The 62,404-nt window shown below is 33.0% G+C and overlaps 1 protein-coding gene across 2 annotated transcripts; it reads right to left on the bottom strand.

The window, feature by feature from the left end:
• Nucleotides 1-13,404: 13,404 nt before the first annotated feature.
• Nucleotides 13,405-58,222, bottom strand: LOC145270451 (BTB/POZ domain-containing adapter for CUL3-mediated RhoA degradation protein 3-like). 2 transcript variants are annotated; one of them, XM_080126087.1, is made up of 5 exons: nucleotides 57,005-58,222; nucleotides 48,877-49,133; nucleotides 30,215-30,267; nucleotides 21,309-21,507; nucleotides 13,405-14,837 (listed from the first exon to the last, which is right to left on the bottom strand). In XM_080126087.1, exons 1-5 carry the CDS (start codon nucleotides 57,159-57,161, stop codon nucleotides 14,646-14,648), a joined length of 858 nt encoding a protein of 285 aa, XP_079982213.1. In that variant the 5' UTR covers nucleotides 57,162-58,222; the 3' UTR covers nucleotides 13,405-14,645. The 2 variants fall into 2 exon arrangements, with proteins under 2 accessions (XP_079982213.1, XP_079982214.1); XM_080126088.1 differs by lacking the exon at nucleotides 57,005-58,222 and adding an exon at nucleotides 56,903-56,965.
• Between the last annotated feature and the right edge of the window lie 4,182 nt (nucleotides 58,223-62,404).

Raw genomic sequence — 62,404 nt, 5'->3', positions numbered from 1 at the left:
TTTTTTTTTTTTATAGGGGTGGAATTTTGGACAAGCGCTGACGAGTTATCTATTTTTAGATTAATGGGCAAGGTACCACATGTCTTTGTTGGTATTTATTTTTGTTGAAACTATTTTATAGTTATTATTTAATATATATTTAAGCAAATGTTGTTGAAAATTGAAGAATTCTTTTGCTTGATTACAACTTATAAAAAAAATTTTTTTCATATAAGAAAAAAAAATTAATATATTTCACATCACGGATGTAAAATACTTAATGTAAAACAATACGATGTAAAACAATTTTAAAAAGTATAATGGAGTTTAAATTGTTAATTTTTTTTGCTTAATTACAACTTTTCAATTTTTTCCTTTTTTTTTCCAATCTTTTATTTTTTCAGTTTTTTCTTTTTTTTTTTTTTTTTTTTTTTTTTTTTTTCAATTTTTTTTCTTCAATTTTTCAATATTTCAATTTTTTTTTCTTCAATTTTTCAATTTTTTTTTCTTCAATTTTTCAATTTTTTTTTCTTCAATTTTTCAATTTTTTTTTCTTCAATTTTTCAATTTTTTTTCTTCAATTTTCAATTTTTTCTTCAATTTTACAATTTTCTTTCAATATCTTTTCTTTTTTTTTTAATTTTTTTCTCAATTTTTTTTCTTCAATTTTTTCTTTTTTTTTCATTTTTTTTCTTCAATATTTTTATTTCATTTTTTTATTTCATTTTTTTCCTTCATTTTTTTTTTCCTTCATTTTTTTCCTTCATTTTTTCCCTTCATTTTTTCCTTCATTTTTTTTCCTTCATTTTTTTCTTCAATTTTTTTTCCCCTTTTTTTTTTTGCTTTTTATCACTTCTTCATGATTCAATGAAGAATCGAAAGCGTTCACAATACATAAACTTTTTTGATATTTTAACAAAAAAAAAATCATTAGAAAAATTGAGAAAATAAAAAAAAAGGATATAATCAAGCAGAATGTTTATTTTTTTATAGTGTTTGCTTAAATAAAACAATGTTACCCAAACGCTATTTTTCCTTCATTGACCGAGAACCAAACTGATGAAATGCAATATCAGAATATATACTGCTCTTAGCCAAGAGGCCAAACGTTTATTTTTAAGTCACATTTAATTTAATCTTATAGAGTTATCTGCCCTTTATTTATTTATTTTTTTAATTAAAACTTATAATTCTCCTTATCGTAATGTTTGTGATTAATGCCTCAACTGACTAGCCGATCATTGTCAGTTTTAGAGCGTTGCTGCTAAGGGGTCTATATGTGGGCTATATTTAGTTTGATTTAGTTTTACCTCCAATTTTCCTGAAATGTTGATAGATATTAGACATCAATGAATAAATATTCAATATTCAATTCGGTTTCTCCAGATTATTTTAAAAAAGTCTTTTTTTATCTATTTAAAAAAATTTTTTTTATTTTTTTAAAATTATTTATTTTTTAAATTTATTTATTTTTTAAATTTATTTATTTTTTAAATTTATTTTTTTTTAATTTTATTTTTTTATTTAAAATTTTTTTTATTTATTTTAAAAAATTTTTATTTAAAATTTTATTTAAAATTTTTTTTATTTTTTAAATCTTTATTTTTAAATTTTTAAATTTTTTTATTGTATTTTTTATTTTATTTATTTAAAAAAAAGTTTTTTTAATATGGACACAATTTTCATTTAAAAATTCAAATATATCAGAGTTGCACTGAATTTGACTTGTTATATCTTGATTTTAATCTCCATTAGGGGTTCATAAAAATGGTGTTCTGTTTGAGGAAGTAATTTTATCTGCCTTAGGACAGGTTTTTTTTTTTTCTTTTTTTACTTATATCTTTTAGACTCGATAGCAAGTAGAAAGGGAAGTATTAAGGCATGATTATTAAAAAAAAAAAAAAAAAAAAAACTTAAGAAACCTACTAGTTTGATTTTAAACATGTCGTATGGTTACTATAAAGTAAAGAATGGAAAAAAATATTTGGCCATGAAATCTGTGGAGCATTGCATAATGACCAATGACTTTTATATTGAAATTGTTGGTATTTACATTTTACATTTTGATAAATATTTGTTTTTTTTATTTGGGTGTTTGTTCTTCTTGGCGGGGAGGTCTCATGTTCATTTCATCAAATTACTAATTTTTTTTTTTTTCTTTTTTGGCCTTGTCACCAGAATCTCCATTTTCAGTGTGAAATAACCTGGTTTAAAACTCTGGACCATCCGGGAATCCTTACTTACTTGCTTGTGTGTATGTATATATATATACACACACACTAGCTGTACCCTGCCACGCGTTGCTGTGGCTTAATTTCGTGTAATGGAAAATTCTAATAAAAAGAGAAAATGCATGTTTCTTATATTCTTAGTACAGCAATCCACTCCAAAAAGAAAAAGAAAAAAAAAGGCGAAAATGAAAAAAAATATGGTACTCTTGCAGAATTGGATCCGGATCCTCGGGAGTTACCGTCAATCATGGCTTGGGCTTGACCAACATTCAGTGGATTAAGCCGAAAGTTGCTAAAACGTTGAAACGCTAAATAGTTTTCTTTTTTATTGTATTAAAAAATGTGAGTTTTTAATTAATCTTTGGGGGGGGGGGGTTACTATACACAGATTCGAAAAAGTTGTCCAAAAACGAATAAATGAAAGCAAAGGTAAGGTAAATTACGTTTCTATATAACTGGATAATTTTTTAGTGTTTTTATTTAATGTAAAATGTTTAATCGGCTCAAAATCTCAGTGTTTATCTATGTATTTGAAAAAGATGAATGGTCGCGGACTCTGTTGAATACATTAAGTTTGGGAAAATCAGTTGAAAACTATACAAAACAGTGTCAGACACCTACTGATTATATGTTATTGTGACATAGGCTGACATATTCGGTGGGTTTCTGATAGTATTTTGTATAGTTTTTTTAGTTTTAAATCATTTTCTCAAACTTAACATCACCAACAGTGTCCGTCACCGTTTGTATTTTTCAAATACACCGATAAACACTGTTTTTCGAGCCGACTAAACGTTATAGTAAATAAAACGGGTTCGTATTACTAAACACAGAAACGAAAAAGTTGTTGAAAAATAAATATAACAAATAAATGTTATCAAAGGCAAGATAAGTTACTTTTCTATCTAACTGGATAAGATTTTAGTGTTTTTATTTAGTGTAAAATGTTTAATTGGTTCGAAAACATGTAGTGTTTATCTGTATATTTGAAAAATACAAATGGCGGCAGACTGTGTTGAACACATTAAGTTTGGGAAAATGAGTTAAAACTAAAAAACTATACAAAATACTGTCAGGAACTCACTCAATATATGTTACCGTGACATAGGCAGACATGTATTTGGTGGTTTTTAACAGTATTTTGTATAGTTTTTTAGTTTTAACTCATTTTCCCAAACCTAATATGTTTAACACAGTCTGCCGCCATTTGTAATTTTCAAATATAGCAGTAAACGCTGTGTTTTTTGAGCCGAATAAACATTTTACATTTAAAAAAAACAAAAAAATTATCCATTTTGGTAATAAAGTAACATATCTTGCCTTTGATAATATTTGTTATACATTTATTTTTTGACAACTTTTTCGAATTTATATGTACAGTAGTACAAACCTAATAAAAACACTAAAAATTATCCAATTAGGAAGAAAAGTAACTTATCTTGCCTTTGAAAATATTTACTCGTTATATATTTGTTTTTGTTGACAACTTTTTCAAGTCTTTGTGCAAGTACAAACCCAAAGGTGTACTTTTCTGTCTAATTTTATTTTTAGTACCGCACTTAAATTTGAATTTCACAATATCTTTTTGGGGGGAAGGGTATTTTTTTTACATTAGGTCCACCTCCACAATTTTCAACTATGCTGATTAAGAAAATCTCATTAAAAATTTGCAGAGGCAATTAGTTTTCAAGATATAAAGACCTGTACTATGCACTATAATTCACTGACGGCCATGAATAAACACTCCCAACCTCCCCATATTAAGAACGGCTTTTGGAATAAACAACACCCATGCCTAACCACATGTTTTAACCTTTTACCTGCCTTTTGTCTTTTAAAAACGGCTTGTGGACTAAATACCACCATTCTCCCCATGTTAAGAACGGCTTTCAGAATAAACACCCCCAGCCTACCCATGTTAAAAATTGTGAAGGTGGACCTAATGTGAAAATTTACCTTTTGTTTTTTTAATAAATTGTTAGTTGAAAGCACAGAATAGTGACAAAACACCATCCCCTCCCCATGGTAAAAATGGCTGAAAAAAATAACGGTTTTCTTGGTAGAAACTTTTCTGTATTTCACCTAACAATTTCTGGTGCTAATGAACTTACTGATCCGCGCTATTTTTTAAATCGTATTTCCAAGTTTAATTAAAGTTTCATGATATGTTTTTTATTGGGGTTTGTACCTAATCTGTACTTTAACCTTACAATTGAATAAAAAACATGTCATAAAACTTTAATTAAACGTGGAAATACGATTTAAAAAATAGCGCGGATCACTCTCTCCATTAGCACCGAAAGTACAGAATAGTTAGAAAACATTCTCCTTCCCCATGTTAAGAATAGCTTTCTAAATAATGTTAATGCTTCAGTACTGTTCCTTGTCTGCTTAAGTTTAACTTTTGTTTATTAAATTGTTAGGTGAAAGTCCAGAATAGTCACAAAACACCCCTATTCCCATGTTAAGAATGGCTTTCTAAATAATGTCATTATTTCAGCAGGGTAGCTTCTCTGCATAAGTACCATGTTTTGTTTTTAAATTGTTAGGTGAAAGGACAGAATAGTTACAAAATACCATCCCCATGTTAAGAATGTCTTTCTAAATAACATTATTTCAGCATGGTATTTTCTATGCATACGTACTATCTATTTTTGTTTATTAAACTGTTAGGTGAAAGTATAGAATAGATGCAAAACTCCCTCCCCATGTTAAGAATAGCTTTCTAAATAACGGTAGTACTATCTTTTGTTTATTAAATTGTTAGGCGAAACTATAAAATAGTTAGAGAACACCCTCCCTTTCCCATGTTAAGAATGGCTTTCTTAATAGCATTATTTCAGCATGGTACCTTCTCTGTATAAGTACCATCTTTTATTTATTAAATTATTAGGTGAAAGTATAGAATAGTTACAAAACGCCCTCCCCATGTTAAGAATGGCTTTCTAAATAACGTTATTATTTTAGCACGGTACTTTCTCTGCATAAGTACCATGTTTTGTTTATTAAATTGTTAGGTGACAGTACGGTACTCATGCAGAGAGTGATCCGTGCTGAAATAATAACGTTATTATTTAAAAATCCATTCTTAACATGGGGAGGGGAGGATGTTTTGCACCTAATCTGTATTTTAACCTTACAATTGAATAAAAAAAAAACATAATAAAACTTTAATTAAACCTGGAAATACAATTTAAAAAATAGCGCGGACCACTCTCTGCATGAGCACCAAATATTATTTAAGCAAGTTACCAATCCGTAAAATTTATTCGAAAAAAAACTGTACTTTTACAAACGTAATAATAAAAAAGAAAGTTCATATTTCATAAAAACGACTTCGACTCAAAAAGCAAGCGACAAACTTTTTTTTTTTTTTTTGCCTGATATAATAAAGAAAAAATGTTTAAATTAAAAAATTTGGAAGATAAACAAATGAATTATTTTTTTTGTTTTTTTTTTACTTATCGAGTAAACAGAAAATGAAATCTCGTTCGTTTTATCAATTCGTGGGTGTGAAATGAATCGAACCGGAAGTTCAGTTCTGTCAACAAAACAGGTTCGCAGTAATGGCTTATGAAAATATATTTATTTTATTTAATATTTTAATAATTGGCGATGTAAATTTATTTTAATAACATAAAAACATCCCTCGACTCTAAAGATGGGTTGTCTGAAAAAGGGGGACGGGTGGTGGCGCGATTTTTGGTACTTCTACACTCTATCGCCAAAACTGGAGACTATACAATATATATACATACAATATATATATATATACAATATATATATATATATATATATATATATATATATATGTGTGTGTTAGGAGGAGCGAAATGAAAGCTACAGTCTGATATGACGAAGTCGACATTGAACAAACGTTACTTAGCTCTCTTGAGACAACTGGCTTTCGGCCTGTGATTAGAGTCGAGTTTCGCTTTTTTTTTTTATACCGAAAACCGAATGTAACGCGTGCCGATACGGGAAATGTCGAATAATTAACGTTTGAAAGTCAATAAAATTAAATAGACAGACGAGCTCCGTGGGTAACTCTGAGATATTATATTATATATATTTATAGATGATATAAAAAGTTTTAAGTTGTGAAGCGAGCAAGCGCTTCTCTGAAAGAAGCCTTTTGTGGACATCGAGGAAAAGCGTACATACATACATTTTCGCTTTTATATATATAGATAATGTTTGTATATGTTTATATATCTTGTACAGGCGGTCGGGTTTCAATTCTGGCTTGAGGTAGTAGCCTGTCTAGCCGCTATAATGCTTCTCATCTTGAGTTGGGCATATCGAGAAGTGATAATAGCGTATAAAGCGATGCTCTTTGTGGAAACAAATCGAGCTTAGGTATTTCCTACGATGTTAAAACATCGTTAATTCATGACTCGCACAGCAGCCGCACTGATGAGCTGTGAAACAGTACTGTATGTGGATGGCTCTCTCTCTCTCTCTCTATATATATATATAATAATGTATATATAATTTATATAAATTCACATTTAAATACTACCCTGCAACCTCTCTCTCACAGAAGACACGTTGCAAGCCTATCCTTGTTTTATCGTTATTTCTTAGAACTGCATGCCTGTGGAACTCTGTTCCGTCTGCCTGCTTCCCACCTGACTACAACTTGGATGTCTTCAAGTCCAACGTTAACAAATTCCTAATGAACCGCCTTCTTAAGTAAACACTTCATTAAATCTCCACACTAACGTACTGTACTTGCAATAACCCTTATCCCTGAGTGGCTTCCAAGCCTTGATAAGTGGTGACCACCGTGTAAAAAAAAAAAAAATAAATAAATAAAATAAAAAAATCTAGATAAGATGCTTGCACGATTTTAATGTAAAGAATCATCGAATTCAATGTCATAAGCATAATGTTGAAACACTAAATCAACATTTTATTTATTTTTTTGCATAATTAATGATGGAAGTATTTTTCTGTTTATTTTCTGAACATCTGTTAAAAAAAAAAAATAATTTGTACATTCTCTTGAAAAAAGAATCAAACTTTTCTCTACTTTCACATACCTATTTACAGTGTTCATGTAAAGCATTCATCTGTTCTTTTTATAATAAAAATTCCGTTTTCAAAGAGAAACGTTTACTGCCAAATTTCTTTAAAAAAAAAGAAAAATAGTGCAAGTTTTCCTGAAAAAAAATCTTTCATCCAACAATTTATCGTAAAAAAATAATCTTTTTTTTGGAGAAAAAAACAACTTTTATTGATAAACCAAACTCCTATCCTTACATCATCAACGCTCTGATCCCCAGCTGGCATCAATTGTAATGGATGGCTCTCGTCTGGGTGAGGCCCCGTGCTTTGACAAGCTTCTGGGTTTGACCTTTACTCCTGATCTGAAATGGAACACGTACATCAAGTCTGTTGCCCAGGTCGCTGGAAAGATGGCGGGATCCTTCTACCACTCCAGAAGATATCTCACTACTGATGCGATTCTCTATCTATATAAAAGCCAAGTACGTCCAAGGATGGAATACTGTTGCCATATCTGGGCAGGAGCTGCTAAAAACAGCCTATCCTGCCTTGACAGAGTACAAAATAGACTTCGTGGCTTAGTGGGGGATGCCCTTTTCTCTACCCTGCAACCTCTCTCCCACAGAAGAGACGTTGCGAGCCTGTCCTTGTTTTATCGTTATTTCCATGGCAGATGCTCGTCTGAACTCCAATCTCTGGTCTCCCCTCGCCAATCTTTCACGAAAAACACCCGTCTAGCTGAATCCACTGTGAAAACTTTCCCCCACTCTATATCTGTGCCTAAATCAAAACGCGGATTCCATGAACAAAGCTTCTTTCTTAGAACTGCATGCCTGTGGAACTCTGTTCCGTCTGCCTGCTTCCCTCCGGACTACAACTTGGATATCTTCAAGTCCAATGTTAATAAATTCCTAATGAACCGCCCCATCAAGTAAACACTTCAGCAAATCTCCTCACTAACGTAATGTACTTGCAATAACCCTTATCCCTGAGTGGCTTCCGGGCCTTGATAAGTGGTGATCACTGTGTAAAAAAAAAAAAAAAAAAAAAAAAAAAAATTGAAAAAAATAATAAAAGTAAATAAACGAACAAAATGCAATTTTTCTTGAGGAATGTGTTCCATTTTAACAAACTGAGCCCCAGCAACGTGTGGCCGGGTACAGCTAGTGTGTGTATATATATATATACATATATTCACATTTAAATCTAGATACGATGCTTGTACGATTTTACTGCAAAGAATCATCGAATCCAATATCATAACTAATGTGTTTAAATAAAGTAGCTATAGCTAAATGTTTGGTTTCGATTCTAGCTGATGGCACCCAAGTCATATTTCTTTTTAAAACTTTGGAAACCACTACCATATATTAGGTACAATATAATAATCAATACAAAATCTGTATAAATTAAAATATATTTAAGCATATTTTATGACCGGCAATGCCTGACGTGTTACTATGACATCAAACACAAGAATCCAAAAAATTTCTTTAATTGATTTGATTATATTAATATTTTTATAAATTATTTTGAAGGGCTCTAATTTTAAGATAATATTCTTCCTAATCTGTGTAACTTTGTATTTCATATATATATATATATATATATATATATATATATATGCACGTTTCATTAAATAGCACAGATAACTCTTGCTTGTTTTTCTTGTAATCCTCCTTTTCTCTTTGTCGGACCATTTTCCGAACGTTTTAATATATATATATATATATATATATATATATATATATATAAATTTTTTTTTTTTAAAACAGTAATCTACGGACACGCGCGTTTCGGGCCCTACTTCTCTTCAGTGTAGCTTGACTGTTGGTAGGATTCGAACCTTGGACCTTATGTATTTCAGTCCAGCGCCCTAATCCATTCCGCTATGATGCCATAGACGATTTTATTGTTTCGTTTTTATCGGTCATCTGTTTACGTGGTTTTGTTGTTGATTTTTTTTTTAACGATATTAAGGTTAATGTCTCCGCCTCGGAGAACCGGTGTTTTTCTTAGAAAGTCGCCCATTTTTTATTTGGACATATTTTTTTTAATTATTTATTTTTTAAAAACAGTAATCTACGGACACGCGTATTTCGGAGCCCTGCTTCTCTTCAGTGTAGCTTGACTGTTCGTAAGATTCGAACCTTGGACCTTATGTATTTCAGTGCACACACATATATATATATATATATATGTGTATGTGTGTGTGTGTGTGTGTGTATATATTTAGGCAGCATTTTTTCTCTATAGCATATTTCATTAAATAAAATAGACGTTTTTGTCTATTAATTCTATTTTTAATTCTTTTAAACTTCCGAACAAGTCTCCATTTCTGGCAATGAATCCTGAAAGATTGGAAATGACTCGGGCTTTTGATAATTATGGTGATTCCATCAGCCACTTTCCGCCGGAAGTGGAGGCTGTTACTCGAAAGTTGGAAAGGATCGAAAATAGAAACTGTCTATTTTATTCAATGAAATATGGCATATATATCCTTGCTAATGAAGCCAGAGATGGCTTCTGTTTCTGGGTTCGAATCTATCGACTGGTGTTAATCGTGACACCCTGCACTGATGATTCCAAAAAGGATGAAACACTAGTGTCTGTTAGTATTTAATATTTAATAATTATTAGAGTAAATAATTATGTCAGCCGCTTTAAGAAACTCATTTCTTATCGTTGAGCACTTTCAGTTGAATTAAAGTCGCTCAACATAACTCTTATATACAGATCGTCATTTAATGATTAGATCACTCTGACAGACATTAAAAAGCATTAAAAAAATAAATGTTTAAATTTCAACAGTATTTCTCGCGGTTAACGGTAGCCGAATGAATTAGGTCCTTGCTGATGAAGCCACAGATGGCTTCTGTCGCCAAGTTCGAATCTGTCAACTGGTGTTAATTGTGACACCCTGTACTGATGATTCCCGAAAGGATGAAACACTAGTGTCTGTAGGTATTTAATAATTATTATACTAAAAAATTATATATACAAAATAAGAATTACAATAAAGTTAAAGATAATTCAAAATAATAAACTTAATTTGTGTCTCTTTTTGAAAATTACATTTTTTTTTTTAACTCTTGTTAAAGTGTTCTTTTTTGTATATTTTGGCAGCAAGTCATTATTCAAGTATGTCTGATTGAACACGACAGTTATTTGTTTCTCCGATTTTTCTGGGTATCTTTTCGATTTGCCAAGCAGTCTTTTTTATTTCAATCGGCATGTTGTACAAAATGGCACCCAAAAGTTGTTGTTCAGTCATATTTTAAAGATAAATCGGAAAAAAGAATAACTGTCGTGTTCAATCAGATGTGATTGAAAAAACACCGCCGCCCCTCCAACCAATTTAAACAGGTAATTTTAAAGGATTTTCAGATGTGATAGAAAAATATATATATATATATATAGCTCTTTAACATTTTAAGTTTGGAGTTTAAAAAGTAGAGGGCCTTACTTAATAATATGTAATTCTAAATTAAATACACAAAACACAACTGAAATTTTTATGTAAGGAAATAATAACTTGCAGAAACGGTGGAAATTCCACGGTAGTTGAACATTTCAAAGCACATTATAAATAGAATTAATCTCTTCTCTATCTTCTTCTATCTATCTATCTTCTATTTATCTATCTTCTTCTATCTATCTTCTATTTATCTATCTTCTTCTATCTATCTATCTATCTATCTTCTTCTATCTATCTATCTATCTATCTTCTTCTATCTATCTATCTTCTTCTATCTATCTATCTTCTTCTATCTATCTATCTATCTTCTTCTATCTATCTATCTTCTTCTATCTATCTATCTTCTTCTATCTATCTATCTTCTTCTATCTATCTATCTTCTTCTATCTATCTATCTATCTTCTATCTATCTATCTTCTATCTATCTATCTTCTATCTATCTATCTTCTATCTATCTATCTTCTATCTATCTATCTTCTATCTATCTATCTTCTATCTATCTATCATCTATCTATCTATCTATCTTCTATCTATCTATCTTCTTCTATCTATCCTTCTATCTTCTTCTATCTAAATACAATTAACTCGTTTTTTCCCCTCCAACTTTGACCTTAATAGGATTAAAAATCAAGACATTACATGCAAATGTTATGCGTACAGACTATAGCACATTATCTGAGGTTTGCTATAGGCCTATTACCTCTAGTTTCTCGACAATGGTACATTCCTATATTTTTTTCACTGCCAAAATCACTTAGATTCAATGGAAGTTGCAACATCTTTTCTCTCTATTAGATTCCTTCTTTCCCCTCTCCCCATTTACACTGCAGCGGATTCATTCACAAGGAACACTACAAGGAAACACACCGGTTTGTAATCATACATGGTTACTTATGCCGTTTCTTTTTTTTTTTTTTTTTTTTTTTAATCTTTTTTTCTCCGAGTTATGCTTTCTGTTTTTTCCATAATAAAATAGAAATAAAAAAAAATTAAAAAAGAAAACGCGAAAACTATTATTGTTTTCCTTTTGCTTTTTTTTCGTTAGTCTCGCAGATTGCGTCTTACACTAACCGGATTTTACTTCCGGTTTTAACGACTCTAACTGTGAAATCAAACTATGACCTTTATTTATTAGTACTTTCAACTCAACATTTATTTTTACACAAAGATTACAACGCAACGATATCGTGATTTCGCTTGCATTACACTTAAATTAAAACAAATAAATTAATTTAGAATTCGAGAAAACAAAACCATTCATTCGCCTGTGATGCTGGACTACTGAAACTAAACCAAAACAAACTTAACTGCAGAATTGATATTTGACCTAATTCACTCTTTAGTCAATTCATCACGTTTTTGTTTTTTTGGTGCTTTCGCCTCAATAATTCCAGTTCGACCCCCCCCCCGAAACTGTTGCAATATTTTGGACTTCTAATGGGGTATGATCCCACACAGTCAGACGATTCTATTTATAAACAATGTTGCTAGGAACTGACGAATCGAATTAATTAACGTTCTGCTACCAACCAATCAGAAACCAGAATTGCTTCATAAATATTAAACCTTTTCTGGAGCAATTTCACGTTTTTTTTTTCTGTCTCGACACGGTAAGAATATTTTGCTCTGTGGAACTGTCTACTGCAAACAAGTCACCTCTCAGGACTTGTTTAGAACAACGAACCATCGGAAACTGTTCTGTCTACTGCAAACAAGTCACCTCTCAAGGCTTGTTTAGAACAACGAACCATCGGAAACTGTTCTGTCTACTGCAAACCAGTCACCTCTCAAGACTTGTTTAGAACAACGAACCATCGGAAACTGTTCTGTCTACTGCAAACCAGTCACCTCTCAAGACTTGTTTAGAACAACGAACCATCGGAAACTGTTCTGTCTACTGCAAACCAGTCACCTCTCAAGACTTGTTTAGAACAACGAACCATCGGAAACTGTTCTGTCTACTGCAAACAAGTCACCTCTCAAGACTTGTTTAGAACAACGAACCATTTGAAACGTTTCTGAAACTAATCATGGCTAACACTTCTAGTGATAGTACACACAACAAACTCTAGTCCCCTTCGGAGTAATTTCCTCCGGCTGCAATGCACTTGTAAAAAATAAAATAAATAAAAAATAATGAATTTAAAACAATTTTTAAAGCACATTATAAATAGAATTAATAAAAATTAAAATTTAAGAAAAAATGACAAATTTAAAACAATTTTTAGCAAATTCTTTTTTGTCTCCATTCGTTCTACTCAGATGAAGACAGATATTTATTTGATGTGTTCGTCCATTTCATCAAAGACAGCTGGTCTCCATCCTTTCTACTCATCATTGTAAGAACCAAGAAAAAAAAAAAAAAATATGAAAGACAGGATCAAAAAGTTAAGACTCATTTTATTCAGTATATACTGTTACACATACGCAGAAAAATGTCATCAGAAAAATCTAACTTGTTTTTTTTTTTATCTATTTGCAAGACTTTTCTGCACAGTGTATATAACTTTTTCCTTTTTTTTTTTTTTTTTAAAAAAAAAAAAAATCATGAAAAAAAAAAAATACATTGAAGCTTTTATTGGATGTATATACATCACTTGCGAAATCCGACATGCCTTAAACAATTTGAACATCCGTTTTTTCTTTTGTTTTTTTTTTTTTAATATAAGGGAATGCGGTTATTGATGAAATTTAAAAAGAAAAAAAAATTTCCTTTTTCATTAATGGAGGGGTTTACACTTTTAAAATATCCGCACTTCTGTCGGAATACTCTTTCTGCCATGTAAATGGACTTTCTTTGGCAAATGTCCTTATCTCTTTCCGCTTTCTCTGGAAAGTTTGAGGCTACGTAAGCTTTAGCCATGGTGATTAATATACCAGTGTTCAACTTGATGTGGAAAAAAAAAAAAAAAAAACGTTAATACAGTGCCATCTACCTTCCATTCTAAAATAGTCAGTTATCCAAGGGGGATAACTCCAGAAAGTTATGAAATTCATACAATGAACAAAAAAAAAAAAAGGTAAGAAAAGACTTAATGACTTTTGTATTCTGGTTGAGAGAATGTAAAATAAAATAAAAATCAATATTCAAACCTTTCATGACCTCACCTAAATACATAGAAAAGGGCAAGAAATTATCTCCAATAAATCCCATTCACTTCTTTTTTATTAACATAATTTTAAAGCAAAAATTAAAAAAATTTTATTTTTATTTTTTAAAACCAAAAAAATTTTTTTTAACTTAAAATATTTTTTTTTTTCAATTATTTTATTTTCATTAAATCTTATTTTAATTTATAAAATAAAAAATAAAAAAATTCAAGCAAATTTTTTTATTTTTAATTTAAAAACCAAAATTTTTTTTTTCCAAAACTTAAATTATTTTTCTCAATTATTTTATTTTTATCAAACCTGAATTTGATTTATAAAAAAAAAATATTTTTTTTTATTTTTAAAGCCCCAATTTTTTTAAAACTTAAAATATTTATATTTAAATTATTTTATTTTATTAAACCTTATTTGGAATTATAAAAACTTAGAAATTATTGTTTTTTTAATTATTTTATTTTTAAACCTTATTTTGATTAATAAAAAAAATAAAAATAAAAAATTTAAGAAAATATTTTTATTTTTTTAAAGCTCCCAATTTTTTTTCAATTATTAAACCTCATTTTGATTTACAAAAAAAATAAAAATTTTTTAAAGCCAGATTTTTTTTAAGCTTTAAATATTTTTTTTTCGATTATTTTATTTTTATTAAACCTTATTTTAAAAAAAAAAAAAAAAATTTAAGAAAACTTTTTTTTGTTCGAGCCAAATTTTTTTTTTTTTTTAAACTTAAAATATTTTTTTTTCAATTATTTCATCTTTTAGTAAACCTTATTTTGATTTATAAAAAAAACCCAAAAAACTATGGGACAAGATAAAAATTATTTGTATACACTGTCTCATTTGCGACGTAATCTTTCGACCCTTTCAAGCCGATCATCCATGTCATCATCACTGTGATAACCTCCAGGTATTGCAGCTGCCCCACCCCTAGTCGCTTTCATCAGCTCAGCATCCGGGCCTTTGTCCAAATTTTCATAAAGTAACACGTTGAGTGTTTCTTCAAAGATCCTTGCCTCTGGATATTCAACCTGGAAAGAAATTACAGAGATTAGACAAATAAACAATGTTATACCTTTAATTTCTTTATCTAGTTAATAATAATAAACTAAATTATCTAGTTAATATTAGTTAGTAAAATATATTCTTTTATTAAACACTACATTTTTATGACAGCATTTGCAAAATCGAAACATAGGATTATCTCCCTTAGCAAGAAACAAACACTTACAATTACTGCTGCTTGACTTTTATATTGACACAAATCGTTTTATATCTAATAAAAAATTTTTTTTTTTTTTATATTAATATAAAAAATATATACAATGTATATTATATATATGACAAACTCATAAGATATACTTATTTAAATTATTACTTTTAGCAAGGTTTATGATTAAATACTATGAAAGAATGAATTGAAAATATTGAAAAAGAATGAATTTAGAAGAACAATTTTGGGGTTCATGTAATGAAATTTTTGTGAGTGAGTGTGTTTGTTTAACGGCATTTCAACCCCTAAGGGTCATTTAATGCCAAAACAGTTTTGTTGATATAATAGGCTTTCGGTTTCTTGTAAAAATATTTTAGGTTTCTTGAAAAGTTTATCTTTTGAAGCAAGATGCTTTAGGTTTTCCGAAATATATTCATAATCTCTTTTTTAAAAGAACAAGCAGTTGGACCTATCTCCACCTATTCATGTATTTTTTAATTAGCCTTGGAATTTAGTAATCGGCCCATCTTCGTTTCTGAATTTTTGAGATGAGGATTGTTTTCAATGGACTACTGTTCTCATCTTGTGATTTTCATAATTTTTCTGTCGATGTAACCTGCAACCTTTTTTTTTTTTTACATGGGGGTCACCACTTATCAAGGCCCAAAGGCCACTCAGGGATAAGGGTTATTACGTGTACAGTAATCAATGAGATAGTATTGTAGTAATCATTAGTATTGGGGGTTTTGATAGAGTGTCTTACTTAAGGGGGCGGGTTGTCAGGAGTTTGTTTATGTTGGACTTGAAGACGTCCAAGTTGTAGTCAGGTGGGAAACAGGCAAGCGGCAGAGAGTTCCACTGGCGTGCAGTTCTAAAAAGATTTGATGTACGTGTTCCATTTCAGATCAGGAGTAAAGGTCAAACCCAGAAGCTTGTCAAAACATGGAACCTCCCCAAGACGAGAGCCATCCATTTCAATTGATGGCAGATGGGCATCAGAGCGTTGATGATGTAAAGATAGAAGCTTGGTTTTGGATGCATCAAAAGTGACCAGCCACCTCTTCCCCCATTGTACCACGCGCTCAAGATCAGAGGAGAGAGAATTAGAGAGAACTTTGTCATTTACGGCCTTTTATGTGTTGCCATAGATTATCGTGTCTTCAGCATAGATGTTAATGAATGATTTAAGTATGTGTTTTGGGAGATCATTGATGTAGATCAGGAAGAGAGTCGGGCCCAGGATGGACCCCTGGGGGACTCCAGCATTAATACTGTGAGCCTCTGATTTCTGCCCATCAACCACTACTCTTATGAACCTAACAGAGAGAAATGATTTAATGATTGAGAAAACATTTCCAGTAATAACGTAACTGGAAATCTTGTTAAATAGGCCCTTATGCCATACCTTCCGAGTTCGACAGAAACATTCCTGAGTCCGACAAGAGAACATCATATTATATTTTTCTTATGCGTTACAATTGTTTCATAACAATTTGGACAACTTTAAATATTTTATCATTCAAAAGTATTCCAAAATAGCTACTCTTCAGACGGCAAAATACACTCTTTATACATATGTGAATATATTCATAATCTCTATTTAAAGAGAACAAGCAGTTTTATCTACCTTCATCTACTCATATATTTTCTCTATGTTTTTAATTTTTCGATGGCCTTCAAATTTAGTAATCGCCCTATTTTCTTATTTCTATTTTTTTAATGATATTTCAACCAATCACCTATTTTAAATATTAATTTAGTCTTTTGTATGTCTTTTTTTTTTAATTTTAATATGAAAATCCAAAGAAAGACATTTCTGAATTTTTGAGATGAGGATCCGTTATTCTTATTATTTGGGTTCATCCAACTACTGTTCTCATCTTGAGTGTGATTTTGACCTCTCTTCTGCCTCTCTCTCACACTCTTTAGCTTCTCTCTCTCTCTCACCCTGTTTCTCTTCTCTCTATATTAGCACTTATCAAGGCCAATAGGCAACTCGAGCATCAACTCGACCATGAGAGTTCAAACGTGCACAGTATTCAAATTGGGGAAAGAGGATGGAACAACTTTCTCTTCTGCCTCTCTCTCAAACTCTTTATCTTCTCTCTCTCTCTCACCCTGTTTCTCTTCTCTCTATATTAGCACTTATCAAGGCCAATAGGCAACTCGAGCATCAACTCGACGATGAGAGTTCAAACGTGCACAGTATTCAAATTTTGGAAAGAGGATTGAACAACTTTCTCTTCTGCCTCTCTCACGTTCTGATCCCCATTTGGCATCAATATTTTTTATTTTACACAGTGATCACCACTTATCAAGGCCCGGAAGCCACTCAGGGATAAGGGTTATTGCAAGTACAGTACGTTAGTGTGGAGATTTAATGAAGTGTTTACTTAAGAGGGCGGTTCACTAGGAATTTGTTAACATTGGACTTGAAGACATCCAAGTTGTAGTCAGGTGGGAAGCAGGCAGACGGAACAGAGTTCCACTGGCGTGCTGTTCTAAAAAAGAAGCTTTGTTCATGGAATCTACGTTTTGATTCAGGCACAGATAAAGAGTGGGGGAAATTTTTGACAGTGGATTCAGCTAGACGGGTGTTTTTCGTAAAAGATTGGCGAGGGGGGACCAGAGATTGGAGTTCAGGTGTATCTTGTCAAACTCGGGAATTTGGACGGAATTTTGAGCGGAACCCTTCATTTATTTCATGGGGGTAGCGTGCTCTTGTTCCGTCAGCCATGACTGGATAGATGCCCTAAGTAATTCGCAATTTTATTTTTCAGTCGCCCATACTAGGGATTGAACCTTCAACCTTCAGGAGAATATCACTTTTTGCAATTGACTTTTCCAAGTACTCTAACCACTGCGCCACGGGTCCTTGTAGACAATTCTAGTACAAATTTTTAGGAGCCTTAATTTTTATTTCTAATTATTAATATTATTACTAACTAATTATTACTATATATTAACGTGTATATATATATATATATATATATATTTGTAGTCATCAACATACAGTCCTGTTTCGTTGTATCACAACTCTTCAGTGCCGCTAGACTACCATCTCTCCCAAGCCAAGGATTGAACCTAGAACCGTCGTGTTGACATTCGGCAGTTCTCCCACTCGACCACAGAAGAGACGCCTGTAAATAACTCGTCGGAATGTCTATTTAAATAGACATCCGCCACCACTTTTACAGTGCTCAAACCGCCCGTTTGTAAACAAACAAACAACAAGCTTCACATTTTTCAGCCAATTAAGTAGCGAGTGACATTATTTACGACAGTGCTCTACCCAAAGAGGGGGGGCTTAAAATATATTTGTAGTCATCGACATACAGTCCTGTTTCGTTGTATCACAACTCATCAGTACCGCTAGACTAGCATCTCTCCCAAGCCAAGGATTGAACCTAGAACCGTAATGTATTTTTTTTTCTTTTTACTTGTATATATTGTCTATTGTTTATAATTAACTAGCTCGGGTGATCGGCATTGCCCGGGTGTTTGGAGGTGTGTGTTGAGAGAAAAAAAAAAAAGTGGTAGTAGGAAGGCAGGCTCAAACTTGTACGAAGGAGGAAAAGAACGTGAAAAAAATAAAAAAAAGGTGACGTCTTTGCTGTTGCACCCATCACCAAACCAGAAGTGGCGGAGGTTTAAATTAAGGCTAGTCAATTGAAAAGAGGGGATAACTTTCGAAAATATCGGCAAAAAAGCAGAAAAGTGCCCAGTTTAGGGTGAAAGAATTAATGCTTTAGCCAATTTTTCGGTATTTGTCATCCGAAAGGTTGAGCTTCAAAAAACGATACAGATTGTGTGAAAATCTGTTGCCTCCGTGAAAAGTTTTAGGCAGACATACATACATACATACATTTAAACAGACAGGTGAGATTTATATTACAGATGGTTCCCATATTGTATTAAATTCTATACTAGGTCTACTGAGTAATTCTCCTTCTCCTGTAGGTTGAAGGTTCAATCCTCAGTGTGGGCGATCAAAAAATACATTCGCGAATAACTTAGGAATTCTATCCAGTCATGGCTGACGGAACAAGAGCACGCTACCCCCGTGAAATAAATAAAGATTTCCACTTGAAATTACGTTCAAATTCCCGAGTTCGACAGAAACATTCCAGTGTTCAACAAGATACACCTGAAGATCGGAGGTTACATTGACCGAAACGTGAAAATCACACTCAAGATGAGAACAGTAGTCCGATGAATAATGATACATATAATATAGGTTGTTATGAACTTATGGCTGATTGATTTTATGACAAAGTCAGTAAACATCTTATTTCCTATTTTATATATAAATTTCTTCAAGTTATCACAAAAGGTTTTGAAAATGTAATTAAACCTATCTATCTGTCAGTCTGTCTACCTGTCTTTCTAATATATATATATATATATAATATATATATATATATATATATATATATGTTATAAAATATATATGGCAATTAAGCTATACTGAATATTCCGTGTTTCATCCACTCTAGGATTCTTCAGGCTTATGCGCATAAGCCTGAAGAGTCCTAGAGTGGATGAAATGCGGAATATTCAGTGTAACTTAATCGCCATATATATTTTATAAATTACTAACTAGCTCTACCTACGTATTGAGCACTTTTAAAGTAAATACTTAAAGCTTACGCATAAATTTATACTTTCGTATATTAATTTTATGTGAGTAAATGAAGTAGTTATATATATATATATATATATATATATGACTACTTCATTTAATCACTCAGTAGTTTGATAAATCCAAATAATAAGTTTACTGTCATCGAAATTAATGAAATCACCCATTTTTCAATCAAATTGATTGATTGCCTCTTTCTGTCTAACTCGAGAATGTTTCTGGCGAACTCGGAAAATTCCCGAGTTCGACAGAAACACTCCCGAGTTCGACGGAAACATTCCCGACTTCGATGGAAACACTCCCGAGTTCGACGGAAACACTCCCGAGTCCGACGGAAACACTCCCGAGTCCGACGGAAACGGAAACATTCCCGAGTTCGACGGAAACATTCCCGAGTTCGATAAGATACACCTGAAGAAGGTTGGAAGTTATATCGACCGAAACGTTGTGAAAATTACACTCAAGATTAGAACAATAGTCCGACAAATCCAAATAATACAAAAAACATGTCTGTTTTCTTATATTAACAAATCATAATTTAAGTCTGTGCAACGTCCTTGGATCCAATGTATCATTGTGTGGTACCATTTGTGTATGTTACATTGCATTATCGTGGTTTTTTTTGTGTTTTTTTTTTATTGTAATATAGTGTGATATTTTTGTAAAATAAAATAGTTAATGGTCGTCTGATGAATCCAAATAATATAACTCATCCGTGAAGTAAATTAAGGGTTCCGCTTGAAATTCCGTCCAAATTCCCGAGTTTGACAGAAACATCCACAAGTCCGACAAGATACACTTGAAGAAGGTCGAAGGTTGGATTAGTTTTTTTTTATGTTTGAAATCTTGTTATTTTAATTTCAATTTTATTTTTATACTTTCATATTTTGTTACGGAAATTCAAATTTTTTGTACGAACATTTCAGAAAAGAAACCGACAAACCTTGATTTTTTCTTTTTTAAAGAAAGCTATTAAAAAGATTTGAATTTTTGAAAACCATGATTTTTTTTTTTTTTGAAAACCATGATTTTTTTTCTTTTTTGAAAACCATGATTTTTTTTCTTTTTTGAAAACCATGATTTTTTTTCTTTTTTGAAAACCATGATTTTTTTTCTTTTTTGAAAACCATGATTTTTTTCTTTTTTGAAAACCATGATTTTTTTCTTTTTTGAAAACCATGATTTTTTTTTTTTTGAAAACCATAATTTTTTTTTTTTTTGAAAACCATGATTTTTTTTTTTTTTGAAAACCATGATTTTTTTTCTTTTTTGAAAACCATGATTTTTTTTCTTTTTTGAAAACCATGATTTTTTTTCTTTTTTGAAAACCATGATTTTTTTTCTTTTTTGAAAACCATGATTTTTTTTCTTTTTTGAAAACCATGATTTTTTTTCTTTTTTGAAAACCATGATTTTTTTTCTTTTTTGAAAACCATAATTTTTTCTTTTTTGAAAACCATGATTTTTTTTTTTTGAAAACCATGATTTTTTTTCTTTTTTGAAAACCATGATTTTTTTTTTTTTTTTATTAAAGAAAGCTATTAAAAAGATTTGATCAACAAAGAAGAAAAAAAAGATGATATACACACAATTTGCTCAGCCTGGCTTGGTCATGGACAAGATCTAAGAAAGCTACGGGTGTCTCACCTTTGTGTGTTTCTTGTCGGTACCGTACACGATGGAGGTGCAACAGACTTCTGCGATCTTCTGTGAGTGACCATAGAAGTACCAGCAGCAAATCTCAACCGTTCCAATAACGTCTTTGATCAGAAGCAACCGGTTACCAAACTGAAGGGACAGTTTATCAAACAATTCCAAATTCTTCAAAAAATTGTCATCAGAGTAACTGGGGAGGAGGAGGAGGAAGGAACGGAAAAATAAAAAGAAAGAAGAAAAAAAAAATTAATTAAAATTTAAATTCAACAATTCAATTCTAAAAGGTTTTCATTTGGTTTCTTTGTTTTTAATTCGTTTATTTCATTGTTTTTACAAGACACTTAAATCCAAGAAAGAAATTATGGTTTAATCAAAACAATTTCTTTTTAATAAAAAGTTTAGAACGTATAAGAAAAAAGGAGGGAAAATTTTGAATTGAATAAAACTATTTTCTTGAAATGCATAATCTCAGCTAGTTTTTTTTATTTTTGTGACTCCGAAAATGAAGAGCGCTTAAGATAAAAATGGCGGAAAGATAAATTCCTAATGAACCGCCCTCTTAAGTAAACACTTCATGAAATCTCCACACTAACGTACTGTATTTGCAATAACCCTTATCTCTGAGTGGCTTCTGGGCCTTGATAAGTGGTGACCACCGTGTAAAAAAATAAAAATAAAAAAAATTTTTTGAAATAAAAATTAACGAGAAATAAAACCACAAACTATAATTAATGCATAAGAAGAAAGAAGGGAAAATTTGAATTGAATAAAAAAAATTGATACTTGTACAGTTTAATCAACACATTAAAAACTGAAAATATTGAAAAAAAGGTTATATTGTACGTATCCGTTTTGGACTGAAGATCTCTGAAAAAAAATTTCATTTAATTTGATCGAGTAGTTTTTTTTTTTTTACAGCGGAAAAACACATTTTTATGAGAGGGTGTTGAAGTCAGCCATTATGGAAATTTTTAACACGCCACGGGGAGATAACTGTATGTAAAACGCTGAGATTCTCTCCCCATCTTTAATACTAGCTTTTCTTCCTAAAAATCGAACCTTTTGCTCGGTATCATAACAAATTGTTTTTTTGCTGTAAAAAAAAAAAAAAAAAAAAAAAAAAAACTACTTGATAAAATTAAGTGAAATTTTTTTTCGGAGAACTTTGTTCCATAACAGATATGTACAATTTAAACTTTTTTCTTGATATTTTCATTTTTTAATGTCTTGATTAAACTGTACAAGTACCAAAATATTTTCTTGAAATGCATAATCTCAGCTAGTCTTTTATTTTTGTGACTCCGAAAATGAAGAGCGCTTAATATAAAAATGCTGGAAAGATAAAAAAAAAAAAAAAAAATTAACGAGAAATAAAACAATAAAGTAATCGTTAGTAATGGAAATTCGATAAATTTGTTAACTTATATGTAACGGTTCATTAAAAGCTTGTTTACGTTAGACTTTAAGACAACTGTATCGTAGTCAGCTGGAAAGCAGGAAAACGGAAGACAATTCACCACAGGTGTGCAGCTCTAAGAAAAGAAGCTTTGTTCATGGAATCTACGTTTAGGTTTAGGCACAGATAAAGAGAGGGGGGAATTATTGATAGTGTTTTCAGCTAGACGAGTGTTTCTTGTGAAAGTTTGGCGAGGAGGGGGCCATAGATTGAAGCTCAGTCGAGCACTTTCCATGAAAATAACGATACATATTTGTTGCATCCCATAAGTTCTGTCCGAATTTAGAAATAAAGAAAAAGTGGCAAAATATTATATTTTTTATTAAAGATTTAAAGAAAAATACTACGTTATACTGAAACACCGGGGATAATCCATGTATTGTTCAGACACTAAGGATTCATTTGTGCTCAACTGAAATCCAATCTGTGCCGACCAACCCTCTTGTAAAACATTCACAAAAAAATCTATTTTAAATCATTTTCTTTTCTTATTCTGAGAAAAAACTGCCATCAGAATAACTAGGGAGAGGAAGGAATGGAAACAAAAAAAAAAAAGGAAAGAAATATAATAAAAATTTAAATTCAACACATTTACGACAATTATTGTTTTCACCAGTTTAACACGAGGAAAATATTACAAACGTCCTATAAACATTTTTATTTGTTTCTTAAATAATATAAAAATACTCCATGATCTTTTTGAAACTTTAAAGAAAAATACTACATTATACTGAAACACCAGGGATAATCCATCTAATTTGTGCTCAACTGAGATCCAATCTATGTAACCCCCCCCCCTCCCTTTGTAAAATATTCACAACAAAACCTTGTCTAGCTACAACCACTTTTCTCTTCCTTGCAACCTCTATCTCACAGAAGAGATGTTGCGAGTTTGTCTCTGATGTATCGTTATTTTCATGGAAAGTGTTCGACTGAGCTTCAATCTATGGTCCCCCCTCGCAAAACTTTCACAAGAAACACTCGTCTAGCTGTAAACACTATCAATAATTCCCCCCACTCTTTATCTGTGCCTAAACCTAAACGTAGATTCCATGAACAAAGCTTCTTTCTTAGAGCTGCACACCTGTGGTGAATTGTCTTCCGTTTTCCTGCTTTCCGGCTGACTACAATATGGTTGTCTTCAAGTCTAACGTAAATAAGTTCTTGATGAGCCGTTCCATATAAGTTATCAAATTTACCAAATTTTCATTACTAATGATTACTATATTGTCCAATTTCTACTGTACACTCTTTAACCCTTATCCTTGAGTGGCCTCTTGGCCTTGATAATGTGGTGATGCCTATGTAAAAAAAAAAAACACTATAAATCATTTTCCTTTCTCATTTTGAGAAAAATTGTCATCAGAGTAACTGGGGAGAAGGAGGAGGAGGAAAAGGGAGGAATAGAAAAAAAAAGAGGAAAAAGAAAAATTTTTTAAAATTCAAAACATTTACAGAAATTATTTTCACAAGTTTTACATGAGCAAAATATCACAAACGTCCTAATATACTAATCTTTTTAAAACTTTAAAGAAAAATACTACGTTATGTTGAAACATCAGGGATAATCCATCTATCGTTCAGACACTAAGGATTCATTTGTGCTCAACTGAGATCCCGCTTGTAAAACATTCACAACAAAAACTCGTTTAACTATAACCACTTTAAACCCTATTCTTTTCTCATTTTGAGAAAAATTGTCATCAGAGTAACTGGGGAGAAGGAGGAGGAGGGAAAGGAAGGAATGGAAAACAAAAAAAGAGCAGGAAAAAAATATAATAAAAATTTAAATTCAACACATTTACGGCAGTTATTGTTTTCACCAGTTTCACATGAGCAAAATATTACAAACGTCCTATAAACATTTTTATTTGCTGCTCGGTAATCGTTTTGAAACGTTAAAAGGAAAAATACTAGTTTATACTGAAACACCAGCGATAATCCATGTATTGCTCAGACACTAAGGATTGGCTCTTTGATTTCTGATTCAAATATAACTTGTGATTTTCTCTATTTAAATGAACTACTATAAATTCACATTGAATCTGGAGTTGTACGACTCTGGGGGAATATCATCAGATTTTTATTACACAGTTAGCAAATATATTAGCTTGTCACCTGGAGTTATCCGGTCGTCGTACAATACGCTATAAAATGATATTTTTATTTATGTATATTGCATATGCATTTTTATAGAATCAATCCTCTATTGGTCATTATATATTACGTGGAATAATGCTGGTTGATTAATTCGCAACAAAAAGAAATATAAAAAACAAATAATTATACTTATAATTCCATTCCTGAAATTCCGTTTGTGTTTGTTTCGAGGGCTAACACTGGGTCTCTATACGAGATACATAGATATTCAAACATTCCAGTAACGTTCTCCTTTACCTATAAAACACGGAGTTAGTAAAAAAGCTGGCAACATAATTTTCCACTCCACAATTGACCATCTAAATATGTTGTAGTATATCTTTTTTGTGGTTCCTTGGTCTTAACTATCTAGTATATATAAAAGTGAACATGTCTGTGTGTGTGTGTCTGTGTGTGTACATTTCCCTACGCAATAACTCTATTTTTAGTCTACAGACTCGAAATTTGATATACAGGGTACTGAGATTTGGGGAAATCTTTGTAATCCGTTTTCGACCAGAAATTTGGCTGTTAAGGGGTAAAAGTTCAACGATTAGACCTTTGAGAACTCTACCAAACTCCTCCAACAATTTTGGGTCTAAACATTTGAAATTTTAGATACAGGTTCCTTAAGCATGGATCTAACTTAATAACTTGATTTGAGCCCAAAACGTCAAATGTTAAGGGGTCATAATAGAGGTCAAAGTTTAAAAAATTTGACCTTTGCGGTCTCTACACAAATTACTCAGACAATTTCTGGTCTAAACATTTGAAATTTTACATAAAGGGTATTCAAAGATAGGGCAAGCTTTTTAATCGGTTTGGGTCGAAAATTTGAGCTATCAATATATAAATGTATGTATGTTTGGATGTCTGCCTAAAACCTTTGACAGAGGATTTTCACAAGATCAGTATCGTTTGATGCTCGACCCTTCAGACGAAAAATACCGAAAAATTGGCTAAAAACATTAATTTCCTCACCCTCAACTGGGCACATTTCTACAGGAAGGAGTCGCTTTTTTCGCCGATATTTTCAAAAGTCATCCTCTCCTTTCGATTGTCTAGCCTTAATTAAAACCTACATCACTTTCGGTTTTGCAGTGGTCGTAACAGCAAAGACGTCACGTTTTTTTCCCCGTTCTTTTCCTCCTTTGCGGTACGGGTTCGAGCCTGCCTTCCTACTACCACTTTTTTTTTTGCTCAACATACACCTCGAAACACCCGGGCAACGCCGGGCTGAAATGCTAGTACTGCAGAAAAGTTTTTAAAGAATGGTGAATCTCTAACTGCAACACGGATAGCTTTCCGAGTTCATTACAATTTACGACAACATGATGCTCATCCAGATAGAAAATCTTGACAGCTATGGTTGGAAAATTTCAAAGCTACAGGTTCGGCACTTAAAAGAAAGCCACCTGGAGGGCCTCGAAGCACTCGAACACCAGACAGTATTCAAGCTGTGAGACTTTCTGTTACTCTCAGTCTCCTATACGTTCAGCTCGCAGAGATGCTTTGGCCTTGAGATTGTCTGATCGAACAGTCGGAAAACTTCTATACACTATGCAGTTCCATCCATACTAATTCACGATTGCTTCGAAACTGCACGAGTGCGATTGGGAAGATCGAATGTCAAAATGTGGGAAATATTTTATTTATTTTATTTATTTTTACACAGTGGTCACCACTTATCAAGGCCCGGAAGCCACTCAGGGATAAGGGTTATTGCAAGTACATTACGTTAGTGTGGAGATTTGATGTAGTGTTTACTTAAGGGGGCGGTTCATTAGGAATTTGTTAACGTTGGACTTGAAGACATCCAAGTTGTAGTCAGGTGGGAAACAGGCAGCTGTTGCATCCTGTACTATAACTTTCTTGTGATCCTTTGATCTTCCTTTATTCCAGGACAAGAATTTATCTAGTCTGGTGGAGTATCCAGCTTCGTGATATTACTTGAGGTAACATCACTTGAAGAAGGTGCACCATTCCTCGTAAAAGCTAATGCAAGTCAGCCATAGAAAGGAGATCTTATTTGGTCTCTTGGTCTTACTGGGTTCCAGGGCAAGAATTTATCTAGTCTGGTGAAGTATCCAGCTTCGTGATATTACTTGAGGTAACATCACTTGAAAAAGGTGCACCATTCCTTGGAAAAGCTAATGCAAGTTAGCCATAGAAAGGAGATCTTATTTGGTCTCTTGGTCTTACTGGGTTCCAGGGCAAGAATTTATCTAGTCTGGTGGAGCATCCTGCCATTATAGGTTAGCCATACCGAAGGGCTTTGAATATCATGTTATTTTTTTATCAAGGTTTACTTGTAAGGGAAAGTATGATCATGCCAAGTTGTCCTGACAAAACCCCTGTACAGAGAATTTTTCTTTTTGTTTTTTGTTTTTGTTTTCAAGTTTCTTCTCAGTTTGTTCAAGCTGGGGATGGAACATCCTACCGGATGTCAGACATTCACTTGCTATTTCATGTATTCCAACTGAGAGATTTTTTTAAAAGCTTATAACTGTCCCTTTAAGTGCATTTGTTTGAATATCTCTTGCACTTGGTTCACCGGGTATATTTGCCAAGTAGTTACTAGATCCCAGACATTCCCTTGCTATTGTATTGTATAAAAGCCAAGTACGTCCAAGGATGGAGTACTGCTGCCACATCTGGGCAGGAGCTGCTAAAAACAGCCTATCCTGCCTTGACAGAGTATAAAATAGACTTCGTGGTTTAGTGGAGGATGCCCTTTTCTTTTCCCTGCAACCTCTCTCCCACAGAAGAGACGTTGCGAGCCTGTCTTTGTTTTATCGTTATTTCCATGGCAGGTGCTCGTCTGAGATCCAATCCCTCGTCCCCCCCTCGACAATCTTTCACGAGAAACACCCGTCTGGCTGAAACTACTGTCAATAATTTTCCCCACTCTTTATCTGTGCCTAAATCCAAACGTAGATTCCATGAGCAAAGCTTCTTTCTTAGAACTGCATGCCAGTGGAACTCTCTGCCGCTTGCCTGTTTCCCACCTGACTACAACTTGGACGACTTCAAGTCCAACATAAACAAACTCCTGACAAACCGCCCCCTTAAGTAAGACACTCTATCAAAACCCCCAATACTAATGATTACTACAATACTATCTCATTGATTACTGTACACGTAATAATCCTTATCCCTGAGTGGCATTCGGGCCTTGATAAGTGGTGATCCCCATGTAAAAAAAAAAAAAAATTTCAGAAATTTATAGAAAAAAAGAAAAGAAAAAAAAATCAAGATTTTATTTAAAATTAAAAAAGATTTGAATATGTTATAGTATATATTCCTTGTGATCTCTTGATCTTACCAGATTCCAGGACAAGAATTCCTATTGTGTGGTGGAGTATCCAGCTCAGTGCTGTTTCACGAGGTAACATCACTCTGAGAAGTTGCGCCATTTGTCATAAAGGCCAGCATTGGTTAGCAATACCGAAGAGATCTTATTTGAACCGTGGATATTATGTGATTTTGTTTATTTAATTCTATTTTGTTTTTTTTAATTAATTTAATTTGAATCTTTTTAAAGATATTAGAGCTTCCTGTTCAGTCAAATTCACTTTTTAATGAACGCAGTTTCATGTTAGCAGCGTGTGAACTCTGACTAGTTTGATCCTTTCGATGCCGAGAAATGACATGGCTATGGTTTGTGTGCCTTAACGACATAACTATTGGGACTTGGCACGAGTGCGAATGTCAAAATATGGCCGATATTTCTGCTGCGCCCTGTAGTATAACTTTCTTGTGGTCCTTTGATCTTCCTGTATTCCAGGACAAGAATTCATCTATTCTGGTGAAGTATCCAGCTTTGTGCTATTACTTGTTTATAACATCACTTGGAAAAGGTGCACCATTCCTCGTAAAAGCTAATATGGGTTAGCCATAGTGAGGAGATCTTATTTGGGCAGCGAATACAAAATGTGATTTTGAATATTTGGTCAGGGTTTACTTCTATGGAAAAAGTATCCTCATGCCAGGTTGTTCTGACAAACCCCTGTACAGAGATATTTTAGCTACTCGAGGACAGTGTCTAGTAGGCATTCAAGTTCTATTTTGTTGATTAAGAATACTGTTGAACGAAAAGCACTCTAACTGGATGCTGGTTGGGAATAATTTTCCCTTTGTCAAAAGTTATAGAAGAAAAAAACAATTTATACAAAAAAAAACAATTCATAGAGAAAAAAAGATTTATAGAAAAAAAAACAATTCACAGAAAAAAAACAATTTATAGAAAACAAAAACAATTCACAGAAAAAAAACAATTTAAAGAAAAAAACAATTTATAGAAAACAAAAACAATTCACAGAAAAAAAATATTTATAGAAAACAAAAACAATTCATAGAAAACAAAAACAATTTATAGAAAAAAATAATTTATAGAAAAACAATTCATAGAAAAAAAATAATTGATAAAAAAAAAACAATTTATTGAAAAAAAAAAACAATTTATTGAAAAAAATAATTTATAGAAAAACAATTCATAGAAAAAAAACAATTTATAGAAAAAAAATAATTTATAAAAAACAATTTATAGAAAAAACTAATTTATAGAAAAAAACTAATTTATAGAAAAAACAACTCATAGAAAAAAATAATTTATAAAAAAAACAATTAATGGAAAAAAAACAATTTACAGAAAAAAATAATTTATAGAAAAAAATAATTTATAGAAAAAAATAATTTATAAAAAAACAATTAATGGAAAAAAAACAATTTACAGAAAAAAAATAATTTATAGAAAAAAAATAATTTGTAGAAAAAAATAATTTATAAAAAATAATTTATAGAAAAAACTAATTTATAGAAAAAAACAATTCATAGAAAAAAATAATTTATAAAAAACAATTAATGGAAAAAAAAACAATTTACAGAAAAAAAAATTCTAGAAAACAAAATAATTTCTAGAAGAAAAATAATTTATAGAAAAAAAACAATTTATAAAAAAAATAATTTCTAGAAAAAAATAATTTATAAAAAAACAATTAATGGAAAAAAAAACAATTTACAGTAAAAATAATTTCTAGAAAAAAACAATTTATAAAAAAAATAATTTATAGAAAAAAAACAATTTATAAAAAAATAATTTATAGAAAAAAAAAACATTTATAAAAAAAATAATTTATAGAAAACAATTAATGGAAAAAAAACAATTTACAGAAAAAAAATAATTTATAGAAAAAAATAATTTACAGAAAAAAATAATTTATAATTTATAGAAAACAAACAATTTATAAAAAACAATTTATAAAAAAATTCATAGAAGATAAAAAAAAAGTTTTTTACTCACTTTGTGTATGAATATTTGTTGTTGTGCCTGTTGCAGGTCAGTTTGATTACAGGCTAAAAGAAGAGAACAAGAGAAATTAGCAATTCATGCAAAACAAACCGAGCATGCAGGGTCCCCCTCTAAAAGTGAATAATTTACTTTCACCATGACTAATGTTTGTGCAAAAATTTTTTTAAATCCAAAGCGCAGTTATTGAAAAAAGTGCAAACAAATGAATGATTTGGGGGCAATTTTACCCCTATAATGCCCCCTAGGTTGTGAGGTAGGGTTATACCGGAAAATTCGTTGTGGCAAAAATTTACTTTCACCATGACTAATGTTTGTGCAAAATTTCAAAAATATCCGAAGCGTGGTTATTGAGAAAAGTGTGAATAAACAAATGGACAAACAATTTTGGGGCAATTTCACCCCCATAATGACTTCTGGGAGGACAATCAGAGTTATCCCAGAAAATCCGTTCTGCCAAAAATTTACTTTCACCATGACTAATGTTTGGGCAAAATTAAAAAAAAAAAAATTCAACGTGTGGTTATTGAGAAAAGTGCATGAATTACTAGTACTATTTTTTGTTGGGGGATCACAAAAAAAAAAAAAAAAAAAAAAAAGAAAAAAAAGAAATTGGCTCAGGATTTTTGCGTGGAAACATATTGGCAGGCGAAGAGTTTAGTCACGTACTATTTAAGATACACCGAATATTGTTACTTGGATTAAGGAAAGCATGAAACACATTCATTTTAGTCTATGAAAATTAAACAGGAAATAACTCTTATCTTAAAGGGAAAAAAACTCACACAGCTTAAATAAATAAGTGAATTTACTTCCGTTTTTAAAAGGTAACGGGTGTTGGTTATTAATAATTGAAAATAAATTAAATATGAATTAAATTAAAAATAAATTAAATATGAATTAAATTAAAAATAAATTAAATATTAATTGAATTAAAAATAAATTAAATATGAATTAAATTAAAAATAAATTAAATATGAATTAAATTCAAAATAAATTAAATATGAATTAAATTAAAAAGAAATTAAATATGAATTAAATTAAAAATAAATGATATATTAATTAAATTAAAAATTAATTAAATATGAATTAAATTAAAAATAAATTAAACATGTATTAAATTAAAAATAAATTAAATATGAATTAAATTAAAAATAAATTAAATATTAATTAAATTAAAAATAAATTAAATATGAATTAAATTAAAAATAAATTAAATATGAATTAAATTCAAAATAAATTAAATATGAATTAAATTCAAAATAAATTATATATTAATTAAATTCAAAATAAATTATATATTAATTAAATTCAAAATAAATTATATATTAATTAAATTCAAAATAAATTATATATGAATTAAATTAAAAATTAATTAAATATGAATTAAATTCAAAATAAATTAAACATGTATCAAATTAAAAAATAAATTATACATGAATTAAATAAAAAATAAATTAAATATGAGTGAAATAAAAAATAAATTAAATATGAATTAAATTAAAAATGAATTATATATGAATTAAATTAAAAATGAATTATATATGAATTAAATTAAAAATAAATTAAATATAAATTAAATTAAAAATAAATTATATATTAATTAAATTCAAAATAAATTAAACGTATTAAATTAAAAAATAAATTATACATGAATTAAATAAAAAATAAATTAAATATGAATGAAATAAAAAATAAATTAAATATGAATTAAATTAAAAATAAATTAAATATGAATTAAATAAAAAATCAATTAAATATGAATTAAATTAAAAATGAATTATATATGAATTAAATTAAAAATGAATTATATATGAATTAAATAAAAAATAAATTAAATATGAATTAAATTAAAAATAAATTAAATATGAATTAAATTAAAAGTGAATTAAATATGAATTAACTTAAAAATAAATTAAACATGTATTAAATTAAAAAATAAATTATACATGAATTAAATAAAAAATAAATTAAATATGAATGAAATAAAAAATAAATTAAATATGAATTAAATATAAAATGAATTATATATGAATTAAATTAAAAATGAATTATATATGAATTAAATAAAAAATAAATTAAATATGAATTAAATCAAAAATAAATTATATATATATATAATCATAATAAATTGAAAATAAATTAAATAAACTTTAAATAATATTTCTAAATAGAAAAATCAAAACAATTCTATTACAGCAAACAATAACATGGAACTAATTATTAAAATATAGTTTTTTAATGTAATATGCAAATGACGTTTCCTTTAAAATCATGCTGAAATGTGTGTTTTTTTTACATAGGCATAACCACTTATCAAGGCCCAGAGACCACTCGAGGATAAGGGTTAAGAGTGTACAGTAGTCAATTGGACAATATAGTAATCGCTAGTAATGAAAATTCGGTAAATTTGTTAACTTAAGTGGAACGGCTCATCAAGAACTTGTTTACGTTGGACTTGAAGACAACCATATTCTAGTCAGCTGGAAAGCAGGAAAACGGAAGACAGGCGTGCACTGCTAAGAAAGAAGCTTTGTTCATGAAATCTACGTTCAGGTTTAGGCACAGATAAAGAGTGGGGGGAATTATTGATAGTGTTTTCAGCTAGACGAAAGTGAAAGTGACGAACTTGTGAAAGTTTGGTGAGAGGGGACCATAGATTGAAGCTCAGTCGAGCACTTTCCATGAAAATAACGATAAAGCAGAGACAAACTCGCAACGTCTCTTCTTTGAGATAGCGGTTGCAGGAAAGAGAAAAGGGACATCTCCTACGAGGCTATGAAGTCTATTTTGAACTCTATCAAGGCAGGATAAGTCCTTTCTAGCAGCTCCTGCCCAGATGTGGCAATAGTACTCCATCCTTGGACGTACCTGGCTCTTATATAGATAGAGAATTGCATCAGCAGTGAGATATCTACTGGATCGATAGAAGGATTCCACGATTTTTCCAGTGGTCTTGGCAACAGATTTGATGTACGTGTTCCATTTTCGATCAGGAGTAAAGGTCAAGCCGAGAAGCTTGTCAAAACATGAGGCCTCCCCAAGAGGAGATCCATTCATTTCAATTGATGCCAGATGGGGATCAGAACGTTGATGATGTAAAGATAAAAGCTTGGTTTTAGATGCATTAAAAGTAACCAGCCACCTCTTTCCCCATTGTGTGTAAAGGTTCAATTAATTTGTGAAACAGTGTATCGTTTGTCCATTAATCAAATTGTGAACAAACAAACACAAATGAACAGACAGACAGGAATACAACTTCATTAGAATAGATTACATCTCAAACAAATAAAAAAATAACGGTTTGAATTTACTATTCAACCTAAGTAAAAAAAAAAAAAAACAGAAAAATCTTCATGGTGTACATAACCATCATGTAACGAAGATGTCATATTCCAAAAATCATGTAAATTGATCAAGTAGTTTTATTTTTAACTAAGAAAATCAAATTTTATGAGTAAGCAAAAAAAAAAAAAGGACTATCTTGCATCGACATCTTGAAAAACAACAACCACAAAAAAAAGGACTATCTCGCATCGACATTTTGAAAAAAAAACAAAAAAAACAAAACAACCACAACAAAAAAAAAAAAACAAGGACAAACAAGTCCACAATAATTCTAACTGAGATCAACTTCGTAATGCTAATAATTTCACGTTAATTAATTTGAAATCATTTAAAAATTATTTTCTTTATAAGAATAAAAGTACTTGATCATTTTATGTGATTTTCGGAAGATGACATTTTCATTCCGTAATGGGTGCCTACATCATCATGATTTTCCAGTAATTTTGTTTCTTAGAATTCTAAATAAGAATGTACGTAATTTTAAGTCTAAAGAGAGAAAGTCGAATTATTCCAACTTTTACCAAAATCTTTATAGATATAGTAATATATCAGTTCTCCCCTGCTTTCATGTTTTCCGGGCAGTACGCCTCTTTGGTTTTAAGTGTTGCTCCCCCATTTGGGGAGTCATCCTTTAGAGGAGTTATCATTTCCTTGCTGGGCAACGCCGGGCTGAAATGCTAGTATATATATCTATATAATATAAAGCTGAATGTGTGTGTGTGTGTGTGTGTGTGTGGTCACGAATAGGCTCCTATATGGTTGACTACTTTAAAAAACTGATTACATATAATGATAGAAGATGTATCGAGACACAATAATGGGTATGTTTGATCTGGCAGAACTGTGGTTCATTAAAATTGTGGGGGTCTGCGTACGCGCCTGGTCCACAAAGTATGGAAATAAAAAATTAAAAATTATAAAAAAACGTTTATAAGTGTTTTTGATATAGATGTACATAAGAATACTTTGATAAGTATGTTTTAACTTAAATAGGGATGGTATAATAAAATTGTGGGGTCTGCGTTCGCGCCTGGCCTCCATAGAATGGAAATAGCCACAAACTTTAATAAACACTTTTCATATGTATCTGTGTAAGTATACTTTGATAATTATGTTTCAGTTTGAAGAAATATGGTATAATAAAATTATGGGGTGTTCATTTGCGCCTGACCTTCATAGAATGGAAATATGTCACAAAGTTTAACAAGGTTTTTTAATATAGATCCACAGAATATTGTGATAAGTGTTTCAGTGTGAACAGGTATGGCATAATAAATTATGGGGTTTATCTATTTTATTTTTACTTTCATCATATTTTGCTTTGGTTTTGATACTCCCAAATTCGAAGCTATCTCTTTACAACCCTTCCTTTTCATAACCTATCGTACTTTCATAAATCAGAGTCCGTTTTGTGTAGGCTGTTTTTGAACCCAGTCAACGACGGGTACTTTTGCTAGTATCTATATATCTATAAAAGTGAACGTGTCTGTCTGTCTGTGTGTCTGCCTGTCTGTGTGTCTGTGTGTCTGTGTACATTTCCCTACGCAATAACTCTGTCAATTTTTAGTCTATAGACTCGAAATTTGAAATACCGGGTACTGAGATTTGGGAAAATCGATGTGATGGGTGTCAGCCAGAAATTTGGCTGTTAAGGGGTCAAATTTCAACGATTTGACCTTTAACAACTCTACCAAACTCCTCCGACAATTTTGGGTCTAGACACTTGAAATTTTAGATATAGGTTCCTTGAACATGGATCTAACTTAATAAAGTGATTTGAGCCCGAAACAATAAATTTTAAGGGGTCATAATAGGGGTCAAAGTTTTAAAAAATTAACCATTTTTTTTGTTTTTTTGCTTTTTTTTTGCACAGCATACACCTTCAAACACCCAAGCAAGGGGTCAAAGTTCAACGATTTGACCTTTGAGAATTCTACCAAACTCCTCCGCCGATTGTGGGTCTAAACACTTGAAATTTTAGATATAGATTCCTTAGACATGGATATAACTTAATAACTTGATTTGAGTCCAAAACAATAAATGTTAAGGGGACATAATAGGGGTCAAAGTTTTAAAAAACTGACCGCTTTTTCTTTTTCTTTTTTTTTTTCTCAACATACACCTCCAAACACCCGGGCAACGCCGGGCTGAAATGCTAGTATATATATATATATATATATATATATATATATATATATATATATATATGTACATATATATATATATATATATATATATATATATATATATATATGTACATATATATATATATATATATATATATATATATATATATGTACATATATATATATATATATATATATATATATATATATATGTACATATATATGCTGGTAAAAGTAGCTGCTAATGGGTTAAAATTGAAAAAATTAGAACTTGGCAGGCATAAGTCAACTTAAAGTGTGCAAATATACATTCATACGTTAAAGTCAGTTCATTTTTAACTATTTCTTATCCATCTGACAATAACGACTAAGGATGGAACACCAAATGTTTTGGTTTCGATTCTAGCTGATAACACCCAATTCATTATTTTTTTTTTTACTTTTGATTTTAATTCTAACTCGACAAGTTTTGTATTACTTTTGTTTAACAAAAAAAAAATGCTTTAAATTAAATTAGCTAGATGGGTAGAAGAAAAATTTATTTTGCTTTTTAACAAAAAAAAAAAAACGTTTTAAAATAAGTTAAAGACTAAAAAAATATCCAGATAGGAAGAAGAAGAATTCATCTTGCTTTTGGTATTATTTGTTTGTATTTTTTTTTTTTTTCACTTTTTTGAAAAAGGTTATTTTCTGAGTGTCTTTCATTTTACAGGAATTCTTTCAGATCGGATTCTAAGTGACATTTTCTACAACCTAGCACTGATTTAATTAGCAATACACATGAAAAAATTGAAATAGCTTGAAGTATTTCAATATTGGTATACATAGAAAGAGCTTGATAAGCTAAGAAAGAATCTTTTTAAATTTTTAAAATCTGATTAAAATTAAGGAAGTTATGGCTATTTTTGTGCCTCACACGTTTGGATATTTTCCCTCTTTAAGACCATATGCGTTTCATCACATTTTTTACACTACTTTTTCAGTAAAATGTCATATCTTTGTTAAAACACAAGACTAAGAAATGAAATTTACCGTATAAGTGTATTTTTGTACAAGGAATCAGAATATGCAACTGAAAATATCCAAAAGTCCATGGTTTCAAAATAATCTGCAGTAAATGTGCATAAATATGCTGCAATTCCTTAAAAATGCCATGTATCCATAAATAGAAAAGAAGTTGGAGAACTCAAAGTTGAATTGTAATGTGCTTTACGTACAAAAAACTTAAATCTAAACATAGGACCATTTAAAAATGAATATATTGCAATATTTCTTTGGTATTATTGTAGATTAACACCTTTTGTTTAACCCCACCCAACCCCTTCTGACCACCCCTCCAAAATGTGATTCTACCTTTTTAGGCAATTATGTATGAAATGCCATGAAAAACTTTAATGAAAGATAAACAAATTCTTTTAGAATTTAATGTAAAATAATTCCCCATTACAGGTCATTCTAGCGTTTTAGGGCAGTGAACTGTTTTTTTTTTATGGGAGATAAATCCTGTATGCTTTTTGTTTTATTTTTTTTAAGACCATTATGTGTGGTTTTAAGAGGGTTTCTATGCAATGAGAATATGGGGAGGGTTGCCATTCGGACTTTGAATTAATTGTAGGGCTAAGGAAAATTATGTGTGAACATACTGAAGACTTGACAGAAACAAAAACAATATTAGAGGGGGGGGGCGGTTAGTTTCACAAAAATGTAATGTAAAATAATTCACCATTTCCAGCATTTTAGGGCAGTTAACCAATTTATTTTTTATGTGCATTTTTCTTTAAGGAAGGATCTATTTTTTGTTTGTTTGTTTTAGACGCTTGTATGTGGCTTACAGAGGTATTTTGTTGGGGGGGGGGTTGCCACTCGAACTTAGTGTTATTGTTAGGGTTAAAGAGTGTTCTAGGAGGAGACTTGCCACACATAACTTTAGTAGGTGGGTTGCTAACAGTATTTTGTTTTACTATTTATTTTTAAGTCATTACCAAGACTTCAAATATTTAAGTGTCAACTGACATTTGTCTTGTTCTCTGGAAATGCTCAACCGTCAACACTATTTGTGCGTTTGTCTTACTTGCCACAGAGGTCGAAAACGTTGTCCAAAAAAATAAAAAATAAAAAAATAAAATTATAACAAATAAATGTTATGCAAAGCATGTTTTTATTCAATGTAACATGTTTATTCAGCTCGAAAACCATACAGTGCTTACCGATGTATTGGAAAGTTAAAAATGGCGACCGACTATCTCTTTCACATGGTAAGTTTGGGAAAATGAGTTAAAAATAAAAAACTAGATAAAATACTGTTAAAAACCTGCCGAATAGTTTCTAACAGTATTTTGTCTATTTTCTTTTTATTTATAACCCATTTTCCCAAACTTACCGCCTCAAAGAGAGAGTCGGCCACCATTTTAAATTTTCGAATACATCGGTAAACTATGTTTTTCGAGCTGAATAAACATGTTACATTAAATATAAACACTAAAAACATATCCAGTTAGGTAGAAAAGTAACTTATCTTGCCTTTGATAACATTTATTTGTTATATATTTGTTTTTTGACAACTTTTTCAAATCTATGTGTATAGTAGTACAAACGAGATTTTCATACATCTTTTGATTTTGAAAAAAAAACATTTGTGGCTGTTCGCAGTAAAACATTGTTTTAATTCGCTGTTCAAAACTAATGCAATGAATAAAAGTGCATGCAAGCTATATATCTACAAAAGTTTACTTTGTTTTTTAACCATGTTTTTAAATTTGACTAGAAATGTAAGAAATTATAATGGATTCATAATGCCGAATTGGTTGGGATTGTTGTTATTATACATTCTGAAAACCGAATAATTCTAAACTAATGTCATTCTGATAACATTCTCTAATCAAACATATACGACCATTTATATTCATATTTTCATGCTTTTCTTAATTCGTTCGTGAATAAAAATTAAAGAACGCGTTGTTTATACTGTGCTATGACTAATACTACAACTGCTGCAGTGCTGCTGCTGCTACTAATACTAACTTAATTTGACCAAACTCGAAAAATAAACATTTTTTTCGGGAAGGTCCTTTTAAATTATTATCAATTACCGCGGTCCTACTCAACATAAAATAATACTTCTAATTGATAAAGATAGTAAAAAGAATGATTTATTTACTAGTAGGTGTCCGATTAAATTTTTTTTCAAAATGTTCGATACTCGTCATATTAAAGTCTTATTTTTAACACAACAAAAAAAGAAATGGTCAAAAATATTTCGGACACTTGACAGTATTAAGATTAACACCTCTTCTGATTGGTTTCCAAATTTCATAACGAAATTCTTCATACAATCATGGTACGGGCCTTTAGAAAACAGGGAGGGTCATTATAAAACCTTACCGAAAACGCCATTTTATGACGTTCACATTTTTATCACTTTATTTGCTTAAAACTCTTAAAATATATAATGTACATCCATATTTATTAATTCATTTGAAAGTATATTCATTTCCGAACAAAACAGTAGTAATTTGAAGACTTGAAGTGCTTTGGTTTGAAAAATATGGCTATTCTAGTAGAACTACCTTGAAATCTGTAATTATCCAAAGCGTTTTTTCGTCCATGTGTATTACTAATTTAATAAACCTTCCTAAATTCTTAATTATTTTGTTGGTTTTAATGTAAGAAAAATATTTTTTCCGCACAAAATTTTTTGTTAATGATATCACCCGGTTTTTTTTTTTTTAAATAAAAATATTAATTCAGAGTGTCTCATTTTGGGGAGCTTATTTGTTCCAAAATGAGACACCGTCAACTGGAACAAGATGAATGACTGTCCATGCGTGGTGAAGAGTCACACCTTTTAAAAGATAACCTATATACAGAGACAGAACATGGCGGACCTTTTTTTTATATAGGCGTCACCACTTATCAAGGCCGATCGGCCACTCAAGGATAAGGGTTAAAGAGTGTACAGTAGTCAAAAGGACAATATAGTAATCAATAGTAATGGAAGTTCGGTAAATTTGTTAACATAAGTGGAACGGCTCATCAGAAACTTGTTCACGTTGGACTTGAAGACAACCATATTATAGACAGCTGGAAAGCAGGAAAACGGAAGACAGTTCCACAGGCGTGCAGTTCTAAGAAAGAAGCTTTGATCATGGAATCTATGTTTAGGTTTAGGCACAGATAAAGAGTGGAGAAAATTATTGATAATGTTTTCAGCTAGTCTAGTGTTTCTTGTGAAAGTTTGGCGAGGAGGGACCATAGATTGAAGGTCAGTCGAACACTTTCCATGAAAATAACGATAAAGCAGAGACAAACTCGCAACATCTCTTCTGTGAGATAGAGGTTGCAGCAAAGAGAAAAGGACATCTCCCACCAGGCCACAAAGTCTATTTTGAACCCTATCAAGGCAGGACAAGTCTTTTCTAGCAGCTCCTGCCCATATGTGGCAACAGTATTCCATCCTTGGACGTATCTGGCTCTTATATAGATAGAGAATTGCATCAGCAGTGAGATATCTACTGGATCGATAGAAGGATCCGACCATTTTTCCAGCGGCCTTGGCAACAGATTTGATGTACGTATTCCATTTAAGATCAGGAGTAAAGGTCAAGCCCAGAAGCCTGTCAAAACTTGAGGCCTCTCCAAGACGAGAGCCATTCATTTTAATTGATACCAGATGGGGATCAGAACGTTGATGATGTAAAGATAGAAGCTTGGTTTTAGATGCATTAAAAGTAACCAGCCACTCCTTTCCCCATTGTACAACGTGATCAAGATTAGAGGAGAGAGAATCGGAGAGAACTTGGTCGTTTACTGTCTTAGATGTGCTACCATAGATGGTAGTGTCATCAGCAAAAATGTCTACGAATGATGTAAGGATGTGATTTGGAAGATCATTAATGTAGATCAGGAAAAGAGTTGGGCCCAGGATGGACCCCTGAGGGACTCCAGCATTTATACTGTGAGCTTCTGATTTTTGTCCATCAACTACTACTCTTATGAACCTGTCAGAGAGAAATAATTCAATAATTGAGAAGACATTTCCAGTTATACCATAGCTGGAGATCTTGTGAAGTAAACCTTTATGCGATACCCTATCAAAGGCCTTTGATATGTCAAGAGCAATTGCCCTAGAAAGGTTGCCTCTGTCGAGAGATTCGCTAATCCTATGAGATATAACTGTAAGCACATCTGTTGTAGATCTAGCAGAACGGAAACCATATTGTGTGTCACTAAGAAGGTTATTTTTGCTGAGATGGTTGATTACTTCTGTATTTAACACAGATTCCAGCAACTTACTCATGACGCACAGGAGACTTATTGGCCCAGAGGAGTAAACCTCGATAAACTATTCTGCTATCCCATGGGTAGCAGTAGTTCCTGTGGCTGGTTGGTTGTTTTTGTTTTACGGCATATCAACCTTTTTCAGGTTATTTAATGCCGAATCTAGTTATTTTGAGGAACGATTTTTAATGGAGTATATTTTTTTTTTAAGTCAGATTCAGGGTCAGAGTGGACTTGGGAGCAATGGCAATTAAAGGGTGGCTCCACACTCCCTAAAGCCCGCAAGGTGGGACCTCACCATCGGATATAGTTTAAGGTCATATCCAGGACCAAGAATGATAGGTTGGTTGATTTTGTTTTACGGCATATAAACCCTTTTTGGGTTATTTAATGCTGAATCCAAAGATTTTGAAGAAAAAAATTTTTTAATAGAATATATTTGTTGTTTTCTATTTAACCCATAGTTGGGACCCTAACAGGTACTACCACTCCGGGTCAGAGTGGACCTGGGAGCAATGGTAATTAAAGGGTGGCTCCACACTCCCCAAAGCCCACAAGCTGGGGCCTCACCACTGGATATAGTTTAAGGTCATATCCAGGACCAGTTCCTGTGGCATCCAACGAAAGTGTGGCAGCAGTTCGGAGAATGGTTGTTTTATGGCATGTCAACCGTTTTCGGGTTACTTAATGCCGAATCCAATTATTTTGGAAACAGTTTTCATGTTTCAAGTTCTTTATATTTTCAAATATTTATATGACATCAAAAAAATGTTCTACCCCTCCCCTCATCATAATAATAATGCAACGTTTTAATCATGAATTTTTGTCTTCCTTTCATGATTGCATTAAATATTTATTTGTACAGTTTGGTTTGGTTGTTTTGTTTTACGGCATAAAAAAAACCCTTCGGCGCGTTATTCATGTTGCAGTCAGTCATTTTGTAGAGGGTTTTTATTCTACAAAGAATTTGAATCTTTAATTACTAGTTTGTAGGGTTTGGTTTGGATTTCTTGTAATGGATTTTGTTGTTTTTCTACTTTGCTCTACAAAAAAAAAAATGAATGAGTTTTGCAGGAATTCTTTCAGATAGGATTTTAAGTGATATTTTCTACAAAAAATATCCAGATAGGTAGAACAAGTTATCTTGCTTTTGGTAAAATTTATTTGTTTTGTATTTATTATATATATATTTGTGTACAGAAAGTTTTTAGTTGAGACAGATCATTGGTACCGTCAGTTTCAAGCCCGATCTGTCTCAACTAACAACTTTCTGTACACAAAATATAAAAATATAAATACGCTCTTACAATTTGGATTTTCCTTTTAATTGAGCACTCTGCTGGAATTCTTTTTCCAAAAAAAAACTAATCACATATATATATATATATATATATATATATATATATATATAATTTTTTGTTCAAATATTTATTTGTAGAGTTTGGTTTGGTTTGATTTGGTTTGGTTTGGTTTACGGCATATCAACCCTTTTCAGGTTATTTAACGCTAGTTTGTAGTGCTTGGTTTGGATTTCTTGTAGTGGATTTTGTTGTTTTTGTTCCCTGCTCTGCAGAACATGAATGAGTTTTGCAGGAATTCTTTCAGATAGGATTTTAAGTGATATTTTTTACAAAAAATATCCAGATAGGTAGAACAAGTTATCTTGCTTTTGGTAAAATTTATTTGTTTTGTATTTATTTATTATAAGATATATATATATATATATATATATATATATATATATATATATGTTCTTATATTTCGGATTTTCCTTTAAATTGAGCACTCTGCTGGATTTCTTTTTCCAAAAAAACTAATCACATATATATATTTGCAGAACATGAATGAGTTTTGCAGGAATTCTTTCAGATTGGATTCCAAGTGATATATTTTGGGAGCTTATTTGTTCCAAAATGAGACACTGTCGACTTGAACACTGCCTGCCATTAAAATGCCATTTCAGATTGGATTCCAAGTGATATATTTTGGGAGCTTATTTGTTCCAAAATGAGACACTGTCGACTTGAACACTGCCTGCCATTAAAATGCCATTTCAGATTGGATTCCAAGTGACATATTTTGGGAGCTTATTTGTTCCAAAATGAGACACTGTCGACTTGAACACTGCCTGCCATTAAAATGTCATTTCAGATTGGATTCCAAGTGATATATTTTGGGAGCTTATTTGTTCCAAAATGAGACACTGTCGACTTGAACACTGCCTGCCATTAAAATGCCATTTCAGATTGGATTCTAAGTGACATTTTCTACAACCGAACACTGATTTAATAAACCTTCCTAAATTCTTAATTATTTTGTTGGTTTTAATGTAAGAAAAATATTTTTTCGCACAAAATGTTCTGTTAATGATATCACCCGTTTTTTTTTTAAATAAAAAATATTAATCCAGAGTGCCTCATGCAAAATGAGACACCGTCGACTGAAACACTGCCTGCTATTAAAATCTTTGCTAAAGTGGGTTTTTCCTTATTTAAAAAAAAAATAATAATAAAGCTTGTTTTTAAATAGTTTTATTATTAAATTATTAAAATGTTTTATATTAAAAAAAAACATTCTCTACATCTATAATATAAATGTCACCTGTCTGTCTGTCTGTATGTATATATAACTTATATATTTTCCTTATATTATAAGGAAAATCCTGATATAAAACCTGCGGCGACTGCTGCTTCCAATGATGTTGACTTGCTCTTCTTTTTGGTTCAACGTGGCAGTTGTTTAGAGAGTGGGATTGTCTAAGTGCAAAGTCTTTCCTCACTATAAAAAGCTTCAAGCACAGAGGCATTGCTTGATATGCAATGGAATACACACTTTGCAATCAGTGTGTATCTCGATAACAAAATGGTTGGCTTTAGCCTAAAACGGCAAACGGACATTCAATGAGGACTGGAAATAAAGGCTCTGGAACGTCCAGGATCTGGCCTGGTAGGTGTTCAGGGCACCACAGCTTGGACCCGGTCATCAATGAATGTGCAAGACTAAAAAGTTCATAGAAGTGACCGTCTGGCACGTACTGCTAGTTGCACTCATGTTTGTGCCATTTGAACCAGAGATATATTCAGTAATGGCAATACTCGAGAACAAGTTGCTGCCATCATGTATGTATGTATCTATTTATGTATGTATGTATGTGTGTATTTATGTATGTCATGTGTATTTATGTCAGGTCATGTCATATGCTACTGGTACCATGTAACCCAGTACTACCTGCCTCATGGTCGGGGCACCGGCGACTAAACTGGTTCCCCCACCAGACTTGTTTGGTGAGGAGGGCGGCTAGTCTCCCTGAAGGATTAAAAACAAGACCTTCAAAAGGGCGAATGAACTCTTTTCTGGGTCAACGGCCAACTAGCACCGTGTATATTTGTGTTTGTGTATATGTGTATTGGGGTGGAGAGGGCTCCCGTAAGCCGTGGTGAAGGCAACCTTTCTAGGAGAAGCAAATCTCTGATTTAAAAAACCATAAAGCGGAAGACCAGTACCCGCATTAAGCTGGTCTGCAGTTTAATTTGTTGCTGGCTATCTTGCTCTTGCTTGTTGCTGGATCTCAACATTTTGAACCGAGAGAGAGACTTAGCTGTCGTACAAAGCTAAGACTCTGTAACATCATCTTTGTATAGATACTCCCTCAGGCATTTGGGCTCATGGATTTTAAATGTCTGAGGAAGTGGCACTCGTCTGACAAGACGTTGCAATCATCATTTATGTATGTAGGTGTGTATTTATGTATCTATGTATCTATCTATTTATGTATGTATTTATGTATGTATGCATTTTATGTATGTATGTATGTATGTATGTCTACCTAAAACTTTCGATAGAGGCAACGGATTTATCCGAGATTGGTATCGTTTTAAAGCTCAACCCTTTGGACGACAAATATAAAAAAATTGGCTAAAAACATTCATTCCTTCACCCTCAACTGAGCACTTTTCTATAAGGAGGAGTCGCTTTTTTGCCGATATTTTCAAAAGTTATCCCCTCTTTTCGATTGACAAGCCTTAATTTAAACCTTTGTCATTTCCGGTTTGGTGATGGGCGCAACAGCAAAGACGTCACGTTTTTTTGTTTAATATTCTTTTCCTCCTTTGTGGTACGGGTTGGAGCCTGCCTGCCTACTACCACTTTTTTTTTTTTTTTTTTTTTGCTCAACATACACTTCCAAACACCCGGGCAACGCTGGGCACCCGGACTAGTAAAAAATAAATCTTGATTGCGAAAATCGGCGAAACATTCACGAAAATCAGTGGAATATTCGCAAAATTTTGAACAAAGCGTGTGCGAAGATCAAGTTCCAACCAGAATCAACTGATATCTTTGTCTCAGGTCATTTGGGGTCCTTATTCCCCTTTTTTTTATTTTGTTAGTTATACTGAAAAAGGGCTGTAAAGGGCTCTGGGTAGGGGTTGTACCTTTGGCAGCTTGGCATGCCGTGTCCTACCTGTCAGGGCAGATGAGCGTCACTGGACTGCATCCATTTCCTAATTTCTAACGTGCTGACTCCACGTGTCATACCCCGGTACACCGCTTCAGCTGGCAGGTTAACCTACGTGAGGGGGTGGTGCTAAGACAGCACCACTAATCTAGGTGGAGGAACTGCTGCAAATAGTCAACAGTTAAAGGAAATTAATGATCCAATGGCCAAGGGCAGAGGAGTAAACCTACCAAATCAGGAGTGGAGCCCCGAAGGTGGATCAGCAGGCCATGCTAACTGACTCCAACAACTCCTGCAACCAAACTGGTGTCAAGCATACTGATTTTAGAAGATTAAATGCGAGAACAGTCCCGGATAGATACCCTGTCCCACATATCCACGATTTCGCCATCAGACTGCGAGGAGCCACCATATTTTCTAAATTGGATCTCGTAAAAGCATATTACCAAGTTCCAGTGGCAGAAGAAAAGATTCATAAAACGGCACTGACCACACCATTTGGCCTTTACGAGTTCATACGGATGCCTTTTGCGATTAGGAACACCTGCCAAACCTTTCAAAGGCTAATAGATGAAGGTTTTAGAGGTCTGCCATTCATATTTGCATATGTGGATGACGTTCTAACATTCTAATTGCCAGCAGAAACCTCGACAACACTTGAAGCAAACCTTTCAAAGACTGTCACATTACGGTCTAAAAATAAACATCCAGACATGCATTTTTCGCCAATCAGAGGTTAATTTCCTCGGACACTTGATTGACAAGGATGAAATATCTCCACTACCTGAGAAAGTAAGTGCTATTTTAAATTTCCCACAACTCACATCTCTCAGACAAGTATGCCGATTCATAAGCGTAATTAACTACTACAGACGATTCTTACCTAACTGTCCTACAATACTTGCACTGTTGACATGTCTGTTAAAAAAACAAAATGAAAAACCAACAATTAAAGCTAGAAAGACGTACCTTAAAAGCTTTCAAACAAGTTAAAACTGCTTTGGCCAACTTTACAAAATTACAATAGTGAGGTCGAGAGGGGGTAGGTCTTGAGTACTGGGCAGATTAGGACCTCTATACAATTTGCCCAAGCTTGTGCCCTAGAGAGGTAACATTACAACCTTCAGGCGCGATTCTCTGTTGTCTATCGAGACGGAAGGACACCATTGCCAATGTCGCTGGAAAGATGGCGGGATCCTTCTACCGCTCCAGTAGATATCTCACTCCTGATGCAATTCTCTACCTATATAAAAGCCAGGTACGGCCAACGATGGATTACTGTTGCCACATCTGGGCAGGAGCTGCTAGAAGCAGCTTATCCTGCCATGACAGAGTTCAAAATAGACTTTGTAGCTCAGTGGGGGGAGGGGATGCCCTTTTCTCTTCCCTGCAACCTCTTTCCCACAGAAGAGACGTTGCGAGCCTGTCTCTGCTTTATCGTTATTTTCATGGCAAGTGCTCAGCTGGACTTCAATCTATGCCCCCCCCCACCAAACTTTCACGAAAAACACTCGTCTAGCCGAAACCACTATCAATAATTTCCCACATTCTTTATCTGTGCCTAAACCTAAATGTACATTCCACGAACAAAGCTTCTCTCTTAGAACTGCACGCCTGTGGAACTCTCTTCCAATTGCCTGCTTTCCAGCTGACTACAATCTGATTGTATTCATTCAAGTCCAACGTAAACAAGTTCTTGATGAACCGCCCCCCCCAAGTAATCCAATTTACAAAATTCCAACTACTTATGTTTATTACGCTATAATCACATTGACTAATGTATACGCATTAACCCTTATCCTCGAGTGGCCTCCGGGCCTTGATGAGTGGCGATTCCTGTGTAAAAAAAAAAAATTCCAGCTGATTACAATATGGTCGTCTTCAAGTCCAACGTAAACAAGTTCTTGATGAGCCGTTCCCCTTAAGCAATCCAATTCACCAAATTTCAACTACTAACGATTACCATGATATTGTCCCATTGACTACCACACACTCATTAACCCTTATCCTCGAGTGGCCTCCGGGCCTTGATAAGTGGTGATTCCTGTGTTAAAAGAACTGAAAAATAACCGAGAAAGAAAGCGAAGAAAAAAAAAAAAAAAGACGCAAGAAGAAAAGAAGAGAAAAAAGGGTACTCTTGCATAATTTGATCCGGATCCTCGTGATTTCCCGTCAAGCCCGGATCGGGCGAAACCGGCAATCATCTGCATCCGCCGAGCGTTGTTCAAATGTTGAAACGCTGATTCGACTTTAGTTTGTAACTGTAAGCAGACGACAATCGAATTGGAAGAAAGTAACTACTGATAAATGTTTACTAAAAAAAAAAGAAATTGTGTAAAGGACGGTTTCTCCTGGCGGTGTACCAGTGGGTGTCATTGCGCACAGTTAATAAATTAAACATATTTGTTTTTTTAAAGGTTGGGTGTTTTTGTTTTACAGTATATCAAACCCTTTTCAGGTTATTTAATGCCGAATCCAGTGATTTCGAAGAAAAAAATTTTAATAGAATATATTTGTTGTTTTCAAGTGGGTTTCTATTTAACCCATTTATTGGAATCGTTCCATCACTAATATGTGTGTGTATGTGTGGAAATAAATTAAAATTACAAAGATAATATTTGCCTTTATATCAAAATCTATCAATATAAAGCAATTAAAAAAAATTGTTGATGAAAATAAAAATTGAATAAAGTGCAATATTTATTAATCTATAAAAAAATTACACAGAAAAAAATGAAGAAATTATAATAAAGTTAATTTTTTATTGTCATTCCTTGGCAGAATTTTTAATAGATTAATAGATATAGTACTTTATTCAATTTTTATTTTCATTATCAATTTTTGTTTTATACATATATTTTTCTGTGGAAATATTTTCTTATAATATATACCAATCTTTATTTAATGGTTGGTTGGGTTTTTTTTTTTTGTTTTACAGCATATCAACCTTTTTCAGGTTATTTAATGCCGAATCTAGCTATTTTGAGGAACGATTTTTAATGGAGTATATTTTTATTTTTAAGTCAGATTCTATTTAACCCATAGTTGGGACCCTAACAGGTACTACCACTCTGGGTCAGAGTGGACCTGGGAGCAATGGCAATTAAAGGGTGGCTCCACACTCCCCAAGGCCCGCAAGGTGGGGCCTCACCATCGGATATAGTTTTAGGTCATATCCAGGACCTTTTGTAAAGGTAGGTTTCTTGTTATTATTTCAAAATTTTAAGGGTTTTTTTTTTTGGTTTTTTTTCCCCCCCGTTTTGTTTTGCTTTTTTTCCTTAGCCTGCGTCTGTTACACCGCTCGGTTGTCACTGATGATTGCTGGTCTTGCCCGATCCAGGCTTGACGGGAAAATCACGAGGATCCGGGTCAAATTATGCAAGAGTACCAAAAAAAGAATTGAATGTAGGGAGGGGGGTGGGGGGGGTCATCATTCCCAGCATGTATACCTTTCTCGAGGACGCAAGCAGCATCTGCTCCTCTTTGTGTGACGTAAGCAATGGCACGACGCACTTGGGCTGCACTTCCTCTTTCTTTTTCAACACTGGTTCGATTATGTTGACCAGATCTTGGATCGAGTAATAGCGGGCCTCGGCATAAAGCTCCGTTAGTTCAGCTTTGCCATCTGGAAGGGCGACAGAACCATCTCGCAGGAAGTTGAGGATCGTATCAAAATGCTTGCCACTACGTTCAATGACAGTAAAACCTGAAAATAGATATAAAGAAATGAGTTGCAAACATTAACTCTCTTTTTTTTTTTTTTTTCTTTGTTTGAAGATTGTAACGCTGGGTATGAGGCAGCCAAACCAGCTGCCAACATTGCCCCGCTTTTCATTGAAACCAACCGAGAGCTCTTTTTAGTATCCTCGCTGTTCCCTTAAGTGCAATTGTCTGAATCTCTTTTGCACTTGGTTCACCAGGAATATTAGTTAGGTAGGACTTCAGGTTCTTCTTCATAAGCCCTGTGGCACCTATGATAATTGGTATGATTGATATCTCCCTTAGATTCCAGTTTCTTTTAATATCATACATTACTGGAATCACATTTTTGGTGATATTTTAAACCAACGCATTTCAGGTGAAAACATTATTGCGTACTAGTGTTGAAACGATTAATCGGAATCGAAACTTTAGGGAGTATCGGAATCAGAATCGAAATCGGACAACCTATACTCCTATAAATTTGTTTATTTTGTATGTGTATTGATATTCATATTTAAAACCCTCTTTTCTATTTATTCAAAAAGAAAATACAATTTTCTTATATATGGATTGTGGAATTGCATTCACTAGCAAAAGATCTAGCTAATTTGCATATTCTTTTAAACATTCATTTTAATTAATCCCCTATTAGTTTTTTTTTGGTTTTCTTATGGGATGATCATCATCTTTAGTTAACTATTATGTGTACTTATATTCATGCAGATATTCTACTTGATTTAGACTTGCGTAATATTTGCGTAAAATGTTTATAGTAAACACAAACCTCTTTCTATATATATTTCTGAATATAACTATTTCATTTACTCCCATAAAATCAATATACAAAAGTATAAATTTATGCGTAAACTTTAATGATATTTTAAACCAACACATTTCAGGTGAAAATATTATTGCGTACTAGTGTTGAGACGATTAATCGAAATCGAAACTTTAGGGAGTATCAGAATCAGAATCGGACAATCTATACTCCTATAAATTTGTTTATTTTGTATGTAAACCCTTTCTTTTTTATTTCTATATATGTAAAAGTGAACGTGTCTGTGTGTGTGTCTGTGTACATTTCCCTACACAATAACTCTTTCAATTTTAAGTCTACACACTCGAAATTTGATATACAGGGTACTGGGATTTGGGAAAATCTTTGTAATCCGTTTTCGGCCAGAAATTTGGTTGCTAAGGAATCAAAATTAAACGATTTGACCTTTGAGAACTCTACCAAACTCCTCCGACAATTTTGGATCTAAAAACTTGAAATTTTAGATATAGGTTCCTTGGACATGGATCTAACTTAATAACTTGATTTGAGCCCAAAACAATAAATGTTAAGGGGTCATAATAGGGGTCAAAGTTTTTAAAAAATTGACCTCTGCGGTCTCTACCAAATTACTCAGACAATTTCTGGTCTAAACATTTGAAATTTAAATAAAGGGTATTCAGATATGGCAAGCTTTTTGATCGGTTTGGATCGAAAATTTGAGTTACCAATATATAAATGTATGTATGTATGTATGTTTGCATGTCTACCTAAAACTTTCGACAGAGGTGACAAATTTTTACAAGATCAGTATCGTTTTGAAGTTCTACCTTTCAGACGACAACTATTGAATAATTGGCTAAAAACATTAATATCTTCACCTTCAACTGGGCACTTTTCTACAGGGGGGGGGTCGCTTTTTTCACTGATGGTATTTAATTTTTTTTTTTAAACTAAGTTAAACACGACTCTTGCCAGATTAAAACCGATTGAAAAATATCATTGCACAAGTATTAAGCATTTTGTAGACCACTCTCACATCTAGTTTTTACCAAACAAAAGTATGGAAGCCCGTAATTAACCAAATAAACACTTGTACATATTTAGTAAAACCGTATTTCATATTTAATATACAAATGTTTATAATATTATTAATCGTTAAACTGTGTAAATCTTAAAACCTAACAAAATTATAACAAAGATTAATTATTAATTGCAGTTTGAAGAAGATAAACAAAGGTTTTAAAAAATCATTAAGTTGCTTCTGCTTTTCCATAGTTTGTATAGTTAAGCTGGTTGGTTGGTTGGTTGTTTTATGGCATATCAACCCTTTTCGGGTTATTTAATGCCGAATCCAAAGATTTTGAAGAAAAAAAAGAAAAAAAAAAAAAAAAAGAAGGTACTACCACTCCAGGTTAGACCCCTGAGGCACTCCCGCATTCATATTTATTATGAAACATAAGAGTTCAAATAAGTAAAAAAATATTTATTTTTTTACTTATTTGAATACACATATTGAACAAAAACTTACCTTTAAGTTGCGATTAAAAAATTGATATAAACTTAATATTATTGTGTTTTTTAATAGCGTTTTTTCGAATTAATATATACTATAATCAGTTGAATTGCCAAGAAAAATAAACTTCGTAAACATTAATTTTTAAAAGATTAAAACGATTAAAATTCCATTATTTCAAAACGTTCCGTTACAACATAGATTTTTAATTAATTGTGTTTAAATATTTTTTTAAATATTAAGTTTTAATATAAACATGACTCTTGTCAGCTATTTTATCGCCAGATTAAAACCAATTTGAAAATATTATTGCACAAATATTAAGCATTTTGTAGCCCCCCCCACCTCATATTTTGTTTGTCTCTTTTTACCGAACAAAATATGGAAGCTCGTAGTTAACCAAATGAACATTCAGTAAAACCGTATTTAATATACAAATGTTTATAATATTATTAATCATTAAACTGTGTAAATCTTAAAACCCAACAAAATTATAACAAAGATTAATAATTAATTGCAGTTTGAAGAAAATAAACAAAGGTTTTAAAAAATCATTAAGTCGCTTCTGCTTTTCCATACTTCGTATAGTTAAGCTGGTTGGTTGGTTGGTTGTTTTACGGCATATCAACCCTTTTCGGGTTATTTGATGCCGAATCTAAAGATTTTTAAGAAAAATTTTTTTTATAGAATATATTTGTTGTTTTCACATCGGTTTCTATTAAATCCATAGTTGGGACCCTAACAAAAAAAAAAAAGAAAAAAAAAAAAAAAAGGTACTACCACTCCGGGTCAGAGTGGACCTGGGAGCAATGGTAATTAAAGGCTTGCTCCACACTCCCCAAAGCCCACAAGCTGGGGCCTCACCACTGGATATAGTTTAAGGTCATATCCAGGACCCCCATTGAGGGACTTTTACCCTCTGCAGGGGGGCAGTCAGCGTATTCTAACGCCCCACCGACAGGGCCTTGTATAGTTAACATATAGTTTACGGCATTATGTGTTGTCAGATAACCGTCGATTAGTTTTTCCTGAAATTTTGCCACAAACTGTATTTCATTAAATAGATATGCACAGTAAAAAACATTTTTTTACGAAAATTCCCATTGCGTCCCCAGAGGCTCAAGAGAGGTTAAAAATGCCTCAAAATTAAGTATGGGTGACCCTGGTAAAATTCTGGTTCGCATCCCTCTGGGACTTCTAGGACAAAAAAAAAATGCCCTTTCGTAACCCTTTTTTCATATTTCTCAACAAAAACTTGATGCCTATATAGTGGTTTTCCATGGTGCTGAATTCAAATATACAGGTCTTAAGGTGTGAAACTGCACCGTTTGTCCATTTTCACTGAGATTCTGCGTTCCCAGAAGCTGAAAAGGGGGTCACAAATGCCCCAAAATTGAAAAAAAAAATGACACTTTTTATCCCATTTTTTTTTTTTTTTTTGCTCCATCCATTAGATTTTTCTGAAACTTGACGAAAATGTGAAGGCAACGTTGGCCCTTCACACTTCTCACGTTCATCATTTGTTTACAATTTTTTTGTGGCGTCATCTCGCATGCAGCACCAGAGGGGATCACACATGCGTAGCCTTTTTCACAATGTTTTGGTTGATGTAATCTCTAACCTACTTTAGGTATATTTTTTTTTTTTTTTAATTCAATTTTCACCCCAAACAAGGCACAGTGCCACTTTGAAGCAGGGGGCTACTATCAGGGACTTAATTAGCGGGGTCATTATGAAGGGAGATGAGTAGAAAGATGTTTGTTAACATTACACTTGAACTTCTGCATATCATTGCAGTTGGGAAAGCAGAATCCCGGAAGGGAGTTCCAAAGACCCGCAGTTCTGGGGAAGAAACTACTGGAGTAAAAGAAATGATTTTGTTGAACTCGAGAATGTTTCTGTCAAACTTCGTAATTGGGATGGAATTTCGAATCATCATCATCATTAGGACGGGCTCCTTACCCGGACCAATGTGATTCTTCCTCTCCAGAGTTTCCTGTCTTCCATCAACCGCCTCAGATCTTCAGGTTCACAGTTGGTGTCGTGTGCTATTTGCTGGATGTACGTAGATCTAGGTCGTCCATTACTTGTGCGTCCGTGTCGTGGAGTCCATAGCAATACAATTTCGAATGGAACCTTTTATTTACTTCACAGGGGTAGCATGCTCTTGTTCTGTCAGCCATGACTGGATAGATATCCTAAGTAATTCGCCATTGTATTTTTTGGTCGCCCACACGGAGGATTGAACCCTCAACCTCTAGGAGAAGGTCACTTTTACAATTTATTTTTTTCCAAGTATTCTAACCACTGCACGATGGGTTTCAAGAGTTTGACAAGATACACCTGAAGAAGGTCGTAAGTTACATCGACCCAAACATTGTGAAAATGACACTCTAGATGAGAACAGTAGTTTGAAGAATCCAAATAATATGGTACACAATTACGTTCTGAAATTTTGCGTTTGAAAATAGCGGACCGTTTTAAACAAACATATTTCAAGTGAAAACATCATGTACTTGCGTGGCATGTCAAAATTTTCCAAAAATTAGGAAAAAAATGATTTATTAAAAGATGTGCTAGATGCCCCACAATTAATCCACAATTATGTTCTGACCCAACCTCCCCATGTTAAGAACGGCTTTGGGAATACCCCCCCCTCACTTCCCTATGTTAAGAACAGCTTTCGAAATAAGCACCTCAACCTCCCCATGTTTTGTGTTTGAAAATAGCGGACTGTTTTAAACCAATACATTTCAGGTGAAAACATTATCATGTATTTATGTTAAATACGTTAAGTTTGGAAAAATGAGTTAAAACTAAAAAATTATACAAAATATTATTAGAAACCCACCCAATATATGTCATGGTAATATATATTGGGTGGGTTTCTAACAGTATCTTGTATATTTTTTTTTAGTTTTAACTCATTTTTTCCAAACTTATATATTTCCAAATATATGTCACGGTAACATATATTGGGTGGGTTTCTAACAGTAATTTGTATAATTTTTTAGTCTAAACTCATTTTTCCAAACTTTGAATTCTAGGAGCCAAGTCGGAGCCATTTTTCTTGTTATCACGTAATGCTAGAGACACTATGTTTTTTTAACCGATGAAACATTTTAAAGTAAAACCACTAAAAAATTTTCCAGACAGGTAAAAGAGTAGCATATCTTGCCTTTGATAATATTTATTTGTTATATTTTTAAGATATTTTTTTTACAACCTGCCCCAGTGTAGTATAAACACCCAAAACCTCCACATGTTAAGAACGGCTTTCGGAATACCCCCCCCCCTTCAACCTTGCCATGTTAAGAACGGTTTTCGGAATAAACACCCTCAATCTCCCCATGGTAAGAACGGCTTTCGGAATAAACACCCCCAATCTCCTCATGTTAAGAATGGCTTTCGGAATAAGCACCCTCAACCTCCCCATGTTAAGAACGGCTTTCGGAATACCCCCCCCCACTTCCCTATGTTAAGAACGGCTTTCGGAATAAACTCTCTTAACCCATCCATGTTAACAGCTTTCGGAATAAACACCCCCCTCCACTTCTCCATAGTAAGAACGACATTCGGAATACACAACCTCAACCTCCCCAAGGCTTTCGGAATAAATCCCCCCCCCCCACTTCCCCATGTAAAGAATAGCTTTCGGAAAAACCTCAACCTCCCTTCGTTAAGAATGGCTTTCAGAATAAACACACTCAATATTCCCATGTTATGAATAGCTTTCGGAACAAACACCCTCAACCTTCCCATGTTAAGAACGGCTTTCGGAATAAACACTCCCAATTTTCCCATGTTCAGAACGACTTTCGGAATAAACACCCCCTCCACTTCCCCATATTAAGAACGGCATTCGGAATAAACAACCTCAACCTCTCCATGGCTTTCAGAATAATTTCCTCCCCACGTGCCCATGTTTAGAACGGCTTTCGGAATACCTCTCCTCCCAATTTCTCCATGTTAGGAATTGCTTTCCGATTAAACACCCCCAATCTCCCCATGTTAAGAACGGCTTTCAGAATAAACACCTTCAATCTTCCCATGTTAAGAATTGCTTTCGGAATAAACACCCCCAAACTCCCTATGTTAAGAACGGCTTTCGGAATAAACACCCCCAAACTCCCTATGTTAAGAACGGCTTTCGGAATAAACACCCCCCCCTCCCAATTTTCCCTATGTAAAGAACGGAACGGCTTTCGGAAAAAAACACCCCTAACCTCGAAAGCCGTTCTTAACATGAGAAGGTTGAGAAAGTTTATTCCGAAAGCCGTTCTTAACATGAGGAGGTTGAGAGAGTTTATTCCGAAAGTCGTTCCTAACATGGTGAGGTTAAGTTCGGGGGGGGGGGGTTATTCCGAAAGCCGTTGTTCTTAACATGGGGAGGCTGGGGGCGTTTACACTACGCTAGGGAGGGGGGGGCAGGTCGTAAAAAAATATCTTTTTTTTTTTTTTTTTTTTAAATTTTTGACCACTTTCTGTACGTCTGTGGATTGCAATACAACGCCAGTTTAATCTTTTAGAAAAAAAAGATACTAGTGCAGAGAGTGATCCGCGATCCGGACGTAAATAATAACGTTATTTAAAAAGCCATTCTTAACATGGGGAGGGGAGGGTGTTTTGTGCCTATTCTACTTCAACCTTACAAGTGAATAAAAAAAAACATAAAACTTTAATTAAACTTGGAAATACGATTTAAAAAATAGCGCGGATCACTCTCTGCTCTAGCACCAAAAAAAAAAAAAAAAAAAAAATAGCATGGCTCGTAAACTGCAGAAGTATGTACCCCCATTTTTTTTTTCTTTAAATTATCCTACCCCCCCCCTTTTTAAAAATAAATTACCGGGTGTTTGTATTACTGTACACATAGTCTATGTGTCAGTGTGACTGTCACATAGATTCGACAAAACTGTCAAAAAACAAATATATAACAAATAAATGTTATCAAAGGCAAGATAAGTTACTTTTCTACCTAACTGGATATGTTTTTAGTGTTTTTATTTAATGTAACATGTTTATTCAGCTCGAAAAACATACTGTGTTTATGTATTGGAAAATTCAAAATGGCGCCCGATTCTCTCTTTAACATGGTAAGTTTGGGAAAAGGTGTTATAAATAATAAACTAGACAAAATACTGTTAGAAACTCGCTCAATAAATATTACCGTGACATAACTTGACATATATTCGGTGTTTTTTTAATAGTATTGTGTTTAGTTTTTTATTTATAACACCTTTTCCCAAACTTACCGTGTTAAAGAGAGAATCAGATGCCATTTTTAATTTTCCAATACATCGGTAAACACTGTATGGTTTTCGAGCTGAATAAACATGTTACATTGAATAAAAACACGAAAAATATATCCAGTTAGGTAGAAAAGTAACTTATCTGCCCTTTGATAATATTTATTTGTTATATATTTGTTTTTTGACAACTTTTTCGAATCTATGTGTACAGTAATACAAACCCGAATTACCTTCGGAGTCAGGGGTCATTTCTAGTTTCCCTGTAAAAAATAGCATGGCTCGTAAACTGCAGAAGTATCTACCCCCCCCCTTTTTTTTTAAATATAAATTACCTTCGGAGTCAGGGGTCACTTCTAGTTTCCCTGTAAATATCGCCTTTAGTTTCGTCTCATGTTTCGTAAGGGTGTCGATCGTTGTATAATGGAGACTTCCACCGACATTTAATTTGACGTATTTCGACGGATTGTTCAATTTTTGCTCCCCGGACATTTTTTTTTTTTTTTTTTTTATTATTATTATTATCTCAGATTCTTTTTCAGCTTTTTTTTTTTTTTATATAGATTTTTTTTTTAAATATATATTTATCTTATTCTTCGATTTTTTTTTGTTTTTTTTAATTAATTAATTTTTCTTATTTTCCGATATTTTTTTTAAATGTTTATTATTATTATTATTATTATTATTATTATCTCAGATTCTTTTTCAGCTTTTTTTTATATAGATTTTTTTTTAAATATATATTTATCTTATTCTTCAAATTTTTTTTTTTTTGTTTAATTAATTAATTTGTCTTATTTTCCTATTTTTTTTTTTTTTTAAATTAATAACAATAATGCAAGAACAGTTGATGTGTGTCGAGAGGATTTCGGAGTAAATATTAAAAATCCAGTTTTCACGTCAAAGTTTGTTTTTATTTATTTTTCGTTTCCATCTTCATGTGTGGTTGGTTGGCTATCAACATCTTCATCATGAAATAGACAACCTTCTTTTGTTTTTAAGTTCCCCCTCGGTCCTTTCTGGCTGTCCAGAAAGAATCCGGGAGCTTCCTTGTCTTGTTTAGTTCTGTCTGTTTTTTTGTTTTTAAATCCCTGTTTTCCTTCTTCCTGGCGAGTTGTACATCCGTTTAGTTTTGACGTAGAATGGCCGTTGCATCACCTCCTCACGCACGTCTCTCCTGCAAGGAAGGCGAGGGAGCGGTTCGTGTTTGGATATGAATCACAGACAAACGCAGCATGTAATTACACCAAAATAACAACCGCTCCCCCGAACATCGAATTACTCATAATTCGCTAACACTGCTGAGTGCTTGGCGTGGCATGAAAACTAATCTACAATATACGGTGCTTCTCTATTTGGTACTTGTGCAGTTTAACCAAGACATTAAAAAATGGAAATATCGAGGAAAAAAAAAAAAAAAAAAAAGTTTAAATTGTACGTATTCGTTATGGAATGAAGTTCTCTTAATTTCATCAAGTAGTTTTTTTGTTTTTTTTTACAGCGAAAAAACAATTATGATATCGAGCAAAAGGTTCGATGTTTAGGAAGAAAAGCTAGTATTAAAGATGGGGAGGGGGCGTCGGCGCTTTAACTGCAGTTATCTCCCCGTGGCGTGTTAAAAACATTCCATAATGGCTGACTTCAACGCGCTCTCATAAAAACGTGTTTTTTTCCATTGTAAAAAAAAAAAAAAAAAAAAAAAAAAAACTACTCAATCAAATTAAGTGAAATTTTTTTTTTTTTTCGGAGATCTTCAGTCCAAAACGGATACGCACATTGCCACTTTGCTGAGGGATGCTACATTACGTTGATGGGACAGAGGCTGAAGCTTAGATGACAGTTCAGGACCTATTAGGTTAGCGACTCTCTTTTGAACCCCGTCTAGGAGTGAGAGACTAGTGGCAGATGCACCAGCCCAAATATGACAACAATACTCCATACATGGGTGAATGGTGGCCTTATAGAGGTACAGGATACTTTCGGGCGTTAGAAGCTTTCTAGCACGGTAGAGAGAACCTACCTTTTTTGCAGCGTTTCTGGCAAATGCTCTCAATGTAATTTTTCCAACTCATGTTTCCTGTGAACGTTAGGCCGAGGAGTTTAAAAGATGTGCTTTATATCATATTGTTTAGATGTACGACCGTCGAGGACAACCTGGATTTTTCCCCTCGTGCCTGTTATAGAGCATGGTGTCATCATCAAATATACCCATCTCCGAAACAATTTTATCAGGGAGGTCATTTATGAATATCAGGAATAAATAAAGGTCCAAAGATCGACCCCTGAGGTACACCCGCATTTATATCATATTGTTTAGATGTACGACCGTTGAAGACAATCTGGATTTTTCTGTTATATTTGTGAATTTTTATACCCGTTGTTTGTTGTAAACTACTGGCACCAATTGTTATAGTTGGTGTTGTAAGGTATTGTATCTCAATACCCAATAATGCCCGTCACAATAACAAAATTAGCTGGGGTGGGGGGTAGGGAGTAGGAAAAAAAATAACAAAAGAAAAGGGAGTAGGTTTAGCGAGTAATAAAAAAATTTATCAATAAACAATGGATAGAGAAATAAGGGGTAAGGTTTATATTAGTGTGGGAGCTATTAAATTGCAGACTCTTTTTCTTCTCATCATCATCATCATCATCATCATGACGGGCTCCTTGCCCGGACCAATGTGACTCTTCCTCTCCAGAGTTTACTGTCTTCTATCAGCTGCCTCAGATCTTCAGGTTCACAGTTGGCATCGTGTACTATTTGCTGGATGTACGTGGATCTAGGTCGTCCATTGCTTGCGCGTCCGTGTCGTGGAGTCCATAGCAATACATCACTCACTAATTCATGCTTGCTCCTCAGACAATGACCGGCAAATCGTAGGCGTCTTTCTCTGATGGTATTAGATATGGCAAGTAGGTTGCCATAAAGTTGCTGCTTCGTGGGGATGATTTTGCCAAGATATATTTAATACTGTTCGTAGCATACGGGTGTATGTGCCGTCTAGTTTTCTTTCCAATCTTTTGGTGGGCGTCCAGGTTGTAGCACCGTAAATAAGGACAGACTCTACCATTGCCTTGAAGAACTGCCTTTTCAGTTTGTTAGTTAGTCCCAAAGTCCATACTGAACGCAACCCATCCAATGCGGCCCATGCTTTTCAGATGCGAATTTCGATATCTCTCTCTGTGGAAACTATGTTGCTGCCCAGATATGTAAACTCAGCGACTTCTTTCAGTGCTGATCCAATCAGAGCCCTGATCTCTCCTTTCACATTGAAAGTCATAAACTTTGTCTTATCCGCATTTATGTGGAGACCAATGGTCATTTGCAGACTTTTCTAGCTTACGTAACATGTTTGCACATCAGCAGTGTTGTTTGCGAACAAAGCAATATCGTCTGCGTAATCTGCATCAGTTATGTGTGCTGATTGATGACGTCTGTTTCTGGATTCATTTAGGGTGAAGCCTAGCATATTGTGTATAGCAACAGAGGTGCGAAGTATAAAGTCAAGACAGACAATGAAAAGAAAAGGGGCAAGAGTATCTCCTTGTAGAACCCCGATGCGGATGTCAAAAATTCAGTGTCCCCATCTTGCGACCTGACCATTGCTCGAGTGTGTTCATATAGCATCATGATAGCATTAATGACTTCATTTGGAATGCCATATGCTTTTAATATGCTGGCCATTTTTCCTCCATGTACAAAGTCGAATGCTTTGGAGAAATCTACAAAGATCATGACTACCTCAATGTCTTTTGCTTTGGCTCCTTCAATTAGTCTCCTAACAGTAAGTATTTGACTAGTAGTAGAGCGATTCTTTCTAAATCCATTTTGGTTCTTCCTCAGCACTTCTTCGATCTTTGGTTGGATACGGTTGAGAAGCATGGCATTGTAGATTTTTGCTGCAATTGGAGTGAGTTTTATTCCTCTGTAGTCACTCTGCTTGGGAAAGGGAAGTATGCATCCTTCGCTCCATATATGAATAACATTTTGTCTATAAGGATGTTCTACAAACCAGAACACTTGACAGACGACAGGTCAACCTCCGGCCACCTGCTTGGATACCTTCCGGTGCAAACTTGATCAGTCACACAGTTGTTATATTTAGTGTTGTAAGGTATTGTATCTCAATGCCCAGTAATGCCCGTCACAATAACAAAATTAGCATATGGTAGCAAGAAAGGCAGACAGAATATTAAATTAAACATTTATTGAAGAAACGTAATGGATGAAATATCTTCTTGTTGATGAGAAGTTTCAGACCATGCTCTATAACAGGCTTCAGGGGAAAACAAATGAGCACATATCTTTTTTTTTTTTTTTTTTTACAAAGGCATCACCACATTATCAAGGCCCAGAGGCCACTCAAGGATAAGGGTTAAAGAGTGTACAGTAGAAATTGGTCAATATAGTAATCATTAGTAATGAAAATTTGGTAAATTTAATAACTTATATGGAACGGCTCATCAAGAACTTATTTACTTTAGACTTGAACACAACCATATTGTAGTCAGCCGGAAAGCAGGAAAACGGAAGACAATTCCACAGGCGTGCAGTTCTAAGAAAGAAGCTTTGTTCATGGAATCTACGTTTAGGTTTAGGCACAGATAAAGAGTGGGGGAAATTATTGATAGTGTTTACAACTAGATGAGTGTTTCTTGTGAAAGTTTGGCGAGGGGGGACCATAGATTGAAGCTCAGTTGAACACTTTCCATGAAAATAACGATACATCAGAGACAAACTCGCAACATCTCTTCTGTGAGATATAGGTTGCAAGGAGGAGAAAAGGACATCTCCTACGAGGCTACGAAGTCTATTTTGAACTCTATCAAGGCAGGACAAGTCCTTTCTAGCAGCTCCTGCCCAGATGTGGCAACAGTATTCCATCCTTGGACGTACCTAGCTCTTATATAGGTAGAGAATAGCATCAGCAGTGAGATATCTACTGGATCGATAGAAAGATCCCACCATTTTTCCAGCGGCCTTGGCAACAGATTTGATATACGTGTTCCATTTAAGATCAGGAGTAATGGTCAAGCCCAGAAGCTTGTCAAAACTTGAGGCCTCCTGAAGACGAGAGCCATTCATTTCAATTGATGACAAATGTGAATTAGAATGTTGATGATGTAAAGAGAGAAGCTTGGTTTTAGATGCATTAAAAGTAACCAGCCACTAAGGCAATATTTACTTCACCAGTTAGATAGATAGCTAGACACATATATAGATCGATAGATAGATAAATAGATGGATAAGCAGATATATAGATAGATACACCGATAATTACAAAAACTGATAGACAGACAACTACATGAACATGGACGTGTCCCTTTGTCCCTGGGCTCACTTCGACGTCCAAAATCCAACTCTATAACAGGCACGAGGAGAAAACAAATGAGCTGATATTTTTATATTTTTATGTTTTCTTGTAACTGTCTTTGACTTTGAAATGTTATTTCATATTCCAAACGTCACATTGTTTTATAAAGTAGTTTATCTAACTGGCTGACGTACACGAGTGCGGCCTCCATAGCGAAATACGCATCAGCTCCGATGTTGCACGCAACTTGTTTCAGGGAGCGTTTATTAATCTGAAAAAAAGAAGAAAGAATTTTGGTGTGTGTGGCCTGGTTTTTATTTATTTTGGCTTGAACTTTGCGCTTTTCAGATTATTTTGTTATCATATTTTTGTTTGTTTTTTTGGGGGTTTGGATATTTTTTGGGAGCCAGAGATAATAGT

This window comes from Euprymna scolopes, chromosome 46 (genome assembly GCF_053919585.1).
Source record: "Euprymna scolopes isolate OS-2025 chromosome 46, ASM5391958v1, whole genome shotgun sequence".
NCBI classification, from domain to species: domain Eukaryota; kingdom Metazoa; phylum Mollusca; class Cephalopoda; order Sepiida; family Sepiolidae; genus Euprymna; species Euprymna scolopes.
This window is presented reverse-complemented; position numbering and strand designations above follow the sequence as displayed.

Coding starts and splice junctions, on each gene's coding strand:
- LOC145270451 (XM_080126087.1), bottom strand. CDS start 57,161: ATGTCCGGGGAGCAAAAATTGAACAATCCGTCGAAATACGTCAAATTA. Junction 30,268..48,876: donor TGCTTGCGTCCTCGAGAAAG/GTATACATGCTG, acceptor CTCTTCTTTTAG/CCTGTAATCAAACTGACCTG. Junction 14,838..21,308: donor CCGACAAGAAACACACAAAG/GTGAGACACCCG, acceptor ATTTCTTTCCAG/GTTGAATATCCAGAGGCAAG.